General features: G+C 45.5%; 2 protein-coding genes across 5 annotated transcripts in view; both read left to right on the top strand.

Moving 5' to 3' along the window:
* Positions 1–5,045, top strand: part of CSNK1E (casein kinase 1 epsilon) — a 15,358-nt gene extending 10,313 nt beyond the window's left edge. For both annotated transcript variants that reach the window (XM_069967245.1, XM_069967246.1), the window contains 2 exons: positions 955–1,016; positions 3,713–5,045. In XM_069967245.1, the coding sequence (XP_069823346.1) occupies positions 955–987 (33 nt within the window). In that variant the 3' untranslated portion in view covers positions 988–1,016; positions 3,713–5,045. The remainder of the gene's footprint in view (positions 1–954; positions 1,017–3,712) is intronic.
* Positions 5,046–11,766: 6,721 nt separating this feature from the next.
* On the top strand, positions 11,767–63,116 carry TMEM184B (transmembrane protein 184B). Of its 3 annotated transcripts, XM_069967242.1 has the most exons (11): positions 11,767–12,012; positions 17,867–18,006; positions 39,943–40,176; positions 46,229–46,394; positions 47,785–47,875; positions 50,541–50,616; positions 52,065–52,156; positions 52,515–52,684; positions 54,327–54,521; positions 60,884–60,907; positions 61,822–63,116. In XM_069967242.1, the coding sequence occupies exons 2-11, from the start codon at positions 17,968–17,970 to the stop codon at positions 62,058–62,060; spliced, it is 1,326 nt and encodes a 441-aa protein (XP_069823343.1). In that variant the 5' UTR covers positions 11,767–12,012; positions 17,867–17,967; the 3' UTR covers positions 62,061–63,116. The 3 variants fall into 3 exon arrangements, with proteins under 3 accessions (XP_069823343.1, XP_069823344.1, XP_069823345.1); XM_069967243.1 differs by lacking the exon at positions 60,884–60,907 and having other exon boundaries at positions 11,771–12,012; XM_069967244.1 differs by lacking the exons at positions 11,767–12,012; positions 17,867–18,006 and adding an exon at positions 31,937–32,137.
* Positions 63,117–72,089: the final 8,973 nt, after the last annotated feature.

The raw sequence follows: 72,089 nt of genomic DNA, 5'->3' as shown, positions 1-72,089 counted from the left end.
CACAACCTACCTGCAAGCACTCAATATACCTGCATAAGGAGTGCAGCTATATCTTCCTAAAAATTAAAGTAAATTATAATTATATATATATATATATTATATATATATATATATATATATATATAAAATCTCATAATCTGCCGAATTGGCCTGATTCGTCAGATTATAACTCTGTGTAATTGGGCCCCAAGACGAGTCTGTCTTGGAAGTGGGAGTGTTCAAAGGTTGAACCAGGGGAGTGTTGTGAGGGAATAATAGGATCTTTATTCTGTTGTATAAAAGGACCGCAATATTTAAAAAAAAAATTTTTTTAAAGACCAGAGTACTCCTTTTAAAGATGTTTTCTAGACAGATATAGGAAGTTGTTGTTTTTTTTGTTTGTTTTTTTTGGGGGGGGCTGCCTCCTAGCTTTACACACTCCCATTCTGCAAGCCCCATAAATGGTGCAGAGACAGAAGCAGGTCAGGCTGTTAAATAGATTTACACAGTATGGAGTTTGCAATGTTTTTTGTGCTGTGTTGTTGCTTTAAAGTATATTTGATAAATTTCCCCCTATGTCTATACAGCAAATAGAAGTGAAATAATCTAACTGGTGTAAAGTAGAATTGGCTCCGTTGCCCCTAGCAACCAATCAGATTCCACTTTTCTTTCCTCAGACTCTTTGGAAAATGAAGGGTGGAATCTGATTGGTTGCTAGGGGCTAGTGAGCCAATTCTTTACACTAGTTTGATTAAATCTCCCCCATAGTCTCTGAGCAAAACTAGATTGGCACTGGTCTGCCAGCGAGTTACATCATTTATTGTCAATTTAAGGCTACTTTCAAATCCAAAATGAAGCCTGTGATTAGGGTCTTCTACTCTGGTTTTGTGAGAATTCATTGCGGTTACAGTCACAATTCATGCAAAATATATATTGTGGAGCTTCTCAGTGATTGGTTTCTTGTTTCTCCTTTAGGCCAGCGTACCGTTTGACCATCTGGGAAAATGAAGGCTGTCACTGGACCAATGTTTGCTTAGGTGAGATCTCTTATTTCACAATTACTGGTAGTTGTGCTACTTGTTACAACTTTTAGAGCCCATTCACATAACATCTCTGGGAGAGTATACATTTAGATACCATCAAATATTATAGTCTACTAGTGACTATGTTCAATCTAGATCCCAGCCATACACTTTTGCGCTTTTTTTTTGTTTTAAGTATTATTTCAGGAAATAGATCTAAATAGACCTAAGTTGCCTGACTAAGGCCTTATGCACACGTTTAGTATTTTTTTCTGGTCCTGAAACAACCCGTGAGAAATTGCGGATTGGACATCCGTATTCCATCCGTATTCCATCCGTTACTGGACCAGACTTCAACTGAGCAGTGAATGAATGGCAGACCCCCTCCTGCGGCTGCATCAGACCCCCTCCTGCGGCTGCATCAGACCCCCTCCTGCGGCTGCATCAGACCCCCTCCTGCGGCGGCATCAGACCCCCTCCTGCGGCGGCATCAGACCCCCTCCTGCGGCGGCATCAGACCCCCTCCTGCGGCGGCATCAGACCCCCTCCTGCGGCGGCATCAGACCCCCTCCTGCGGCGGCATCAGACCCCCTCCTGCGGCGGCATCAGACCCCCTCCTGCGGCGGCATCAGACCCCCTCCTGCGGCGGCATCAGACCCCCTCCTGCGGCGGCATCAGACCCCCTCCTGCGGCGGCATCAGACCCCCTCCTGCGGCGGCATCAGACCCCCTCCTGCGGCGGCATCAGACCCCCTCCTGCGGCGGCATCAGACCCCCTCCTGCGGCGGCATCAGACCCCCTCCTGCGGCGGCATCAGACCCCCTCCTGCGGCGGCATCAGACCCCCTCCTGCGGCGGCATCAGACCCCCTCCTGCGGCGGCATCAGACCCCCTCCTGCGGCGGCATCAGACCCCCTCCTGCGGCGGCATCAGACCCCTCCTGCGGTAAGGATGCGATCTCCTATGCGATCCTCCTGTGCCGTTCTGCCATCAGTGCTCTTAATTGATTCATTGATACTTTCATTGATACTTTCCTAACCACATAGTAAACACCAATTTATTGAGCTAATTGGTACTTGTACCTTTGTAGCCCAGCTGCCAATCATCATTACCAATTAGCTCAATAAATTGGTGTTTACTATATGGTTAGGAAAGTATCAATGAATCAATTAAGAGACTGTGAGCAGTGAATGAATGGCCTGTCAGCTAAATTCGGCACAATATAAAGTATGCAATGTTCCGAGCAGGCACCCTTCTGTATGGTCTTCACCTTGTGGAGTACTACAGATCCCAGCTCTCTGATATACCATCACCAACACTGCCTCAATACATTCGTCTACTGATTCTGCTATAATCGGCACACGATAGGATTCTGCTACAATCGGCATACGGTGTGCAGCAACAGAGATCCGGAGAACTATAGATCCCAGCACTTCTATATACTGCTGTGCAAATAGGAGCATGAGTTATCCATATTTTTCTACGGAAATACGGATGCCAAACATGTTGCAATCCGTAGACAATTGATGTCAATGAGAGCATCCGTGAAAAAATCTGGGTCTGCATCGGGTCCGCACTAGGACATGTCCTTTTTTTTTTATGGATTGATTTTCATCCATTTCTGCTACTGATCGTGTGAATAGCCCAATAGACTTCAATTTGCACTAACTCTGATACGGAAATACGGATCCGTAAATTACGGAACGTGTGAATAAGGCCAAAGGCCGCAAACAAGCACCAATGACCAAGATTGGCGCTCGTCTGCAGAACCTTTAAAGGGGTAGTGCGGCGGTAAGCAATTATTCACTAAATAACACACATTACAAAGTTATACAACTTTGTAATGTATGTTATGTTAGTGAATGGCCCCCATCCCCGTGTTTCCCCCCCACCCACGCTAGACCTGGAAGTGTAGTGCTCTATACTCACCTGATCCGTGTCAACCCCGCCAATCGCGGCTGAGCAGCTGATGACACTTCAGAGGGCGGCCGGCACTAGGGACTGTCGGAGCGGTTTGGCCGGCCGCCCGAAGATGACATCATTGTTAACAAGATGGAGGACGGGGGTCGACACGAATCAGGTGAGTATAGAGCACTACACTTCCGGGGTGGGGGGGGAACACGGGGAATGGGGCCATTCACTAACATAACATACATTACAAAGTTGTATAACTTTGTTATGTGTGTTTAGTGAATAATTGCTTACCGCCGCACTACCCCTTTAACCTTTACAGTAAGTGTTCATAGCGGCCCCCTATTAATGATCATTAGAAGGGGTGGACCTTCATCCTCAGTGCCCCGTGCCCCCTAGGGAGCTGAATTAGACGACTCTAACCTGCTGGTAGTTCCCCTTTTACTGTAGTATGGAATCAATACTTGGAGTGCTGCTTGGTGTGGAGTAAAATAGTGGTTGTCACTTCCCTTCTTATTCATTGAAAAAACTGACTTTTTTTTTCTTTTTTTTCCAATTACACAGCACATTCTAATGAATCTGTTTTGATGCTGTTTTACGCTCATACGTCAATGAGTTGCAAAAAAATAAGACATATTCAAATGACATATTACATCATATTCTGAGGATAGGACGCCTGTTTTTGCAGGTATCCATTAGAAAGGCCAACCCCAGCTCCGACTTAGTCCCTAGCTCTTTGTATGTCTCCTGCTGTATGACATGCAGTAATATAACGTTAACACTTCTTTCTCTTTCTTTCCAGTGTCTTCACTGTATTTCATTTTCTTTTAAAGACGACAAAAATACATTTTTTTAAAAAAAACTTTTATTTTCTGCCAACGAAGAGAGCCACGCCGAAGATGCTGGCTCTAGCGCAGACAAGAGAACTTCAAGGAGGGAAACGCCTCGCCCCTTTCCTTCCAGACATACTTGGCAGTCCAGGACGGCAGAAGTTCTTCCTGCTTCTTCTAAACTGAACACTACATATAGATATATACTGTATATATTCTTTTTATTTTTTAGCTTACCTCCCCAAACCACCACCTCCCTCCCCCACCCAAAAAAAAACTATAACTTTACATTTTTTCTAAATGTAAGATTTTAGCTGTACATTTTTTTTTTCTTATGACTTTAAAGATGAGAAGAGTTAGCGAGCTGAGGAGTGAAGACTTGTCACCATTACGAGAGTGAAGCCTTTCCTAGGTACGGGAGCCTGGGTTGGGCTCGATTCACCCCACTTCCAGCCTTCTCTGGCTGATGATGGAAGAGATAGATGGGGCTTTACGATCCCTTAAAGGTTTGGAGAGGGTCAAGATGGCTGCTTAATACCCTGTCCACAGTGGAGGCCTAGCTTGCTTTTAGTATGCACCTGCTCCAAAGAACCGTGCAGAATTCAGAGGAAAAGGTGGAGTTGCCTGGACGGTGGGCAATGCCGGCTGTCCCTGGCCGTTTTATTTCTAGGTTAATAGTATTTTAGTAGTAGGTTTATTGTTGGGTATCTCCCACTGTGGCTGCTAGTGGCTTGTGGTCTATTTCTTTTACAAAAAAAACAATGCACATCATTCTGCACCTCCTCCCCCCCCCCTCGCCCTCCTGCAGTGACAGAGACTAAGATGGCTGCTTCGTGACTTTCCTGATGAAGACTGTGAAGGTGCATATATATAAATGTATAAAATATTTAGCGAGGGTCGTAAATGGTCGGGGTGGTCCGGATGGTGGGATACCGAATGTTCAAGCTCCTATTTCTCACCGTGTCCTGGCCAGTCTCCACCTCCAGATGGCGCCATGTAACTAGTCCTCTTACACACCCTCCAAACTGTTTCAATATTTAACAATTGTTTTGCTTTTTTCCTAATTTATTTACTATATATTTACGTTTTTCTTCTTTTTTTTTTTTTTTTTTTTTATTTGTGGTAATTTTTATTACTTTATAATTTTAAAAAAATGCAAAAAAAAAATTCCAGTTTTGGGGGGGGAGGGGATACGCAACTTTTTTGGGGGTTTTTTGTACTTCCTGTGTAAATATAGACTTTTTTCAGCTTTAATGTGTTTGTTAATTTGAGGTAATAAAGTAGAAAATGATGAAGTGACTAAAAGGTGTCCGGACTTATTGTCAGACTGTGAAGAAAGTGTGGTGTCCTGTTTGTTCTTCTTTCTAGGTATAATAAAAGTTACGCTGACATATACTGCTGCAGGCACATTGTCAGCTATAGGCTGAATCCATGTTTTCCAGGATTCCCTAGGGCAGCATCCAACTTTTCCAGCTGCCGGGATTAAAACGCAGAGAAATTTAGGTTCAGAGAATGCGGCCGAACCTGAACAGTTTAATATGCTAGAGACTGGACTTTGGGATCCTTATTCATGATGATGCTGGGAGCTCTAAAACTGTTTAAATCTCTACGCTACCCGGCCGCGCATTTGTATCCGTGCAGTAGCAAGAAGATACTTCTGGCATCAGGAATGATGTCGGGAGTTCCAAAGTCCACCTTGTCCGCTTACAAACCTTAAGGATATGTGCACACTACAGAATGTGTGCAGATAACTTCCAGCGGATTCCATGCGCACTCCTGCTTGAAATTCCGCCGTCCCATAGGCTGCATTCTTTGCGCAGGCAGATTTCGCCATCCACCCAAAGAATTGACGTGACAATTTTTTGGGTGTACCGCGGAATCTGCCTGCGCATAGAATGGAGCCTATGGGACCGATGGAACTTCTCGGGGGAGGGGGCGAGTGATAGACTCCAATGGAAGTTATCCATGCGGATTCCGTAGTGTGCACATACCCGGATTGTAGAATGTGTAAATGCCCCCTTACTGTCATCCCTCCGATTGTTGGTTATAGCCATGTGAACCATTCTACAGTACCATGTTGGGATCTGTGAGCTCTTTGATACTTCCCTTAGGCTGGGTTCACACTGCATTTTTGCAATCAGTTTTTTGCAAAAAACAGATGAATTTGTGTGCATCCGTTTTTCCATTGACTTCCATCGTAAAAATAAAACGGATCAAAACGGATCCTATTTTTTTTTTTTTTTTTTGGGACTGACACAAAAACGTAGCTGACACTATTTTTGTGTCCGTTAAAAAAAAAACAGATCCTTTTTGATCCGTTTTTTTTTTTACAATGGAAGTGAATGGAAAAACTGGATCAAAACGGATGCACACAAATGCATCCTTTTTTTTTCATCAGTTTTTCATCCGTTTTTTGCAAAAAGGATTGCAAAAACGCAGTGTGAACCTAGCCTTAGACACCAGTTTAGCATGGAAATTTTTAAAGCTTAGAAAAATCCAGCAGAAAAAAAAAGTTTTTCTGGCTTTTTACATTTGGTGTATATTCTTTTTGGTAATACAGTGGTGCTTTGATTTTTCAAATGCTTTACAATTCAAACTATTCAGTATTTGAACAACAATTTACAAAAATTTGGAACTCAAACTTTGCTCTGTATCTGGACTTCAGCCGCTGCTGGTTTCTCAAGCTAGTGATGAACAAAATTGCCAAACCTTTGGGTTCTGACAAACATTGTTGAACCCAGACTTTTGGCAAGTTCGCTTATCAACAGTGTTGCAACTTTTAACATATAGATTGTCAGCACTTTCCTCTTTCTGGTGTCCTGACTCCTCCTGTCGCCCTTTAGTGTCTCCCCACCCACTGAAGTGGGTTTGAAGTGTCATTTTTCTGGTCATAGGTGAGTTTAGCATCGGTGAGGCCTAATGTACAGTACAATACTGTATAGGATTGCTGGAGTACTTTTGTGCTGGAACCAGTAAAACACATGTTACATTATTTCCTTTGGAAAACACAGCTCTGTTCTCAAACTGCCTTCCAGAACCAAATAAAGGGAATGTGTCATCAGAAAATTAAAATTTAAATTATGTTTTTAGATTTAAACAAACTTTTCAAATTTTCCATTTTTCTATTATAAAAGAATCCTGATATCTTGCAGTTTTCATTCTCACCACTGGGGCTAAAATAAAGCTGAGACTTCCTGTTGTGTCTGTAATGATAAGAAGAGGCTGCTGTAAAGTGATCAGTACAGCATTGCAGCATCATGTGACACAGGAGACTATAGCAGCTCTCTGTGGAATGACCTCTTCAAAGGTCACGGAGTACGCTCAGTAGTGAATCACGTTCATCTCGAGGGGACAGAGTCTGTCTGTTGTAGTCTATGTTCATGAGTTATACTGTAAAGCATGTCACTAAAGAACAGCCCAGGCAATATGGCAGCCCCCATAACAATGTACAAAAAGTGAAATAAAAAATATTAGAAAATAAAAACAGATTAGAATAAAAGACTCTATATTTGACTCTAATCTGTAAAGTAATATTCAGGTGACCCATTCCCTTTAAGTTCGAGAACAGAGGTATCACTGAACTTGCCGGTCAAACTTAGTCCATAACAGTAGTGAAAAGAGTCAATCTGGGCCTGAGGGATTTCCGGATGAAGGCTGTGTTCACACAACATACAAACGACGGCCGTTATTAATGTTTATGATCATTGTTTTATAACAGCAGTTTAGTGTTAAACGACGGCCATCATTACGTTGTGTGAACAAGGTGGAAATCGATTCATCGCAATAAACGTCACCTACAACACTGACCCCTGTGTATGGTGCGTTGTCCTCACCACTGTCCTGACATGTTTGGGGTTGTCCATATTCTCTGCCTGATGCTCGGCATTTAGTGAGGGTCTCCTGCTGTGTCCAGGGGTCTTGTCGCATGCTATAGTGAAGGCACGGCGTTCTGCATGTGCGTCTAAGCACAAAGACATGGCTATTTATAAGTCCCTTCTGTCACTAAAATGCCAGCTGTGTGCTTTGTCCATATCTGGTCTCAGCCGCAGAGATCATTCATCCGTATTATGACGTCTTTATCAAAAACCAAGGGAAAAAGTTATCATCCACTACATTATGAGGGTGAATTTATTGCAGAAATATGTGACTATGCCATTCATGTTAAAGGAGTTATAAAAACAGCAACTAGAGATGAGCAAATCACTCATCTAAATGAAGCGCTTCATTTGATCAGTGCTGCACTCATCAAGCCGCTGGACTTTCAGAGTTGGATTCTGGGAAACTTCTCCCAATTTCCCAGGATTGGATTCAGCTTTTCCCTGGCATCCGGGGTAGAGTGGCAGAAAGCGGAACAATGCTGAAACGCAGTCTGCTTGATGAGTGGAGTACTGATCAAACTACTCGATTCACTAGATGAGTGATTTGCTTATCTCTATTAGCAACTTTCTTCCCAAAACAGCACCTCTGCTCCAGTCACTTCAATGCAACTGAACTGCAATACTAAGCACAACCTGAGGACAGGGGTGGTGCTGTTTTGGGAGGAAAGTTGCTATGTTTTTCTAATTTTGGTTAACCCCTTTTAATGGGCCCAAAGAAATCCATATGCTTGACGCCAGAACAGCCCCTATTCAGATGCAAGGAGCAGGTTGTGACGTGGAAATTTCTGCAACAAAGCTGATGTGTATGGTGGTACTTCAGTGGGGTTTCAAGCGTTATGCTGAATAGTGATGAACGAACTTGCTGAACATTCGGGACTGTCTGAACCTGAATGCTCAGTATTTGACCCCATCTGTCTAGAGAAGTTGGATGCAGCCCTAGGAAGTCCTAGAAAACATGGATACAACTTACTAGGACTGCTTCCAACTTCTACAGGCAGCGGGAGTCAAATGGCGACCGTTCGGGCAATCCCAAAGATTCGCCCAATTCGCTCTTCGCTAAGGGTGGTATTACACGGGACGATAATACCTGTAAACGAGCGCCAATCTGCTAGATCGGCATTCGTTTACTGGCCCTATTACACGGCCTGATAATCGTTTAACAAGGGCTGCAGGGACATCGTTACCGATGTCCTTGCAGCCCTTGGTTTAAACTGTATACATTACCTATCCAGGCCGCAGGGCTCCTCTTCCTCTGTGCTTCTTCCCGGGTCCCGCGTGCTCCAGCTTCACAGCGGCTTGTCTCAGCTAACCGCCGCGGCCAGTGATTGGCTGAGCGGCCTGTCAGCTGATACAGGCCGCTGTGAAGCTGGAGCACGCGGGACCCGGGAAGAAGCACAGAGGAAGAGGAGCCCTGCAACCTGCATAGGTATGTATTCCTCTTTTCACATCGTCAGCCGCGCACCGCTATTACTTGTAGCGATGCACGGTCAGCACCCGACGATTATAGGTCAGAACCTATATAACCGATCAGCCGATGACAACGATCATCGGCTGATTGTTGTCTTTATTACACGGAACGATAATCAGCCGGATAGGGCCGATTTGCCCGATTATTGTTCCATGTAACAGTAACCTAAAGCTGAGGACTAACTGAGACTTGTAGTTCTGCACACTAGCACAAAGAGGTCATGGAGTGGAATATGACCTCTGGTAAATGTAACAATGGTAATATGGGGGGGCTGTACCTATGTTTGTGTAATGGCAGCCCCTCATTTTCTTCGATGGCACACCCAATCGTATCCTAGAGAACCCCTGATGTTGTGGGTGTTGTAGTAGCAGCCAGGACACTGGGAACAGGAGGAACAACACCAAAGAGTGCAGTAGCAAATCCCCATAGAAAACCTCTCCTGCTCTGGACAGTTCCTGACATAGACAGAGGTGGCAGCAGAGAGCACTGTGTCAGCTTGGAGAGAATACACATGCAGGACATCCAGCATCTGATAAGTACTGGAAGACTTGAGATTTTTAAATAGAAGTAATTTACAAATCTGTATAACTTTCTGACACCAGTTGATCTGAAAGAATTTTTCCCCTTCCGGAGTACCCCTTTAAATGCACAGACTATGGAAAGCGGCAGAAAGATACGGTGATCAGCACAACCCCATTAGTCATTCTAAAGAGAGTCAAACACGTGTCACATTAAGCAACTATTCACATTTGACTAACGTGCGGATGTGACAGGATTACTTGTCCCTCTGCCATTACAGGAAATACCAAGTATACTGGGATCCTGTAGCTATGAACCACAATATATTGGATCTGATCTCTACAACATTAACATAATCCCCAGCACTGCCATAGGGCTGTACACAGTCATAGAGGAGACTGGGCCTCCAGATGATGCAAAACTACAACTCCCATCATGCCTGGACAGCCACTGTGTTAGCTTTGGCTGTCCAGGCATGATGGGAATTGTAGTTGTGCAACAGCTGGAGGGCTGTGATTACTGGACGCCATCTTTAGAGGTGGCTCTCTGTATGTATGGAGGAGATTATCGCTGTGCGCATGACGCTTTTTGGCAGATTGTAAAAAAAATGTTGAAAAAAAAATAATCTGTTTACCTCCTGTCACATGCTGTATAACCGCACTGCTTACAATCAGACATGGGGGAATTAGCAAAACACTTCATCATCTCTGCAATCCGCTCATCAGCCTGCTTCCATTTAAAGGGCATCTCCGGCGAAAATATTTTTCTTTCAAGTCAACTGGTTTCCGAAACGTTATAGAGATTTGTAATTTACTTCTATTTAAACATCTCAAGTCTTCCAGTACTTAGCAGCTGCTGTATATCCTGCAGGAAGTGGTGTATTCTTTCCAGTCTGACACAGTGCTCTCTGCTGCCACCTCTGTCCATGTCAGGAACTGTCAAGAGCAGGAGAGGTTTTCTATGGGTATGTTCTACGGCTCAGAACAGTTCCTGACACAGACAGAGGTGAGAGCAGACTGAAAAGAAAACACCACTTCCTGCAGGGCATACAGCAGCTGATAAGTACTGGAAGACTTGAGATTTTTTTAAACAGAAGTAAATTACCAATCTATATAAACTTTCTGAAACCAGTTGATTTGAAGGAAAAAGATTTTCGCCGGAGTACCCCTTTAACTGACTGTTGCTCCTCCCCAGGTGCTGGGAAAAGCTGGATCCAGTTCTGGGAAAATGGGAGAAGTTTCCCAGCTCCCAAAAAGCGGAGGCGGTCAGTTAAAACAAAGCGGCTCTGTGATTACTGTAAATTCACCCCCATCTCTACTTCTACCTCACACAGGATCCATAGGTTGCCATATGAACAGGGCTTCCATGGTTCTTCTAGAGCATTGGATGTGCTGGTAGCTATAGAAACAATAGAGCGCAAGTATATAGCTGGTATAGCTTGTATATACCCAGCACTAGCCATATAGCCCTGACATTAAACCATTGTTTATCAACCCCTGGCCGTTGCAAAACTACAACTTCCATCATGCCCTTACAGCCTGTTCATGATGGGAGTTGTAGTTCAGAAACTAAAGCAGGGATAGAAAACCTTTCCCCCTCCAGCTGTTGCAAAACTACAACTACAGGTTTCCTATCCCTGAACTAAAGAGTATACAGATCATGTCGGATGGGAGTTGTAGTTGTGCACTTTCTAGGGGAAATGTATCAAATTGCTGTAAAGTGAAACTGGCTCAGCTGCCCCTAGCAACCAATCAGATTCCACCTTTCATTCCTCACAGACTCTTTGGAAAATGAAAGGTGGAATCTGATTGGTTGCTAGGGGCAACTGAGCCAGTTTCACTTTACACCATGTTTAATAAATCTCCCCGTCTGTCGCTAACCAGTCACGTGAGCCACCCGCGCACGTGACTGCGTCTCCCAATCCGGTCCATGGCTCCAGCTATTCCAAACATCCTTCCTTCCTTCCTTTCATCAACAAGGCGGCCACTGCTCTAATCTCTCTAGTCTTCATCTCCCTTCCTCTCTATAATCTAGTTACGCGGCCACGGAGCCAGTAACGTGATTGAACATCCCCTTTAAATAGCAGCTGACGTCACGGCTCCGCCTATAGCCATAGCAGGAGGGGAGGGGGGCGGAGACTACGGGAAAACGATGACGTCGGCACTTCTCCCTCTCTTCCCCCCGCCCCCTCCTTCTCCTGACGTCGCCGTGTACACAGAGCCAGCCAGGCACGGGCTGGGATGCCAGCTCGCGGCGCATGCGCGGAATAGCGGATCTGGAGCCGCACATCCCACAGCTCCGTGTCTGCTGTATGAGGAGCTGGTCGCGGCCGGTACCGCAGTGCCATCACTTCTCCCGCTGCCTGGTGTGAACGTCGCCAGATGCTCGGTGCCTTCTGCTGGAGAGGGTGAGGACGGATATAGCTATATAGACGGGGCGCCTATTGGCTGCTCCGGCCACACGACCTCTTGGCGCTCTTATTTGGGGTCTGGAGGCGCCGGGCTACCCTAGATACTGCGCTGTGATTGGCTGGCGCTCTGTCCCCGCCTGTTGCGCTCCCCTATACCGCGAGGGGGCCCTAGTTCGGCTCCACACGAAGTTTATGCTGTTTTTGGCTTGGCAGCAGCCATCTTCTGTGTGTGGGAGCTGTGCGCCTTCTGTTCTAGCAACTGCCACTGTTGCCCCTAACAACCAATCAGCGCTCAGCTTTCATTCCTTATAGAGTGTTTGAAAAGTAAAAGCTGTGCTGTGATTGGTTGCCAGGGGCAACAGCTCGGCTTCAACTTCCAATAGCGCTTTTTGAAGAAGTGAAAGCTGCGCTCTGATTGGTTGTTATGGGCAACTGCTCAGCTTTCATTTTTTTATAAAGTATTTGAAAGCTTTGCAGTGATTGGTTGCTAGGAGTGACAGCTCCACTTTAATTTCTTATAGATTGAAGAAAGGATAGATTGGCATTTGTTTACACAGTATGGCGCCAACTGGTGTTTGGAGTGCATAGCGGTCATTCTTCCAAAACTCTATACCAGCGTTGGGGAACCTTCAGCTCGCCAGCTGTTGCAAAACTACAATTCCCATCATGCCTGGACAGCCAAAGCGAAGCTTTGGCTGTCCAGGCATGATGGGAATTGTAGTTTTGCAACAGCTGGAGGGCTGAAGGTTCCCCGTCCCTGGTCTATATAGTGATGTTCGTTGCTGGGCGGCCAATAGAAAGTATATGGTGAGGTCTCCTTTACTATTATGAGGCTGCATTCACACTGTTTGCTTTTTGTTTCTGCCAGGCTCTACCTTGGCAACCTGTCAAAACCGGATACAGACGCCATTATACCATTTTGACAGGTTGCCAGCGTGGAAGCCCCTAATACTAATCTATAGGGAACATTAGGAACTATGTCAGCTGCCAGAAGGGGAAGGAGACTGATTCTGCTTAGAGTTCACCCAGCAGCTCTTTAAGGGTATGTTCACATCTCGTTTTCGGCTTTTAAAGTGACAGTGACACTTTAAAGGGAATCTGTAATGTGTTAAAAAATCATATGGTCAGAGAAGGGTCGTATGATCCCCTGTAATGTGGTATCCATACAGGTTACTATGTGTATATAAGGAGAGCAGTCTGATCTCCTCCTGTAATGTCCTGTCCGTACAGGTTACTGTGTGTATATAGGAGGGGGGGTCTGATCCCCTGTAATGTCCTGTCCGTACAGGTTACTATGTGTATATAGGAGGGGGGGGGGGGGGGTCTGATCCCCTGTAATGTCCTGTCCATACAGGTTACTATGTGTATATAGGAGGGGGGGGGGGGGGGGTCTGATCCGCTGTAATATCCTGTCCGTACAGGTTACTATGTGTATATAGGAGGGGGGGGGGGGGTCTGATCCGCTGTAATGTCCTGTCCGTACAGGTTACTATGTGTATATAGGAGGGGGGGGTCTTATCCCCTGTAATGTCCTTTCCGTACAGGTTACTATGTGTATATAGGAGGGGGGGGGGGGGTCTAATCCCCTGTAATGTCCTGTCCGTACAGGTTACTATGTGTATATAGGAGGGGGGGGGGGGTCTGATCCCCTGTAATGTCCTGTCTGTACAGGTTACTATGTGTATATAGGAGGGGGGGGTCTGATCCACTGTAATGTCCTGTCCGTACAGGTTACTATGTGTATATAGGAGGGGGGGGTCTGATCCCCTGTAATGTCCTGTCCGTACAGGTTACTATGTGTATATAGGAGGGGGGGGGGGGTCTGATCCCCTGTAATGTCCTGTCCGTACAGGTTACTATGTGTATATAGGAGGGGGGGGGTCTGATCCCCTGTAATGTCCTGTCCGTACAGGTTACTATGTGTATATAGGAGGGGGGGGTCTGATCCACTGTAATGTCCTGTCCGTACAGGTTACTATGTGTATATAGGAGGGGGGGGTCTGATCCCCTGTAATGTCCTGTCCGTACAGGTTACTATGTGTATATAGGAGGGGGGGGGGGTCTGATCCCCTGTAATGTCCTGTCCGTACAGGTTACTATGTGTATATAGGAGGGGGGGGTCTGATCCCCTGTAATGTCCTGTCCGTACAGGTTACTATGTGTATATAGGAGGGGGGGGTCTTATCCCCTGTAATGTCCTTTCCGTACAGGTTACTATGTGTATATAGGAGGGGGGGGGGGTCTAATCCCCTGTAATGTCCTGTCCGTACAGGTTACTATGTGTATATAGGAGGGGGGGGGGTCTGATCCCCTGTAATGTCCTGTCTGTACAGGTTACTATGTGTATATAGGAGGGGGGGGTCTGATCCCCCGTAATGTCCTGTCCGTACAGGTTACTATGTGTATATAGGAGGGGGGGGTCTGATCCCCTGTAATGTCCTGTCCGTACAGGTTACTATGTGTATATAGGAGGGGGGGGGGGGGTCTGATCCCCTGTAATGTCCTGTCCGTACAGGTTACTATGTGTATATAGGAGGGGGGGGGTCTGATCCCCTGTAATGTCCTGTCCGTACAGGTTACTATGTGTATATAGGAGGGGGGGGTCTGATCCACTGTAATGTCCTGTCCGTACAGGTTACTATGTGTATATAGGAGGGGGGGGTCTGATCCCCTGTAATGTCCTGTCCGTACAGGTTACTATGTGTATATAGGAGGGGGGGGGGGTCTGATCCCCTGTAATGTCCTGTCCGTACAGGTTACTATGTGTATATAGGAGGGGGGGGTCTGATCCCCTGTAATGTCCTGTCCGTACAGGTTACTATGTGTATATAGGAGGGGGGGGTCTGATCCACTGTAATGTCCTGTCCGTACAGGTTACTATGTGTATATAGGAGGGGGGGGTCTGATCCCCTGTAATGTCCTGTCCGTACAGGTTACTATGTGTATATAGGAGGGGGGGGGTCTGATCCCCTGTAATGTCCTGTCCGTACAGGTTACTATGTGTATATAGGAGGGGGGGGTCTGATCCACTGTAATGTCCTGTCCGTACAGGTTACTATGTGTATATAGGAGGGGGGGGGTCTGATCCCCTGTAATGTCCTGTCCGTACAGGTTACTATGTGTATATAGGAGGGGGGGGGTCTGATCCACTGTAATGTTCTGTAGAAATGTGATTGTACTTTGAATGTGATGAGGGGGAAGAAACCTCCTGTAACCCATAAGATCAACGTCTGCAGAGTCTGTACACATTAGGGCTGATGTGGAATGTCAGGATGGTCACATGACTGAGGAATCCGCTGCTGCCGCTTATGGCGCTTGTTACTGTAGGTGGTCACACGTAATATATGGGGAGAGGTGGTAGATACACTTGTATCTCCTGTTATATGTCTAACGTCATCATACACTTATTGTCACAACCTGACACCAGTCCAGATGAGATGGAAGTGAATGAGCGTTACCCATAATCCCTGCCCACAGGTGTTCACACAATGCACATATATTATTTATCGATCCTCGAGAGACAAAAAGTTACATGGAAAGAGCTTGACTCCATTCCATTCATATGTTTGGCTGAGTGTGAGCAAGTATAATGTGGGAGTACGTCTGGTCCTGTGATAGTTTTCACATATAAGAAGTCTCCTCCGGCCATTTCCATTCCCTTTGTAGCTTTCTAGCAGCTGGGAAAATACAGTAAAAGGTCTCCCAGTGTGGGTGATTGTCAAGGGCGATGATCTCCAGCCTGTGACCCTTCAGCTGCTGCCCATATACAGCCCTTAGCATCCTAGAGGCTGGGAGATGTAGTTGTGGAAGAGCTTGGGGTGCTGCAATTTGGGCATCATTGGTCAAGGGGCTTCCCATAGGCATCCTGTTCCTACATTCAGGTTTTTTAAGCCAAGTCAAAAGTGCATTTGAAAAGTGGGAAACCTCATACTTTCCTTATGGAGAAGGGGTAGGAGTAGGGAACCTTGCTAAAGCTTTGGCTGTCCATGCCTGATGGGAGTTGTAGTCTTGCAACAGCTGGGGAGCCAAGGTTCCCTACCCCTGCTATAGGAGTTAATGACACGGGATGAGTATACTTGCCTTGGGGCTTTTAAGGGTGCGTTCACACCTACCGGATCCGCAGCGGATTTTCATGCTGCGAATTTGCAGCGAAATCAGCTGCAGATCCTGTACTGTGAAGCTCAATGGGTCCCATACACGCAGCGGACCTGGCCCCTTTACCCCTGCGCGGCCGCCAGCAGCTTACAGCCCCGGCCCTCTTAAACCCCCGCGCCGCCCCGGCACGCCCGAATGCAGCGCCGGCCCTGAGCATATATCACTTGCTCGGGCCATGGCTGTGTGATGCTCCCGGGAGCATCACACAGCCACGGCCCGAACAGGTGATGTATGCTTGGGGCCGTGTTCTGGCGTGCGGGGGGGCCGGGGTCGCGTTCTGGCGCGCAGGGGGGCCAGGGCGGCGATCTGGCGTGCGGGGGTTTAAGGGGGCCGAAGCTGTAAGCTGCGGCCTGCAGCAGCGCAGGGGTTAAAGGGGCCGGGTCCCATGCAGGCAGCGGATACGCTGCGTGTATGGGACCCATTGAGCTTCACTGTACAGGATCCGCAGCTGATTTCGCTGCAAACGCGCAGCATGAAAATCCGCTGCGGATCCGGTAGGTGTGAACGCACCCTAATAAGGGCTCGTTCACACAGAGCAAAAGCAGCTGAATTTCTGCGCTGAATCAGTGCTGAAATTTCAGCTGTTAAAATAGGTGCAGAGCTAATTTCCATTGTGTTGAATGGAAATTCTGCTCTGCAGTTCACACAGTCGAATTTCCGCACTGAACTAATCCGCTTTCCGCCAGAAGAATGAACATGTTCATTCTTCCGCTAGTGGAAGCCTATACAAACCAATGGGGCTCTGATTTTCTGTTTCAGCGCGGAATACAAGCGTAATACAAGCGGAAATTACGTGCTGAATCAGCGCGGAAATAGGGAAAAAAGGGGGGGAGGAGGATTCTAGTATATATTCTGGTATAGTCTAGTTTACTCGCCAAATACTCGCTGAATTTCAGCGCTGAATACATGCGGATTCAGCTCGGATTCCTCGAGTATTCTGCGCTGAATTTGTCAAGAGCTGATTACGAGCTGAACACTTTCCTAGCAGAATACGCAGGGATTCTGCTTACATTCTGCTTATATTCTGCTCGGAATTCAGCGTCAGTTGATTTCAGGCGGAAATATTTCCTTGCGTAATCCGCCCCTTTTGCTCTGTGTGAACGTAGCCGTGTATGGAGTGAGCTTAGACCTAAAGCCTGCCCCATACCCAATGCCTTCCCGCTGCCGGTAATAACCCTGCTGTCTTTATAAACGCCAGGATTCCCTTGTGATTTTTACTGCACTGTGTGAATGCACCCAAATGCTTGAACTCCTTTGCCACCTAATATTTTGTGGTCACTTGAGATTATAGTGCATAAAAAAGCATGCCTTTGAAACAACATTGCTGGAAATTTTAGCAACTCCACGTGGCTATTGCCACTTTATGGACTCTTTAATGTGTGATCAGCATTACTGGGCGTTATCAGATATTTATGAGAGGAAAAACTCCTGTTTTTAAGCCTGGTAATGCTGGTCATATGACAAAATGCAGACAGTAACATGGACAAATTGCAGAGTTCACATAATCAGTTGTGAATGTGAGAGAACAGCCCTAAAGCCAAGCACCCGGCCCCAGTCCTGATCCCAGCCCATGGACGTGCTTGTCATTTTCTAACCTGCTAGTATTGGGTTAAATTATTATTTATTTATTTTTTGAGATTTAGATGTTTAGCTTTTTAACTTCTTGTCTTTTTGTATATATTTTTTCTCTCTCTAGGCACCAGAACACCTTCCTGAAGTAAGGGGGATACTGTCACCCCCAGCAATGGGGTCCTGATGTACTCAAGACGTAAAGTCAGCTCTTGGCAGGAGTAACTAATGCTTTTCTTTCTTGCTTTGTGGGAACCAACATCACAGGTAAGTCTCACTGACAGGCTACGTGTAGAATCTGTTACACCACAGGGATTGGTCAGCAGCCTGTGGACATCGTTCATTTCAGTGGCCAAAACAGAGTCCAGAAATGTCTCTGTTCAGGGCGTTTTCCGCTGGTGTTCACTCATTTAACATATTACAGCCAGAACAATGAATTAGCCAGGACCAGTGGAAACCTGCCTGAACTGAGTCACTAGGTTAATCCGTTTAGACCACTGACATGAATCGCTGTTGCTGCTGTACATTGCAGTATATCTGATGGCATCTAAATGCAGTGTGAACCTAGTCTTATACAGTGCATTTAATGCCCTATGTATAGGAGCTTGGTTCTCATGTCCTTCACAGATAGCTCTGTGTATACGTAACCTAGAGTGACTGTAGAAAACAGATGTCACTAATACCGGCAGATAATGCCCTGGGCTGCAAGGCCTCAAACTACCCCTGCATTGTGCAGTATTGTCCTGTGACTGGGGATATGAGACATCAAGGTAAATGCACCTATGGAACAGTTTCTAAATTGTCTGAACAAATACTCCTTAATGTGTAGAAGGGCATTCCACCTCACTGCTCTTACTGTGTAAGGTGCCCACGCTTTGTACTGTAAAAGACACACGTACAGTAGTTAAGTAATGACCTTGTGAGCTAAAAAGGGACAGCCACTGCTCCGAGCCCTGCTCGTATCGGAGGTTGTCACATCCACTCCCTTCACTCAGCACTGAAAGTTTAGAAGGCTGACTGCAGCTTATGACACCATGGATTTTAACAAGGCGTTCAGAGCAAATGACCGTTCCCCCTGACGAGAGCTTTGTGTCAGACTCTGTATATAAGGACCTTTATGTCTCCTTTCTCCAATAGATCAAGGGTATTATGACCTATACCATGGCATATGGACAGCAGACACACTCAGTACTATGGACCAAGTGTTACCCTTTGTCTATATTTGTTCCATTTCTTGCTCATATACAATTATTTAGTGGAGCAATCTACGCTTTACAGTACCACAATATAAATATATTGGGAAATGGACTGAATAGGTATCTTTGACTTGGGTAGGTCTCATAAAGTGGTGCCATATTGCTAGGGTATCACTTCATGATGGGTAGAAGTCTTACCTTCGGGACTCCGAGCCTGAGAATGAAGGGGCGGCAGGGCAGGTGTTTATCACTTTGGCTCTTCCAGCCATCCGCCAGGAAATGGTACCAGCAGCGGTTCCCCATTACAGAGGGTGGTCAGAGCACCGCCATAGCTGTTTTGTGAGCTCAGACAAACAAAGTCTTTACTCACCACTTGTATCATTGAGCCTTTTCATCAGTTCACTCATTGCTTTACCTTGAATAAGTTTTGGTTAGTGTTGAGCAGACCTGTCGAACTGTTCAGGTTCACAAACGTTCTCCAAAACCTTGATTCCCCACAGTGGCAGAAGTTTGATACCTACGGCGGCATCTAACTTTTGCAGCTATGGGGAATCAAATGCCGAGCGTTCCCTTTCGGAGAATGTTGGCGAACCCGAACAGTTTGACAGGTCTGCTCTGGTAAGTTCTAACTATTATATCCCGAGAACACCCTACAAGACCTGCCATTTTGAAGATTCTATGATCCAGCTGGCTTTAAGTCTAGATGGCAGCGGGTCTCGTGTCAGAATGACAGTAACACTTAAATTCTGTAGGTACACTTTGATTTTTTACCTGGTGAGAGTCTAGTATAATTTATTCCCGTTGTCAGCCAGATGCTTTGCGTGTAGTCCAGGCTCCTAGAAGCCGTGTGAGCGGAGGATCTGGTGTTTGCCTTGTCGCGGCTTTAGCTCACCTGTCGGCTAATTGTCTTCCTGTAGCTTTTGTTACCTGTCGGCCCCGGAGGTAATATGGAGCACTTCTGTATAAGTTACACCAGGGCTTGTGTAAGCACTGCGCAACCAGCTGTGACAGACTAGAAAGAGTCCTTGTGTACTTAATACTCTCTGTGTGGCCTCCTTTCATCCCAGCCTTTTGTTTGTCTAGCGTTTTTTTTTCATTCATTCTGCTTCTACGGACCTTGTCATGGATTCACAATAAAGCAGAAATTAGAAATGCGGAAAATTCACAGGATATAGAAAGGATATTGATGTTCACAAGTGTCATCCCCATGATTTAGAAACTTTTGGCGCAGGCATTGACTTGCGGTTCAGACCTTCAGTGTCTGCTTCTGTACGGAGATTTGATGCAAAATAGCCCCTTCCTCCCCTTCTCCTGAGCTCCCCACAGAGCCATGGTACTCATGACAGTCACCAAATGCACATTTGTGTGTCAGGTGTCAGTACCACCACTCTGTAGGAGCAGAGAAGCTTCCATTACTGGCCTCAGGTTGCCAATATCATGGCTTTTTTAAAGTCCTAGAACTCCAATGTGGTATAAGGAATACAGGCCTAGTACTCCTACATGGTATAAGGTATACAGGCCTAGTACTCCTACATGGTATAAGGTATACAGGCCCAGTACTCCCATGGGGTATAAGGTATACAGGCCCAGTACTCCCATGGGGTATAAGGTATACAGGCCAAGTACTCCCATGGGGTATAAGGTATACAGGCCAAGTACTCCCATGGGGTATAAGGTATACAGGCCAAGTACTCCCATGGGGTATAAGGTATACAGGCCAGGTACTCCCACGGGGTATAAGGTATACAGGCCAAGTACTCCCATGGGGTATAAGGTATACAGGCCCAGTTCTCCCACGGGGGGTATAAGGTATACAGGCCCAGTACTCCCACAGGGTATAAGGTATTCAATTTATTCCTGTAGTATTCAAAATTGTAGCTTTAGATGGATGGCAGAGCATTTTGTTCTTGGGAAAGTCTGCTATTGGCAGGCGTACAAGTTATAACATCTTGGTGCTAGGCAATGGCAAGGCTTAAGTATCAAGATTATTATTTAGTGGCGGTGTGCCCTCCTGGGGATCTGTTTTATGCCGCAGCTTAAAGGATACAGTGCACTGTTTGGTTTAGCTTAGGTGGGCATGTGTGTAATGTGTTATGACTGGGGTGTGTGTGTGTGTGTGAGGGGGGGTCAGGACCCTTTAGGTATTAGATTTAGTGGGGTTTCTAACTGCAAATCGCATGCAACTCACCATCATTGACACCAAGTAAGGCCCATTTGCAGACTCCAGTGCTCAGTCCATGGAACGGGGTCCATATGCTTCATTACCACATTGGGGACAAACAAGGCTTTCTGCTGTATGATGTTACTACGGTGGCCAGATGGTTGTATTAGAGACTCTTGTGGTTGTAGATCCTGTCCAATGCTTATCATTACACCCAGCATGCAGCTTAATCTTTTATGCAACCAGGGCAATGCTGTTGAACACCTGCATGCAATTTTGCATAAAAATGTAATGTTTTGTAAAAATTGAACGAGACTTACGGATCCAGGAGGGCGAGGCGGGTGAAGCTCATTACAATGGGGGTTTGGGCACTAGAAAATCTGAGCGTTTTCTGTGCCCCCTGTGATTGCACTTATGGGGCTAAAAGTCCGACCCAAGCAAGAAATTGGACGTATAAGACAAAATAAAATCACAAGATGTGCAGGAGTCAGATTGTCTATATGCAAATGTCATCACATTCACCGGGACTAAATAGGCCGAATATCTCCAGGATCCAGATGCCAGGAAATATCTTAGGCACAGTGTCGGCAAATGACCTGAATGCTGCAGGAGGATTAGCTAAAATGCTGGCCGCCATCTCCTCACTGCTTTACTAGAAAGATATGTGTGTGTGTATATAATATATATATATCTCTATATATATCGTGAAAGGATTAGTAGATGCATTTACGATCCTTAATTTTTTTAAATTGGTGGGGGTCCCAGCGGTCAGCCCCCAACCATAACAAACTTACCACCTATCCTGTGCATATAGAGGGTAAATGCTTTTAGTGGTACAACCCCTTTAATTTCCACTTTATGACCTGTTACTGCGAGAATCCAGCTCTTGGACCTTCACAGATAGGAAGCATAAGAGACTCCTAGTCCTAAACCGACCACACAGCCACTCTCGCCTTAGTGTCATTCATCCCCTACATACATGATGTGGTGTTGGTGGGTTCGGTAGATTGTCCGTATGAAATAAAATCATTCTATTCCTCAAATTACATTGTGTACAAAACACTCCTTGAGTTTTTAGATGCTTTTGTTAGTGTATAATTCTGCTCACGTCCAGCAGGCTGTGTGATTCACGCCGCACTCCTCTAGGGGGATGACTCACGGATCCTCTGCCGGTGCGGCTCTGCATTAACACCGATGACATTTCATATCTTACCAGACGGATGGGCTGATAGTCAGTGTACGTAATGCCGCAGTACATTGCTGGGGACCGTGACCATAGGGACAGCCACTGTGAGCAGACAAGGAATCCATCCATATACTTCTAGTCTGCTATATGTGCCCACAGGGACTGAGTTTTATCACTACACTCTATTACAGAGGACAGCTTTATCAGTTCTGCATATGTTTATAGCATATAAAAGTCACAACTGATCCCGTACTACAAATCTGTAATTTTTTTTTCATAATTTTTCAACCTTAAAGGGGTTATCCAGGATTAGATAAAGCACAGCTACTCTTTTTCCCAGATTGTGTTATTGCAATTCAGCTCTATTTCCCTCACTGGAACGGAGCGACAAATCTCAACACCCAAACTAAGGACAAGAGTGGTGCTGTCTCTGGAGGAAAGTGGCCATATTTCTTTTTTTTTTTTTTTTTTAAATCAAACCAGGACAACCCCCTTTTAAATGGGATGAGAAAAGTGGGTGGGGTTTATCAGGAGGCGTGTGACCAAAAACTTTGTGTTGTGTTATAAAAGCTTTGATCTTGCCCATCAACTGGGTCCAACACTGGGTCCAGCAAGTTTGGGCTCGCAACCATAGGCTGTATCCATGTTTTCCAGGCAGTGCTTGGGCTGCATCCACCACCTTCTGCAGTCAGCAGGATTCAAAGAGCAATCCTTTGGGTTTGCGCAGACCCGAACTGTCAGCAGGTTCGCTGATCTCTAACCCAGCTCCCATGTTTACTTCCATGGGAGCTGAGCTGCAGTTACCCAGCACGGCCACTAAACAATGTATGGCGCTGACTGCTTCCAGGTTTTTTTCTGATCAGATACTGATGGCGTATTCTCAAGATAGACCAACTTCTGAGGATTGTCCATCAGTAGAAAAGTCCCACAAAATGGTGCAGAATTCTTCTCCTATAGAAGTAGAATTCATCCCCCTGACTTCAGAGCAGACCAAAACACTCCAGATGTGTTAAGTAACGGATTATGAAACTTTAGTCTTAAGAAATGTGGCTTGTTGTGCATTTTTTTTATACCCTCTTTGCCTTTTGTGTCTATTGAATCAGTGGTATTTTGTTTTTTGTTTTTTTCGCGTCTTTTATGTGTGTTTTTTATTATATTCTGCCAGTGAGACGTCCCCTTTAATTCTGTGAGGAATTCAGCCGTCGACTTGTAATAACTAATAGGGATTCCTTGTCACCGCAGCTCATCCCAGATCTTTTTATTAATCCAATTCTCAGTGAGTGAATGCTTCAGTGCTAACAAATGCTTAGCCCAGCACTTATGTGAGGAGGAGAGCCCGGAGCAGGAGGCTTGTTAGGACTTCGCACTCACAGCTTTCTTTGGCGGGGGAAGGATCCTTTTGGAATTTTTTTTTTTTAAATGTCACATTGATTATCATGCTATAAACGGCCGCTTCTAGCCCCCCCAAAAAAATGTACTCAGCTGCTTTACACTCAGATGGGGCGTACACACCAAGGGAAGGGGCACGCTCAGAACCTCCGTAGTGTCCTGACAGATTTTGCCTTTGATCACAAAGTATGCACAGATCTGGGGGGATCTTTTTAACCCCTTCACGTCAGCCATCTGTATATATACGTTCCTATTGCACATGCCCCGTGCAGTAGGAATGTACATATACGTTCCGACTTTGACGGGGCTTTGTGATGAGAACGGGATCACTGCAGGGACAGCGATCCCGTTCTCATCTGTGTACAGCACCGGAGATAATGAGGATCAGCTGCGATCCCGCAGCTGACCCCCATTAACCCCTTAGTGACCGCCGAAACGGCGGTCACTAATGGGCCGGTGCCGGTGATGAAATAAGTAAAAATCAGACCCCAGATCAGCCCCCTAGTGCCCCAGTCACTAACCCCCCCTCCCGCGGCAGCCATCGGATCCAAGATCCAAGGTGCCGGTGATGAAATAAGTAAAAATCAGACCCCAGATCAGCCCCCTAGTGCCCCAGTCACTAACCCCCCCTCCCGCGGCGGCCATCGGATCCAAGATGGCCGCCGCGATCACTGTGAACAGACTAATGTCTGTTCACAGTGATCAAGCAAGAAAAATGAATGAAAGCCCCATGCTCTCCGCCACCGGAGGTAGCAGAGAGCATGGGGCAGTCATCGGGACCCCCCCTGTGGGGTCCCGGTACAAGCGATCAGCGGTATATACTATATACCGCTGATCGCTTGTGCCATGTGCCGCCGGCACTTTTTATCCCCTGTCACCATGAATGATTGGTGACAGGGGATAAAAAGTGATGTACCCCCGTCCCCCAGTCACCCCCCCCTTCCCCATATACTCACCGGATCCACGGAGCTCCTTCCTCCTCGACGTCCTGGCTGGTTATGAAGTGCGCATGCGCTCCACAACCAGCCAAGCTCTGAAAATTTAAAGTGACAGAGACCAATTTGGTCTCTGTCACTGAACTATGATTACTGTGATAGAAAATATCACAGTAATCATAGTAATACAGTGAAAATGAATGTGTAAAGTACAAAAAGTGACAAACATACAAAAAAATAAAACACACACTTTTTATTATAGTAATAATTAGTTTACTCCCAAATTACCCCTAACCCCCCCCCCCCCCCCCCAGATTACCCGTAACCACCGCAGGTTGCCCGTAACCACCGCAGGTTGCCCGTAACCACCACACGTTGCTAGTGACCCCCTCCAGATTGTCCGTAATCACCCCAGATTGCCTGTAACCACCCTAAATTACATGTAACCACCCCAGATTAGCTATAAGCACTTCACTCTATCCGTAACAATTCTAGATTGTCTGTAACCCCTCCAGGTTGCCCCTAACCACCGCAGGTTGGGCATAACCACCGCAGGTTGGGCATAACCACCCCAGATTGCCCGTAATCATGCCAGATTACATGTAACCCCCCAGATTGCACGCAACCACCGCAGGTTGCCTCTGACCACCGCGCACGTCGCCTCTGACCACCGCGCACGTCGCCTCTGACCACCGCGCACGTCGCCTCTGACCACCGCGCACGTCGCCTCTGACCACCGCGCACGTCGCCTCTGACCACCGCACGTCGCCTCTGACCACCGCACGTCGCCTCTGAACACTGCACCTTGCCTCTAACCACCCCAGATTGCCCGTACCCACCTCAGATTACCTATTAGCACTTCAGTTTATCCGTAACCACAGCAGGTTGCCTGTAACCACCCCAGATTGTCCGCAACCACCCCAGATTGTCCGTAACCACAGCAGGTTGCCTGTAACCATACCAGATTGTCTGTAACCACAGCAGGTTGTCCGTATTCACCCCACGTTGCCCATAACCACCCCAGGTTGCCTCAAACCACCCCAGGTTGCCTCTAACCACACCAGGTTGCCTGTGACCACCCCAGGTTGCCTGTGACCACCCCATGTTGACCGTATCCACCCCAGATTATCCGTAACCACCCCAGATTACCCGTAACCACCCCAGACTGCCCGTAACCACCCCAGACTGCCCGTAACCACCCCAGATTACCCGTAACCACCCCACATTACCTGTAATCTAATTTTTTTTTATTGTATTTTAGTAACTGCGCTATTCTAATAACTGTTACTAGCTGCGGTTTTGCTCCAGCAAATTGGCGCTCCTTCCCTTCTGAGCCCTGCTGTGTGCCCATACAGTGGTTTATGCCCACATATGGGGTACCGTTGTACTCAGGAGAACCTGCGTTACAGATTTTGGGGTGACATTTTTTATCCTGTTCCTTGTGAAATTGAGAAATTTCAAACTAAACCAACATATTATTGGAAAAATTCAAGTTTTTCATTTTTACTGGCCAATTTTGAATACTTTCCTCTAATACCTGTGGGGCCAAAATGCTCATCCTACCCCAATATGAATTATTTGAGGGGTGTACTTTCCGAAATGGGGTGACTTTTGGGGGGATTCTATTCTGTAGACATTACAGGGGAGCTGCAAATGCACCTGGTGCTCAGAAACTTCTTCAGAAAAATCTGCAGAGAAAATGCTAATTGGCGCTCCTTCCCTTCTGAGCCCGGCTGTGTGCCCATACAGTGGTTTATGCCCACATATGGGGTACCGTTCTACTCAGGAGACCCTGAGTTACAGATTTTGGGGTGAATTTTCTCTCCTGTTCCTCGTGAAATTGAGAAATTTCCAACTAAAGGAACATATTATTGGAAAAATTCGAGTTTTTCATTTTTACTGTCTACTTTTGAATACTTTCCTCTAATACCTGTGGGGTCAAAATGCTCACCACACCCCAAAATGAATTCTTTGAGGGGTGCACTTTCCAAAATGGGGTGACTTATGGCGAGATTTTACTCTGCTGGCACTACAGGGGCTCTGCAAACACACCTGGCGCTCAGAAACTTCTTCAGCAAAATCTGCATTGAAAAAGCTAATTGGCGCTCCTTCCCTTCTGAGCCCTCCTGTGTGCCCATGCAGTGGTTTATGCTCACATATGAGGTACCGTTGTACTCATGAGAACCTGCGTTACAAATTTTGGGGTACTTTTTTTCTCTTGTTCCTCGTGAAATTGAAAAATTTCAAACTAAAGGAACATATTATTGGAAAAAATTTGAGTTTTTCATTTTTACTGTCTAATTTTGAATACTTTCCTCTAACACCTGTGGAGTCAAATTGCTCATCCTACCCCAAGATGAATTCTTTGAGGGGTGTACTTTCCAAAATGGGGTGACTTATGGTTTTTTTTCTCTCTGCTGACACTACAGGGGCACTGCAAATGCACCTGGCGCTCGGAAACTTCTTCAGCAAAATCTGCAATGGAAAAGCTAATTGGCGCTCCTTCCCTTCTGAGCCCCGCTGTGTGCCCATGCAGTGGTTTACGCCCACATATGGGGTACCGTAGTACTCAAGAGAACATGTGTTACAAATTTTGGGGTGCTTTTTCTCTCATGTTCCTTTTGAAAATGAGAAACTTTAATCTAAATGTATATATTATTGGAAAATTTTAATTTTTCATTTTTTTACAGCCTAATGGTGAATACTTTCCTCCAGCCCCTGTAGGGTTAAAATGCTCATTATACCCCTAGATTAATTCTTTACGGTGTCTAGTTTCCAAAATGGGATCACTTATGGGGGTTTCCAGTATACAAACCTCCTAAATCAACTTAAAATAAGAACTGGTCCCTAAAAAAATCAGTTTTGGAAACTTTCACGAAAATGTGGTAATTTGCTGATACATTTCTAAGCCCCATAACACCCTAAAAAAGTAAAATATGTTTATGAAATGAAGCCAGAATAAAGAGGACATATTGGTAATGTGACTTAGTAACTAATTTATGTAATACAACTTTCTTTTTTTAGAAGCAGAGAATTTCAAAGTTCATAAAATGCTAATTTTTTCAATTTTTCATGATATTTTGATGTTTTTCACAAAAAACACACAAAGTAGTGACCAAATTTTGCCACTAATATAAAGTGCCATATGTGACGAAAAAACAATCTCAGAATCGCTAGCATACGTTAAAGCATCACTGAGCTATAAGCGCATAAAGTGAGACAGGTCAGATTTTGAAAAATGAGCCTGGTCTTTTAGGTGCAAATAGGCTCGGTCTTGAAGGGGTTAAGCAGTAAATGTTGGCTATATGAGGGGCATACCGACTTATCACTTAACAGTAAACCCCTCCTCAATATCTATCTAAATTAGACGTTCAGAGGGTCTAAATTTCACTCCTGCTATTTAAGTCTTGTAAGTTTTTCTGATCAGGTTAGTGACCTTTCCAGCTCGATCTCACCGCCCCAGGATCTGATCACATCCTCTGCTCTAAACATAAATCTCACACATGGAACCAGAATACACTTGTGTATATGTGCAATTACTTGACACTTAAAGGGATTTTTCCTGGGATTCTAAAAGAGTTATCTAACCCTTTAAAATTGATGACCTATCCTCTTCATAGACCATCAGTATAAGACTGATGGGGGCTAACACCTGGCAACCCCCACCTGTCCAGCTGTTCCTGCAGTGGCCAGGTAATGCACTTGAGTGGGGCGGCTCTGTAGTTCCTTGCACAGCCACCACTAAAAGAACAGAAACCCCTGCCAATCTGATATTGAGAGGGTGAACCTATTAATTATGATAGGCCTTCAATATCAGATTGTTGAAAGTCTGACCCCCGAGCCACCCCCAGCTGATTGAAGGGGCCACATCACTTCCATGAGCACCGTGGACTCTTCTTTATTTACCAGACACAGTGCCATACATTATTTAGAGGCTGTGCCTGGTATTATAGCCTATCACACTTGTAAGGGTCTTATTACACAATTAAGGCCTAATCAAAATTGTAAACAAGCGGCAACCTGCTAGATCAGCGTTCATCTACTGAGCCTATTACACTGACCCATAATCGTTAAGCAAGGCCTGCACGGACATTGTTAGCAATGTCCATGCAGCTCTTGCCCAAACACTTAATACTTTACCTGTCCAGGCTCCCAGTCTTCTCCTGGGACGCCACTCTAAAGCTGCAGCGCATGGTGCCAGGACACTTACAGAGAGCAGGAAAAGACTGGTAGCATGGACAGTTAAAGTATTAATTGTTTGGGCAGCGTCGGCTGTGCATGGTTATTAGACATAGCGATGCACAGTCGGGGGCCAATGATTTTAGGTCTGGGCCTAAAGAAATGATCAGCTGATAGTTTCATGGACTGATCTTTGTCTCTATTACACAGAGCAATAATTGTCTGAATCAGGGCAATTCGGGCAACTAATGCTCCATGTAATAGGGCCCTAAGACTCATCTGCACCACCACTGTGAACTGAACGGTGCTGCGCCTGATAAGTAATAAGGAGGCTGCAGCACTTACCCGATCACTGTGGTCCTTTCAGTTAACTGATCAGTAAGGGAGTCAGCCCCCCACTAATCTAAAGCTGATGAGTTTTCCTGAGGATAGATCATCAATTATACAGCCCCCTTGAATCCTGTGACTCCTACTTCCCTTAAAGGAGAAGTTTGGCGAAAATTTTTATTAAAGTATTGTATTGCCCCCAAATAGTTATACAAATCCCCAAAATACACTTATTACCGGAAATGCTTTTAAAGTGCTTTTTTCTCTGCACTTACTATTGCATCAAGGCTTCACTTCCTGGATAACATGGTGATGTCACGACCCGACTCCCAGAGCTGTGCGGGCTGTGGCTGCTGGAGAGGATGATGGCAGAGGGACACTGAGGGACACAGGGTACTGGAGAGACACTGAGCATCCCCCTGCCATCATCCTCTCCAGCGGGTCGTGACATCACAATGTTATCCAGGAAGTGACATCACTATGTTATCCAGGAAGAGAAGCCTTGATGTAGTAGTAAAGGGGAAAAAAGCACTTTTATAAGCATTTCATTTCCTGTAATAAGTGTATATTGGTGATTTGTATAACTTTTGAGGGGCAAGGCAATACTTTAATAAAAATTTTTGCCGGATTCTCATTTAACTGAACAGTGACCTAGACTGCAGACGTCTTCTGTCCTGATAATTTGTGCCTTCTCTCTGTACTTTGTCAGGACGTGTCGGCCTCGTCATTCAGGGTTTCTCCTGGACATCACCTGCCACGTGTCTATGCTGTATATAATATATGTGCAGTGCACACTCCTCTCCGTGCCGTAGCATACGAGGAGACGTAAAGAACCTGCCATCCCTCTTGCGCTTTGTGTTTCTGCTCTAATAATTCTCGTTTGGTTGTTTTGACCCATATTCCGTGAGCGCTGAAAACCCTGATCGGCACGGACACAAGCCGGGCTCTCAGCTTAATCCCCTCATGCTGAGCCTCATTCACTATGTCCACGGCCCCTGTTGTGTTTGCTTATTTTACCGTTTCTATAAAGCAGATGTAGACAGAGCCGTGCTGTGCATCCATTTCTTTACATTGTAGCCCCGAGCCTTGGAAAGGATGAACTTGTGCCGTGCATTAGTGCGGACATATGTGAGAGAATACATTGGATCTTGCATTACAGCAGTATGTCACATATTCTATATAGAAGGTTGTTGTATAGGACACACTGGGCTTTCTAAATGTTTAGAATCTAGTTTTTACTAGGGAGAGGGTCTTGAGCAGCTGCCAGACACCCCTGCTTTCTATTTTTTTTATGGGAAAGTCTACCATCCTTAAATACTTCCAACCCCCCCCATCCCCAACACAGGTACCACAAACCTCTCACTATCCATTGTGTTGGTGGGTTTGGTGGAGTTGCTAAGACCATGTATGTTCTGCGGGTCTGCCACATGCAATACCTATCAGGTGCCTGAATGCAGAAGAGCTCAATGCTGTCAAAGATGGAAGGTAAATTAGGCTTTGTTCACACCGCAGTCATTGCTTTTGTTGCAACAGATCCCATGACAGCGGTGCTGGAAACATCAATTGAAGGACAACAACTGTACCTAATGGACCTCCATCGGGTTGCTTCAGACCGAAATACTGACAAAGAGGGGTTGTTTGCCATTTGGCTCATTTTGGAAAAAAAAGGGGGGGAGGAAGAAGTTGTACTCACCTTTGACCTGCTGCCATTGCACTGTTGCCCAGTTTCCTGCTGATTACTTCCTGGTCTCTTCTTGACACAAGGAAATGCCTGCTTACCCAATGCCTGAGAAGGCATCTCCTGTATGTCATGCAGAAACCAGGAAGCAGTGGATCAGATGAAGGGAGTACAGGACAGAGTCCGACTTTTTTTTTTTTTTTTTTTCCCCCCTAAAGCAGGGCGGGAGTGGACCGCACTGCACCTCGTCCTTTCCTGATCAGTACGGGTCTGAACACTCAAATCCGGACCAATCAAAACTTTTGGCATGTCCCTAATACCAGACACCTACTTTTAAAGTGTACCTGTGGTTTGGAAAAACTTTTGACGTGATATAAAGGGGAAGAAATTCACTCTTCTAGCACTTTAGTGGGCAAAAAAATCTTTGCGTTGTTTGCTTAGAACCAGTTTATCATGTTTTCCTAAAGGGCCAGTCTCATTGTGGTGACATTGTATGAATACAATAAAGTAGCTCCGACTTGAATATCTGAGCAGTGATATGGCAAGACGTGTCACTATTCATGTAAGAGGTGTGGATGAGCGGGGAGAAACAGAACAGACTACCGCAGGGTGGGTGAGTGTGTTTTAGTGGAGTAATAGCTTTTGGTGTTTATTACATCTGTATATTAAGAAAAAAATGGAATCCTATGTGAAAAATCTTGTACTGTTTTACTTAAGGTAAAAATGCATAATTTCTATCTTTTTTTTTAACTTGTGTTCGTTCCCCCGCAGTGAGCCCTTAGCCATGCATTACAATGCAGTGTGAAGTTTGTGGGATTACAGTGGGGGATGTGAGTGCAAAGATAAAAACTACAGATTTAGAATCAGCATCTTTTCACCTACATTACAGTAGATGAAGGAGGCCCCCCATCTACCCTGTTTCCCCCAAAATAAGATATCCCTTGAAAAAAAAGCCCGGGTAGAGGTTTTGTTGAATTGCTAAATATAAGGCCTCCCCCAAAAGTAAGACCTAGCAAAGTTTTTTGTTTGGAAGTATGCCCGCTGAACAGAACACCAGGGCATGCAGCTATGATTATTATTAGCCTGTTGCCGTTGTCACCTACCTCCACCATCCATTGCAGAGGAGCTGCATGCAGGACATGAAGACCGTCACCTGCCACCAACCCCAATGTTCCCTTCCGTGACGTCACTTGTAAATATGCAAGCAAAGCATCAAGAGTCCCGTCGCCTGCCACCATCCCCGTTGTCCCCTGCAGCAAGATGTAGAGCTGTACACAGTCTGCTGTTATCCTATCACCTACCACTATACCGTACGCTGTCCCTGCTGTGCTGTATGAGTGTGCTGTGGTAAGTTCCCCCGGTGGCCAGTAGTCCCCATACAGTACGCTCTGTCCCTGCTGTGTATGTGACATATAGATTCTTCTTCTCGGGAAAAATAAGACATCCCCTGAAAATAAGACCTAGCGCATCTTTGGGAGCAAAAATTAATACAAGACACTGTCTTATTCTTGGGGAAACACAGTATGTGTCTCCATGGTAACAGACTTCAAACAAACAATGTAGTCTGATCCTGTAAAATACGTACCAAATGTTTTAGATGACCCAGTTTTTACCAAACTCTAGTTGGTTGATTAAAGGCATTGTGCGACGGTCAGTATTTCTTTTTCTTTATGTATATATTTATATTTTGTTGCTAGTTCATATAAAACAATAAACATTCTGTGCTCGTCCCGGGAGTGACAGCCCGCTCACTGACTGAGATGGGACAGTTTCGTGGGCAGTAATTGGCTGAGCAGGCTGTCACTCCCAAGACGAGTGGTCTTGGCAGTCAGCGTGGGGACGTTGGGGGGGAGGGTAAGCATAGGATGTTGGTTTTATATGTATCAGCAGTGGTATATAAAAAAAAATGCCAAGAACCAGACTGCAGGGTTTATTTGTAGTCTGTTACCATGGAGACACACAGGTCTGATTAGGAGCTGTAAACACAACAATTGGGAATTTTGTACTTATGACTAGAAAGTTGCTTCAATTGTTTTGGACACATCGGAATAGGTGGTTGGAAAAGTAAGGAGATAGCGCTCCCTCTCATGTATAGTTTTCACCTAATACACAAGAGATTGCTAGTGTCGGCTTTGGTGTTGTGCACTTTGAAGGTGTGATGGCCGGATGTACACAGAGGTCCTTGAATAGCAATATAGATGATCGTTTCATGTAAACCGCTCCTCAGTGATATCACTTTCTGGGAAATCTGCAGTTAACCCTCCCATAGGAGCTCTTATTATGGTGACTGTAACGCTCCTCCCAGGACTGAGGGTTAGTCCCTTTCTGTGTCCACACCCCAAGCATCTGTTCTGTGACTAAAGGCACCTGTGACATGGTAGATCAGGGATGGGGAACCTTCGGTCCTTCTGCTGTTGCAAAACTACAGTTCCCATCATGCCTGGACAGCCAAAGCTTCGCTTTGGCTGTCCAGGCATGATGGGGATTGTAGTTTTACAACAGCTGGAGGGCCGAAGGTTCCCCATTGCTGTGGTAGTAGATAGTAGTATTTTACTTTTGTTACTTTTCACCTTGAGTTAAAGTTTTCATCATTTTTCGTCTACAGTCACTGATCCTTTGTGTATTTTCCATCTGCCTGATGATCAGTTTGACACGACTGCTGTAGATAGTCTACTGTGGGTTCTCTCCTTATGCTGTATACTGATACACATCCAGGTGATGTTCAGACGCTGTATGAGACCAGCAGTTCCATGACCCGGCCGGGTCACAGAACGGTCATTCTCAGAAAAGATCATACCGGCCGGTACTGCGGTAACGGTTGAATGATCTTTAGCGCTGCTGAGTCTTGATGCGGGCGCATCCGTGTGCGTCAGCATCAGAACTCTCCACTGCACACAATGGAGCTTGTGCCCGCAGCCGCTCGCTCCACAGTGTGCACTGACAGAGTTTTCTGCGGCCGCTAGGGATCCCAGCCAGAGTATATACCATGTGTATACACTCCAGCCGGGATTCCCTCAGCCTGCAGCACAACGTAAGTACCGCAGAAATCACAGCAGTTATAACAACGGCCGTGATTGACGCTGAACTTACGTTGTGTGAACATGGCCCCAGTGTGATCAATACCACCCTGTAGAGTCTGCTGTGGGTTCTCTCCTCACGCTGTACACTGATACACATTGCGGCTATGTTCACACATAGTATTTAATCAATCTTTTGGTCAGTCTTTTTTCATCCAAAACCAGGAGTCCATTGAAAACACAGCTGTGCAAATCTTTCCATTATAGTTTTACCCTGTCAGTTCAAATCTTGATATCCGTTTTACTGACAGAAATACTATGTGTGAACATAGCTGCAGTGTGATCCTACCGTATCCTGTAGAGTCTGCTGTGGGTTCTCTGCTCACGCTGTACACTGATACACATCCAGTGTGATCCTACCGTACCCTGTGGGTTCTCTCCTTACTCTGTACACTGATACACATCCAGTGTGATCCTACCGTACCCTGTGGGTTCTCTCCTTACTCTGTACACTGATAGACATCCAGTGTGATCCTACCGTACCCTGTGGGCTCTCTCCTTACTCTGTACACTGATACACATCCAGTGTGATCCTACCGTACCCTGTGGGTTCTCTCCTTACTCTGTACACTGATACACATCCAGTGTGATCCTACCGTACCCTGTGGGTTCTCTCCTTACTCTGTACACTGATAGACATCCAGTGTGATCCTACCGTACCCTGTGGGCTCTCTCCTTACTCTGTACACTGATACACATCCAGTGTGATCCTACCGTACCCTGTGGGTTCTCTCCTTACTCTGTACACTGATACACATCCAGTGGGATCCTACCGTACCCTGTGGGTTCTCTCCTTACTCTGTACACTGATACACATCCAGTGTGATCCTACCGTACCCTGTGGGTTCTCTCCTTACTCTGTACACTGATACACATCCAGTGGGATCCTACCGTACCCTGTGGGTTCTCTCCTTACTCTGTACACTGATACACATCCAGTGGGATCCTACCGTACCCTGTGGGTTCTCTCCTTACTCTGTACACTGATACACATCCAGTGTGATCCTACCGTACCCTGTGGGTTCTCTCCTTATCTGTACACTGATACACATCCAGTGTGATCCTACCGTACCCTGTGGGTTCTCTCCTTATCTGTACACTGATACACATCCAGTGTGATCCTACCGTGCCCTGTGGGTTCTCTCCTTACTCTGTACACTGATACACATTCAGTGTGATCCTACAACACCCTGTGGGTTCTCTCCTTACTCTGTACACTGATACACATCACATTGTAGGGCAGGAATGGGAAACCTTCTGTTCTCCAGCTGTTGCAAAACTACTATTCCCATTATACCTGGACAGCCATATCTTTTGGCTGTCCAGGTATAATGGTAATTGTAGATTTGCAACAGCCAGAAGGCGGCAGGTTCCCCATCCCTGCTGTGGAGTGAATTCTCTCCTCACCCTGTACACTGGTGCATATCCAGTGTGGTCCTTGTGCCTGTGGTCCTTGTTGGTTATTACAAACATTATACGACTGTTGGGGTTTCTACTGTGTTTACTAGCCTATAAGGAAGCACAACCTTAGTGATTTTTCTATGATAAACGAACTCAAACAAGCGCTATGGTGAACATCCTGAAATCGTTCACCCAATTACATGGAGCGATGATTTCTACTTATGATCGTTATTGTGTTCGTCCTGTAGTCACCACTGCGTTCGCCGCTACTGGGAAAGACCGAACGACGTCTTATTACATGTGAGCGATTTGCAAACCACCAACGATACAAATGGGTCCAAATTCTATTAAACTACCAACGATTTCTCGTTGGTCGTTTAATCGTTGTCTGTTATTACACTGAACGACTATCGTTCAAATCCGAACAATTTTTCGAACGATAATCGTTCGGTGTAATACCACCCTTATTCTCTCTCTCCCCCCTCCCTTTCACTTTAACAACTGTGTACACCTCTTCCCCCTGCCTGCAGCAATCACAGGGGCAGAAGCTGTGGTCAGGGTGCGGGCCTATTCTGAAGATCCCATTGACTTAATCCAGAGGAGCTTAAAGGGGTTGTCCGGCGATAAAAAATTATTCACAGAATAACACACATTACAAAGTTATACAACTTTGTAATGTATGTTATGTCTGTGAATGGCCCCCTTCCCCGTGTCCCACCACCCCCACCCGTGTACCCGGAAGTGTGGTGCGCTATACATTACCTGTCACGTGCCGACCACGGTCTCCGATCCTCAGCAGTGACGTCTTCTTCGGGAGGCCGGCGGATCTTCCCGAGTGCCGGCCGCCCTCTGCAGCGTCATCCGAAGCTCAGCCGCGATTGGCTGAGCATAACTGTGCTCAGCCAATCGCGGCTGATGACGCGGCCACGTCATCAGCTGCTCAGCCGCGATCGGCTGAGCACAGTTATGCTCAGCCAATCGCGGCTGAGCTTCGGATGACGCTGCAGAGGGCGGCCGGCACTCGGGAAGATCCGCCGGCCTCCCGAAGAAGACGTCACTGCTGAGGATCGGAGACCGTGGACGACACGAGATGCGGTGAGTATAATGCACCACACTTCCGGGTCTAGCGTGGGTGGGGGGAAACACGGGGAAGGGGGCCATTCACAGACATAACATACATTACAAAGTTGTATAACTTTGTAATGTGTGTTATTCTGTGAATAATACATCGCCGGACAACCCCTTTAAGGCTGCATTCACCCGTTCAGTGATTTTCCCGGTCCGTGATTGTGGTCCGGCAGCTACCTCCGTGATCCGTGCAAAACAGTCCGTTTTGTATCTGTGTCTGTGTTTTTTTCACGGATCTGTCTTACAGCATTTTAAATGACATTGATTACATCACATCCGTGTTTTTCACGGATGTCACATCCGTGTACATCCGTGAAAAACACGGATCTCATTGATTTCTATGGGGAATCCTTTCCGTGCATCCGTTCCGAGTAATGACATGTCCTATTTTTTAACGGAACGGATCACGGATCCGTGAAATCACGGAACATCTGAATAGCCCCATAGAAAGCTATGAGCTGTAAAATTGTCCGTGCACACGGATCCGTGAGCACGGACAACTTCCCGGAACGTGTGAATGCAGCCTTAGAGGGGAACAACGTGCAAACAAGACTTCTTTTTCATGTGGTTTAGTGTCTCCCGTTGAAGTCAATAAATTTTTTTTTTTTTTTAAAGGGGAACTCCAGATAAGAAAAACCTTGTTTTCTATTAAAAGTTACATAGATTTGTCTATACAATGTATTACTGTATTACTGTATCTGTACAGTTCTGCCACACTGGTAGCTGATAGAAATCCAGGAAGTGAAAAAAATGCCCCCTGTGCCAATTCACATTGTCTCCTGCTCCTGCTGCTCTCCCCCCTTAGGAGACAAATCTTCCATGCATCTGTCTCACATTGTGTGTGTTTGCTGAGCACAGGTTGATGATGCAGACAGGTGGCAGTGCGTGATGTCCCAGGAGGCTTGGCTGGATAACCCAATCCCCTGAGTGATTCACCATCTCTGACCGGCCAGAAGCAGCTGCTGCACTAACTTTACTGATTGTAATGGGTGGGGCTGTGATGATCACATGAGGGAAAGCATTGCATTCTGGTTAATGCTAAACCAGGAAGAAGAGAAACACAAAACAGAGCAAACCCCCCCCCCCCCCCCCCCCCCCCCCCAAACAAATGGATTTTTGGGATGGACAGTTAAGTAATGCGTTATGCTTCTGCAGAATTTTAATTTTTTTTTAACCTCTACCCGGAGTTCCTCTTTAAGTGAAACAGATATTTTTTGACCACACTAAACGTCAGCGCTGAATCTGCTGTGTGGATCATGGCGTACATCTAGACCTATCCATTGGGCTCCATATACCCAATGGAAGCCAAAGCAGTACCCATTGAGCTGGAATTTGTTGGCTTATCTTTCTTTCAACTACAAGTGTATAGGAAATCCCAGCAGATAATTCTTCCCCGTATCCCCTCCGGCGTCCATACATTTGTGTCAGATCTATGCTGATTTATACAGTAAGCCGCCTGTGCACGTGTCCTGCCGACTGCGTCTGCCATATCTCATCTTTACAACGTGACCATATAGACGTCTGCCGATGCCTTGTTTTTCTCCCAGGATAAGACGCCTCCTTTCCCCTTTAACAATCCCACAATCCTTCTCTGCTCCCATTAGAAGCCGGAGATAAATCTCTGGGCGGATTAATTAATAGCACATAGGATTCCTCCGCTGAGATTCCTGTTGTATTAATCGCTGAAGAGTCACTGACCTTTCTAGACCATTGATTATTCCTCTCTCCAAATGGTATTGTAGTAATCTCCTCTCCAGCCGCGGCTTTATCTCCACCACTTCCCTGCACATAACCTTTATGAGGCTATAAATACCCATCCTCCTCCATGCAATAGGGACAGATGTGATTTACATAGCGCCCGTGCCAGGCTCCGCTAGAACACAGAATGGGATTAGGCAAACAAATATGGAGATACATTTGTGACAGAGACTTTAATGGTACCTGATGTCTCTTCCATATCGCAGCCAGGACTGCGCTCACCCCGTCCGCCGTGATCAGGGTATTACGTACAGTGCACAGGCGGCTGCTCCTCTATACTGACCATACACCGCATATTAGCATACATCAGGTTAATAACGCCTCTATGGACATGTCGGTATAATGTCGGGAAGAGCTTTTATAGAGGACCCATGAGAGAGATTCATTTTGGTCATTTTCCTCTATCTGTCCTATTGACGTAAAAAGAGAGAGATTTGAGCGATTGAGATTTAACCATTTCGCTGCCATGACAGTTTTCACTTTTTTTCCCCCCCTATTAGTAGACAAACTACATTGTAGCTGAACATTGAATTCTGTGAATATCTTATTGTCGTAAAAAGTTGTTTCTTTGACATCAACTGGTTACAGAAAGTTATATAAATTTGTAATTTACTTCTATCTAAAAAATCTCAAGTCTTCCCATACCTATCAGCTGCTGTATGTCCTGCAGGAAGTGGAGTATTTTTTTTCAGTCTGACACAGTGTTCTCTGGTGCCACCTCTGTCCATGTCAGGAACTGTCCAGAACAAGGTTTTCTATGGGGATTTGCTACTGCTCTGGACAGTTCCTGACATGGACAGAGGTGGCAGCAGAGAGCACTGTGTCAGACTGGAAAGAATAGACTGCTTCCTTCAGGACATACAGCAGCTGATAAGTACTGAAAGATTATTGAGATTATCAAATAGAAGTAATTTACAGATCTGTATAACTTTCTATAACACTAGTGGATTTAAAATATTTTTTTTTCCGCCACAGTATCCCTTTAAATGCCGCTCATTGTATTTAGTTATCAAGGCTTGCATGCCAGTTTTATGGGGATTGGGGGGGATGTTTTGCTTTGCTCAAAAATTTGCAACTTTGGTATATAAAGGGCTATTTTCAGGTGTTAAATGTGTTAAAACTCCGCTCAGTAGGTAATGTACAAACCACACAGCAAAAAATATGCAGAAGTTTATGATATTGTGCAGTAATGTGATACATGTGCGGCATATAGAAGAGGGTGCAGACCTGTGAGATACTACATGAGTAACTCTACTCCTCCCTGTAGTGGATTTACCTGTATGTGCTCTGTGCATATTTGTAGCGGCGTGTCATGGTCCATGTGTCATCCATTACTAGTATCTTGATCGATCTTTTAGGATGTTGTCATCGAAGAACAATCCACGACATCCGGAAAAGGTTGGTGAGAGTATTGATTGTACCAGGGAGGCATTGGTGAGAATGACACTGCCTGGATACGGTTCTGCTGGTCACATGCTATATTGTGGGCTTATGTCACCTGCCATATGTAGTCTGTACAGGCGGAGGTTCCTGATCACTGAATGAATATAGTGTTTGCGGAGTATATTCGCTGTACGTAACTGGGAACCAATGTTTACACTGCCACATCCTGAGATCACCCACCTGTGAGTCACAGGTCACAAGCAGCCGGCATCCATTGCACTCTAGTCTGCCGTGACCAATCCTCAGTGCTATCCTCATATAATAGTCTGTGAGAAGAAAGTATGCTGTGCATTGGGAACATATGACTGTAGACAATACATATATTTTTTTTTCCTTCTCTTACAGGGCACAATGACAATGTCCAGCTTAGGCGATCTCTCTCCGGAGGGGGCAGGCATGATCACAGGTCTGCCCGCTGCTACTATCCCTGGTACAGAAGCCCCTGTGAGTCCCAACCTCTCCAGGACGCCAGAGGAAGAGCCCTTCACCTTGGAGCAGCCCATGTTCCTTATGACCACCACAGCTCAGGCCATCTCGGGGTTCTTTGTCTGGACTGCGTTGCTGATCACCTGCCACCAGGTAAATGCTTTAGTCTTTATGGACGTTCTAAAGAGCCTTAATCTACAGCACCTTTATTGTGCTGGAGACCATGATCTTCGCTGTATAAGCCAGTTCACATGGAGCAAAAGCGGTGGAATTTCAACGCTGAATCCACTCTAAAAATTCTGCCCATAAAATTGCTGCAGAAATGGAAATTCCGCTCTGCAGTTCTACATATCCATTCTTTCTGTGAGAAGAATGGACATGTTCATTCTTCCGCTGGAGGAATCCTATAGACATCAATGGGGTTTTTGATTTTCCTGATTTTTCAGCGTGGAATGCACACAAAATTTCCGTGTGGAATTGTCAAAAAAAAAAAATTCAGAAGACAACTTTGCAACACACTGTGTCTCCCTCCCACATTTCCGCGCACAATATGCAAGAATTCCGCAAGAGTTGATTCCATATAGAACCCTTTCTTAGCTAATTCCGCCGCTTTTGCTCCATGTGAACTGGCCCTTACACTTTGATTGCCACAGTCAAGAGTGACCACAGCGTTCTGATAGGGGGCTCCACGCCTCCATCCAGTCACTTGGGTTTTCCTGGTGATGAGATTGTTGCTTGGGGAATCCTTGTGCAGACGTCTTTGGGAACCTAGAAGGGTCTCCAGGGCTGTGTGCACACTCAGTTTGTTCATAGGTCGCTTAATGGTGCCCTAACAGCCTGTGTCATATGGTGACCTCATAGCACCGGAATGGAGTATGCTATACAAGAGTATGCTAATATGATAATTGTTTTAAGTGATTATTTTAAAGTTTTAACACTTATTACATTGTTTATCACATTAACATTTATAAAAAAAAAAAAAAAAAACTTGCACAAATTATCGGCTAATCGGCCTCTGTAAAAGTGACAGGAGCTGGAAAATGTCCCTTGGCTGATCGCATCTTTTGCATTACACTGCGGCTGAATATATCACTATCTTGTTATATATTGTGCTGCCTCCTCCTTGGTTTCTAGTTGTAACATTGTTTTCTGCAACCGAAAACGGGGAGTCAGCTTTAAAGCGTACCAGTCATTAGAAAAAAGAGACATAGATCAACAGAGACATATGTCAAAAATTTTGATCGGTCGGGGTCTGAGTGCTCAGATGGTGACCAATCAGAAAAACGAGTCGGGAGAAGTCTTCACTTAGCGCGTTCACTCCTGGCACCGTGTCATGTGACAAGGGCTTGTAAGTAATGTAAGTCTATGCAGCCGTTTTGCTCTCCCAGACAGAAAGCAGCGAGAGGAGCGCACTGCAGCGCTGTCATATTCTCGCTTTTTCTCTTAGTTGCAATCTGAACACTCAAACTGATCAAAACTTTTGACTTGACTTTTTAATTACTGATACGCTTTAATCACTACAACATGCAAATGAATACTGTCCATCAGATCTGGCACTGATGTGGGTCTGGCATGGTAGACCTGGTCCGTCCAGAAACCCCACAACTAGAAGTGACATGGGGTGAGATATGGTTAGCAAAGAGGTAACTGTTGGCTAATAATGGCCTCAATTTATGCAAATAAAATACTGTTACTGTTATAGCGCCACCTAATGGTGACTTTTTGCACTTTTTTTTATTTTTTTATTTAGGAAATTGTAAATTGAATTACATTAGAAAACATAAAAGATTGTCCAGACTACTGCCCTATTCTGTCCTATAGAGCAAAAAGAAACAAGTAATTCACCAGAAACCACTGAAAAAGAGACAGATTGTTTCACCATAGAAGGCAATGCTTATATAAATATGTTTTCAGGAGGATACAAAATGCTTCTGATAAACATAAAGCACAAACCCCCAACCTTACCACATTCTCATATACAATTGTATATAACAAACACATTTGCCACATATCCAGTCAACCATAATAAATGGAAGAATTTATTTAAAGGGTTAATTTAAATGTAAACATAAATAATAATAAATATATATATATATTCTATTTCTGCGCTGCAAATGATATGTAAATGACTTGGTATTTTATATCTACCCCAAAACAAGTCTGCGTCATTGAAAGAATACATAAATGGTAATAAATACTAATAGACTATAAAATAATAATAGACACAATATTTATACAGCTAATAAGAAATAATACAAAAGGCAGAAATTAAAATATTTCATTACTAAAGCTCAAACAGCTCTTGTCATTAAAGGGGTACTCCAGCGTGGGGGCACTTTTTCCCGGGGAGGAGAGTAGACGTCTTTTCCCTCGGCCACCTCCTCCCCAGTTCCAGCGGTGGGTCCCGCACCGCGGCGCTCCGGTTCCGGGCCGCTTCCTGGTGTATGACGCGGGCCCGAGACGTGACGTCTCAGGTCCGCTCAGCCACTCAGTGAAGGAGGTGGGATCCATTTCAAGTTCGCTCAGATCCCGCCTCCTTCACTGAGTGGCTGAGCGGACCTGAGACGTCACGTCTCTGGCCCGCATCAGACACCCGAAAGCTGCCGGGCACTGGAGCGCCACGATGCAGGACCCGCTGCTGGAACCGAGGAGGTGAGTGGACATCTTTTCCCTCGGGCACCTCCTCCCCGGTCCCAGCGAAAGAGTGCCCCCACACTGGAGTACCCTTTTAAGGGGTTAATATATTGGGGGGGGGGGGGGAGCAGGGTCATGCGAGAAATCATTTATAACTTGTGATCTGTCCTTTAACAACTTGGTAAAGCTCTGGAGCAGTATCCTGTGCTGTGGATACACCGCCCTGCTCTGGCACTCCTACTCCGCTCATCCATACAATATGGCGCTTGCGGTCTTGTATTCGTGGCATCATCCAGTTTGGGAGTCTCTTATCTTGTCTTGTTTTACAGAACTGTAAACACCTTTTAATTCCTCTCGGTCTTTAGACAGGTGCGTCTTTGTATCATATGACACGGCTCCCTCCTTAGCAACATAATAAGCACCCGGCAACAGAAGACAGGTGCATTGGGGCGGTGACGCGCTTTAACCCTTTAACTGCTCGGCCCTAAATCTCATTCTGTTAAAGGAAGATGTAACTGCATGGAAGGTAGCCCTGCTCCAGAAGGAAGACAGCTTACTATTTGACGCCACCTATTGGAGGCAACGTCCCTGTAAGTCAGTGCCTGACCTCTTTAAGAGTCTTGTAACATGAGGGGTTTACTTGCAGGGACGTTAATTCCAATAGGTGGCAGCATTTTTCCCAGGTCATTGCGTCACCTGTATCCACCTGCGTCTCCTCCTTACACCAGTCTAATAACATGAAGGCATAGCTGAATATTTGTCAGATGCCTGGCACAGCACCTCTAGTTAGTCAAGAGAATATGGTTTTAGGAACCTGAAAGAAAGTCACAGACAGCCCGATCTGTGCAGTGGTTAAAGGTGGCCATCCCCAATAAATGAGAAAATCTGAAGCATTTCCGTCCTGTATGAATATATGCTTAAAGGGGTTATCCAGGATTAGAAAAAGCACAGCTACTGCCCTACAAAAGATAGCGCCACTCCTTCCCTCAGGTTGTGTAGTATCGAAATCCAACTTCATTCATGTCAGTAGAACTGAGCTGCAAAACCCACATCCAAACTGAGGACAGGGGTGGTATCTGTATCTAAAGACCCTATTACATGGGCCGATCTGGAAGAGCAAGCGAGCACTGACCTGTCAGATCAGCGATTTGCATGCTGCTCATTCCCCACTCGCTGCCAGCGCTATTACACGCACCAACAGCGAGTGGGGAAGAGGGGTCAGCGGGGAGCTGCAGGAGGGCCTTAGGAGAGCTCTTTCTCCTGTTACGCGGAGTGATGGCCAGCAGACCGTTGCTATCGTTCTAAATTTTTTTCAATATGTTGAAAGATAAGGATCAGCTGACATACACTATGTCTGCTGATCCTTGTAAATTTTTTCAACATGTTAAAAGACAACGATAGCAACGGTCTGCTGGCCATAATGGCTGATAATCGGCCAAATATAGGTTATAATCGCTTGGTGCAATAGGGCCTTAAGCCTGGACAACCTCTTTAATCAGGGAGGTCAAACCCAAATACATAATGGGCCAAGTGCAGCACAATATCAAAAGTTTTTAAGGGCCGGATAACCTCCTTAACCCCCTTCCCCCACACCTGCCATTAAAGGAGAAGTCCAGCGAAAATTTTTATTAAAGTATTGTATTGCCCCCCAAAAGTTATGCAAATCCCCAATATACCCATTATTACAGGAAATGCTTATAAAGTGCTATTTCCCTGCACTGCATCAAGGCTTCACTTCCTGGATAACATGGTGATGTCACTTCCTGGATAAAATTATGTCACGACCCGACTCCCAGAGCTGTGCGGGCTATGGCTGCTGGAGAGGATGATGGCAGAGGAAGGCTCGGTGTCCCTCCAGTGCCCTGTGTCCCTCAGTGTCCCCCTGCCATCATCCTCTCCAGCAGCCACAGCCTGCACAGCTCTGGGAGCCGGGTCATGACATCATTTTATCCAGGAAGTGACATCACCATGTTATCCAGGAAGTGAAGCCTTGATGCAGTAGTAAGTACATGGAAATAGCACTTTATAGGCATTTCCCATAATAAGTGTATATTGGTGATTTGTATAACTTTTGGGGGGCATTACAATACTTTAAAGAAGCAGTTCACTTTTTTCTTTTTTTTTGGGCCCCCCTGGTAGTGGCAGGTTTACTTACAGAAGATGATCGGTGTCCCGCGGTGCCGTACAAATCCGGCACGTGCTCTCTTCCGCCAGCGCTGTGACTCCTCTTCTCGGCCTTGTAATTTGAACGCCGGAAGTCACGCGCTTCCATAGAGAATGCATGGAAGCGAGTGACTTCCGGCGTATAATGACAGGACAGAGCAGAGGACTGACAGCAGCCGGCGGAAGTGAGCGCGCGCCGGATTTGAACGGCACCGCGGGACGGGACCGGAGCTACGCAGCGCTACACTGATCATCTTCTGTAAGTATACATGCCACAGGCTATCGGGGGGGCAAAAACTGCTTAAAAGTGAACTGCTTCTTTAATACAAATTTTCACTGGACTTCTCCTTTAACACTACCTAGCAACATCAGCAGTTACCCCCTCTGACCCTCTCCCCACATCTACTATTAATCCTAACCCATCCAGTCTATGCTGCTGCAGACTCCTCTCTGGAAGGACGCGTCTGTCACTGCCAGTGCCGCATGTACCGGCGTCCTATGGTTACATACGGCAGTAGCGTGGATGCCTCCTCCGCCTGACAGAGCCTATGGGCTGCGGTGGTATAAGTCTGCAGGCCAGCTGTAGGAAATCACTGGATTTTAATGGTGGGCCAGCGTTTGATATGGCTGCCTTTTTAATGTATTCCTTTTTACTGTGTATTTATCTGTGTATATAGATAATAGGACTCTGTGATAGAGGAAAGGCTCACATGGTGTATTCAGAGAACTAAGCTTAGGGGATTCCTGGTAACTTCCATGTAGTGGAGGTCACCGGAGAGAAGTATGTTCTGTAATGAGAACACCCAGTTAGTTCATAAGGTATAATGTTCCTCTAAGGAAAACACAGAAGAAGGTTAAAATCCAGGGTTTCTTTATAAGGAACCTCTCATCACTGTCATGCTGCCCGAACCACCATTATTACAATAGTCTGGGAGAACGCAGCAATATTTCAGTGACATCATAGTTATAAAGCTGTCTGGAAACAGGGGTCACCGGGGTGGTGGACAGTAGAGGTGTGGATGGAGCCGATGTCTTACTTATACTTTATAGGAATGAGGGGCACAGCCAGGAATAGTAGCGATCCCTCCTATCGGCCAGACATAGATCCCTGGCTGCAGAATCCCTGCTGTGGTAGCGGAAACCCAGTACATCCGCAGAAGAGAAATGGAAGAAGCTGTGAAGAGCTCTGTATATCCCCTACATAGCTGAGAGGTTATCTGAGGCCTGGACCTCTGTGAGGGTGGATGTGCTACGCTGGATCTGCTTCCCTTATGTTATTTGGTGTTTATGTTGTAATATACATAAATGGGGTAAAAGTAGAGAAAAACTTAGTGGAATATGATGATCCCTCGTTGCCGTATAAGCAACATAAAATAAGTCTCTTCCTTTTCTTGTCTTCCCTCTTTAGATCTATATGCATCTGCGCTCCTACAGCTGCCCCAATGAACAGAGACACATTGTCCGAATCCTCTTCATCGTTCCTATATATGCCTTTGATTCGTGGCTCAGCCTCCTTTTCTTTACCAATGATCAGTACTATGTGTACTTTGATACAGTGCGGGACTGCTACGAAGGTAAGTGCTTCTATATATCCCCAGTATCGGAGCATGTTCACATGGTCATATCGCACAGATGGCTGCGTGTATCCTGCACTGAAACCAACGTGACTTCTGCTCCAGAACCTCATTCTCTGCTGTGGGGTCCGCATTGGTGTTTGGTCTTGATTTGGAAATTCATGTGCTTGTCAATTTCTGTACAAAATCTACATTGGGGCGTTAGTTATCTCTCCCGTTAGGCACAGCCGAGTAATACTGTGTTCTCTATGGGGAGAGGTTAGCGGCAACTAGAGAGCTCTGGCTGCAGCTTGTCTGTCCCAGAACAAAGGGAGTTATTTTCCATCACATCTGACCCTCTACCAACATCACCTGTTGGAGTGTTTTGCGAGATCCCCCATGCACCCTATACTGATAACTGTACCCGCCACTTGTGTGGAGAAGCGAGTGAGCATTTCCAGACCCATCTGGCTGCAGGATATGGCCTCTCATAGACTTAATATAGATTCTGCCTCTTGCAACAACTGGAAGAACAGAAAGCTAGGGAGCCCAGACCTCCCCAGACCTTTTTAATTACATTTTTAGGTATCCTCCTGAATCTGTTTAATGCGCCATCTATTGTTTGTTTGAGGGAAAAGACGTCCACTTACCTCCCTGGTTCCAGCGGTGGGTCCCGCATCGAGGCGCTCCGGTGCGGACCCGCCGCTGGAACCAGGGAGGTGAGTGGACGTCTTTTCCCTCGGCCACCTCCTTCCCGGTCCCAGCAAAAAAGTGCCCCCCCCCCCCCCCCCCCACCCCCCCCCCGCTGGAGTACCCCCTTTAAATATAGCAATCGTTTACAGTTTAAAACTTTTGACGTGTGTGAAATGTCAAAAAATTAACAGTAAGGTTTATGGGTATATTCACATGTAATATACCTGCTGCAGATTGATTTACACTACATCAAATTGGCAGCAGATAAGCTACGTGTGAATATTCCCCTATGTGTATATGTATCTTGTTCAGAACAAGTAATAGTTCACTAATAAGGGAGCCTGTGCCTGCTTCATGCTGCCCGAACCCTCCTTCCTCCAGGACGAGCCATCTTCTCATTCTTGTGCCGCCCTTACCTCTTCCCAGTTGCAGTCACTTGGGATCAGCGGATTATTCCCGGGGGAGATGGGCAGTCACTTTCCGTGTTGGCGTTGTGCTGCTGATCTCGCTGCCGTCTTATATTCCACATGACGCCTTACATATAAATAGGGACAGGCCTTCCTTCTAGATGATAGCTGTATATATTATAGAGGGCTGACCGCCGCATCTGTCACTATATGTATCCTCATCATTTACGCTACATTTATTCCTCCACACAGTCTTTATTCTGCTCTTATCCATTTTGTTTTCGATACATTATACTTTCTTCTATTTACAGCGTTTGTCATCTACAATTTCCTGAGCCTTTGCTATGAATATCTTGGAGGGGAAAGCAACATCATGACCGAAATCCGGGGAAAACCCATTGAGTGAGTATTATGACGTCCTACGAATGTACAAGTGTGAAAAAAAAGTTTATACTCCTCCTTAGAACACTATAGTTGCAGCCATTGTAACCTCTGTGCTGTATACCTCTGTCTGCCTTGTGCTTATTCTTCAATTATCGCTGTTTTTACAGACATGTCAAAAGTTTTGATCCATTGCTAGAATGACTTGGAAGAAGCACATGGCTGAGTGCTTCTCTCCCCAGATCGCTGCTCTCCCTATCTGGCTGCAAGAGACAGGCTCCATAGACTTATTATAGGATCTGAGGAGAGAAGCACACAGCTAGATGATTTTCCAAGCTCTTTTTAGCAGTCAGTTGGTATCTAAACACTCAGACCCCAACCAGTCAAAACTTTTCACATTTATATGACGTGTGAAATGTTGTTGTTTTTTGTTTTTTTTTAAAGTGACACTGTCTGCAGTTTTCATACCTTACTTTATAATAGATTTCGTTGGGCGGGGCTTCACGTCTGCAGCAACACTTAGCCCTGCCCACATCGATGCCATATGCCCCGCCCCTCCATGACGGCACTGTCATCTAGGCAGGCATTGGAAAGGGCTGGCCTAGTAGTCTAGGCCCCACCCCTAGACATTGACAACGGCCTACGGTGCAGATGTGGATGGGGCTGCGGCACAAACCACCAATGATAAAAAGCATTATTCACTCCACCAAGAAATCTAATATAAGGTATGAAAACTGCAGAATTTAGGCTTTACAGCCATGTAGAGAAGTTCTCCCACAGAAAGGGGCTGACAGTATCAATTAAAATGACAGGCTTTACGTTTTTAACAGCGATAAAGCAGTGCTGTGTTGTATACCAGCCCTTTAACCAAACCCAGCATTGGCTGACGGTCATGTGAAACTTTCCTCTGACTTTGTAAGGAAATTTCTGGACATATAGTTTGCGCTGAATCTGCATTGATGTGAATTCATCCTTTTTTTGCAGAGCTTAATCCCAGAGCCGGCTCTATTTTTAGGCAGAGGTGGCCCGTGGCTACAGGCGGCCCTTTCCCCGCACCGCTCCTGTGTCAGACTCATTTCCCTTCTTTGTCAACCAAAACTGAACTGATGCTTTGTTAGTTGGTTTGGGACGGATAAGATAGTAGACATGTAGAGTGCTTATATGCTAAAAAAAGAATTCCCATAACCCTCCCTGCCAGACGCCTCTGTAACTAGGACATTCTGTGCATGAAAATAAACCGCTGACAATGGCCGCCGCAAAGATCTAACATTACAGTGTTCTAAAAGCCATGACAAAGAGGGCCATCGCTTGGGTGTCGTGTAAATAGAAGACCAGTCAATGCCTGTATACCCATAGTCATTTAAGAAATGAATGCTGAGCTCTGGATGGTTGCTGTGTACAGCAAGGTGTTTTTAAAGGGATAGTCCCCCCCCAAAAAAACATTTTCATGGTGCCAGAAAGTTATACAGATTTGAAAATTATTTCTATTTAAGAATCTCAAGTGTTTCAATACTTATCAGCTTCTGTATGCCCTGCAGGAAGTGGTTTATGCTTTCCAGTCTGACTCAGTGCTCTCTGCTGCCACCTCTTTCCATGTCAGGAACTGTCCAAAGCAGGAGAGGTTTCTATGGGGATTTGCTACTAGTCTGCACAGTTCCTGAAATGGACAGAGGTGGCAGCAGAGAGCACTGTGTCAGACTGGGAATAATACACCACTTACAGCAGGACATACAGCAGCTGATAAGTACTGGAAGACTTGGAATAAAAAAAAAAAAAATTACAAATCCACATGACTTTCTTACAAACTAAATTTTGCCAGAGTACCCCTTTAAGTTAAGTGGTGATATATCAAATATATGTAAAAGTAAAAATCATATCTATCAAACAAATTAATCAAGATTAATAGGTGAGGACCTCCAGCTAGCAGACATCTATGTCCTGTCCATATGCGTAACTGTAGTACACTTACGGACAGTCCTGATTTTTATGGAACAATTTATGAATCTGAGCATAAAAGTGATGGTGTTTATGGAAACTCTGACCCAGGATGAAAGACCTATTTTGAGGGTGTTTCAGGAGCAGTACGTACAGCAGTATTAAAAAAAAAAAAAACTATATTGCTGGTACTGAGAAAGAATAGAAATAAAACACTATACATACCTACCCCGGGAAAAGGGCTCCAAGTCATTGGGGAGTTCCCTGACAGCATCCCCACACCCTACCGGGTGGAAGAGGTCTGCCAGTCACCCCAAATCATAACAGGGGGAGGAAACTAGTTACAGGTTTTCCAAAACCTTGTAGGAGCATCAGATTTGTTACAGAAAATTTTTCAATAATCCATTCACATGGATAGAAGAGATTGTCACCAAATCTTCATGGAAGTAATGGCTTCTGACTTTACACACCCTGTAATGTGTGGGCTTTTATACTAAAGTGTCATTGTCATTTGGGAAAACTTTTGACATGTCAAAATTTTTAAACAGTCTGAGTCTGGGTGTTCAGACCCGTAGCGATTAAGACTTAAATTTGAGCTGAGCTCCATAGACTGACCTCTTTTTTTTTTTTTTTTCTTTTTCTTCTCTAACACAGAGCAGCATGTCCTGTCCAGCTCGTTCTCCCGATCGGTTCAGGTCTGAACACTAAGACAAGTATACTTTAAACATCATGTATTTCTGTCTCCTCACAGGTCTAGCTGTATGTACGGCACTTGCTGTCTTTGGGGGAAGACTTATTCCATAGGCTTCTTACGCTTTTGTAAACAGGTAAATTCTCAGGGACATTTTGGACTTTAAACAACACCCAATTACGTTCCTGTGAGTTCCCTGACATAAAACTACAATGACTTGTTGTGAAACCAGCTACTGATATGTCACATGTATAGCGGGAGCTGCAAGATTTATAATATCCTATATCATTGCTATAGTAAAATCTGTTACAGTCCTTTCTGATTATACTTGCATCACACAGATTACAGGCTACATATAGAATCTGTAGAATACAGTCATTGCTTTTACCTATTACATGGGATGATTGTCGGCCAGGCGGGCTGATATCGCCCTCTGTAATATGGTGAGTAACCACATTAAAAGAGAGATCCGGCAAAAAAATGTTATTAAAGTATTGTTTTGCCCCCAAATGTACAAATCCCCAATTTACACTTATTACGGGAAATGCTTATAAAGTGCTTTTTTCCCTGCACTTACTACTGCATCAAGGCTTCACTTCCTGGATAACATGGTGATGTCACTTTCTGGATAACATGGTGATGTCACTTCCTGGATAACATGGTGATGTCACTTCCTGGATAACATGGTGATGTCACGACCCGACTCCCAGAGCTGTGCGGGCTTTGGCTGCTGGAGAGGATTATGGCAGGGGAACGCTGAGGGACACAGGGCACTGGCGAGACATGGAGCATCCCCCTGCCATCATCCTCTCCAGCAGCCACAGCCTGCACAGCTCTGGGAGCCAGGTTGTGACATCACCATTTTGTCCAGGAAGTGACATCACCATTTTGTCCAGGAAGTGACATCACCATGTTATCCAGGAAGTAACATCACCATGTTATCCCGGAAGTGACATCCCCATGTTATCCCGGAAGTGACATCCCCATGTTATCCCGGAAGTGACATCCCCATGTTATCCCGGAAGTGACATCCCCATGTTATCCCGGAAGTGACATCCCCATGTTATCCCGGAAGTGACATCCCCATGTTATCCCGGAAGTGACATCCCCATGTTATCCCGGAAGTGACATCCCCATGTTATCCCGGAAGTGAAGCCTTGATGCAGTAGTAAGTGCAGGGAAAAAAAGCTCTTTATAAGCATTTCCCGTAATAAGTGTATATTGGGGATTTGTATAACTTTTGGGGGGCAATACAATACTTTAATAAAAAAAATTGCCGGATTTCTCCTTTGAATGAAATAGGGCTAGACATTGAATAATCACATTGAATGGAAGAGGTCCAGCTGATGAATAGCTCAGCCTCCATCTCCCTGTGTAATAAGCGGATGTTCTTCCGACAGTTGTTTGAGGCTAAGGGCCGCTTGTACATTGCATCCATCATTAGTGCGGCCCCTTCCAGCCCAACACTCAGGCTTTGTAAAGACTCCAGTCTATGAGATCAGCCTGATTTACAGGGTTGTGTAATACGGCTCTTTACTAACATTATAAAGACTGGATTATATAGATTCCTTTTTTCCCCCACAGGCCACCCTGCAGTTCTGTGTGGTGAAGCCTTTAATGGCAGCGATCACTGTAATACTTCAGGCTTTTGGCAAATATCGGGACGGTGACTTCAAGTGAGTAGAATCCGTCTGTTGTGTTCTGTACTGGGTGCTGTATATCGCATTGTAGATCACCCTAGAAACGCAGAAAACAGGTCCAAGGTACACCATCTGATGGATTATAATGGGATTTTCTTTTTGTTTTTGTAATATGTAAATGTTTCCATATGAATATACAACACTGTTCAAAAAACACAGCATTCATATTCACGATCCAAGTGCTAGGACTACTGAATATGTACATCTGCTCCTCCTCCCCCGGAATCCTACCCCATGTGTCATCTCGCCATACAGTTATTGTCCATTGTGCTTACATGCAGACGTTACATTAGGTGTCTCTGTACCTCCTGATCATGTGTTGATCTCCTTGCAGTGTGGCCAGCGGTTACCTCTACGTTGCGATTATTTACAACATCTCGGTCAGCCTGGCGCTCTACGCTCTGTTTCTCTTTTACTTTGCCACACGAGAGCTGCTTAGTCCCTACAGCCCTGTGCTAAAGTTCTTCATGGTGAAGTCGGTGATTTTCCTTTCCTTCTGGCAAGGTGAGAGTAAATGTTTGAGATGAGCGAACCTCAAGCGCGCTCGGGTCCATCCAGATCAGAGCGTGCAGCATTTGATTATCCGTGGCGGAAGAAGTTGGATGCAGCAGTAAGGCTGCCTGGAAAGAATATATAGTAGGCCATAGGCGGCATCCATGTTTTCCAGGACTCCCTAGGGCTGCGTCCAATTTGTTCATCCACTGGTATTCAAATTCCAAACCAGACAGTCATAGGTCAAGATATCTTTTATTTCCACAAGGATGATATAAGCAATATGCTTCATTCCTGAACTGGGATCCTCATCAGATCAGAACAAGCTAAAGCTTTGGTTGTCCAGGTCTGATGGGAATTGTAGTTTTGCAACAGCTGGATGGCCAGGAATTTGACACCTATGCATTAAAGGGGTAGTTCAGAAAAAAAATTCTTTTAAATTAACTGATGCCAGAAAGTGCCATATATGTGTAATGTATGTTTATAAAAAAAAAAAAAATCTCGAGTTTTCCAGTGCTTGTCAGCTGCTGTATGTTCAGCAGGAAGTGGTGTATTCTTTCCAGCCTGGAGAGCAGAAGAGGTTTTCTGTGGGAATTTGCTGCTGTTCTGGGCAGTTCCTGTAATGGCCAGAGGTGTCAGCAGACCAGAGGTCTGGCCAGAGGTGTCAGCAGACGTTGTTAGACTGGAAAGAAAATGCCACTTCCTGCAGGACATACAGTAGCTGACTAGTACTGGTAGATGTAAATTACAAATCTCTGGCACTTCCTGTGACCCGTTTATTTTAGGGGGAAAAAATCTTTGTGAACTACCCCTTTAAAGCGTTACTGACCATTTAAGTAAAGTAAGTATTACCCCCTGCAAGAGTACCTGTGAAGTGCATGGCAGTGTGCTTTATTCCCTGGCAACTGATTGTACTAAATGGGCTTCATAGACTAATTATGGAGGCCATCTTCAGCAATCAGTGGGATTGAGCGTCAAGCCAGGAGGGAGGTACAATATACCGGGCTTTATCTGACAGAAGTGGGACTAGCTGAGGTTAGGACTAGCTGAGGTTAGGAATACCTGAGGTTAGGACTAGCTGAGGTAATTTCAACCTTGGGAGGTGAAGAAGGTTTCCATTCAGTGACCTTTAATACATCTTAAAAGGGTGAGGAACTTAAACTGCTTAGATGCCTATTTTTTTTTTATTACCTAGCAATAAAGCTTCATGTACATAGAACTGTTCAACCATGTGAGGATACATCCACATGTATAGAAAGAGATTTTTCTGCAAATACACAGCGATTTCCACATCAGTCTGCATGTGTTACCTGTGTGACTGCATGTGTTACCTGTGTGTGTGAGTGTGTGTGTTGTGTCATACCACAGATCTCATACTATGTATGCCCAAAGTGAAACCCATTCGGAAAATCTCTGCGTTTTTCACATGTGAATGGTTGTTTTGTAGATTTTCATAAGGTTTTGGAAACTCTGTCCACATACATAAGTCTGCATGTTGCTGTACATTCACATTGCAGAATCCAACACTGTTCATGTAAACAGGACACGCGTTTCAGCCTCCTGTCATAGATTGGGTGATGGCAGATCCCATCTCCCTTTGACCTGTCCTAGTAACTCTGTACAAGGTGTTGATGGTTTAGTTTCTGTCCTGCAGGAATGCTTTTGGCTATACTGGAAAAGTGTGGGGCCATTCCAAAGATCCACTCAGCTGAGGTTACTGTGGGTGAGGGGACGGTGGCCGCCGGGTACCAGAACTTCATCATCTGCGTGGAGATGTTCTTTGCAGCGATAGCTCTGCGTTACGCTTTTACTTATAAAGTCTACCTAGACAAGAGGCTGGACGCTCAAGGTGAGTGCCTCCATTTCTCATTATTCATTAGAAGTCTTGAGAACACGTCATACAAGGGGAAGAGTTGGTAGTTGTGGGCAAACCATACAGTATGTCTGACTGGTATGATGATATGTGCATAGAGTGTAATAGACTACTTTTAGGGTATGTTCACACTGAGTAAAATAGGCGTAATTCCGCCTGCCTCAGTGTGTCATAGCATCTCAATGGGAGAACGCGTGATCCTCCGCAGCTGCCGCTCTCCGCTCAAAGAAGTCACATGTCACTTCTTTGAGCAGAGAGTGGCGGCTGCGGAGGAGCGCATGCTCTTCCATAGACTGGCTATGGTACACTGAGACAGGTGGGATTCTGCCCTGCAATTCCGCCTGTTTTACTCAGTGTGAACATACCCTTAGGGTATTCAGTTGTGAGTCCAGGTTCTGAGACCCCCACAATTGCTAGAATGAAGGGGCAGGAGCTCTTGTCTCTGCCCTTTTTCTCAGTTTTGTGTATTTCAGGAAGCTAAAGCAAGTGGTATATAGATTTACACTACAAGTCTATAATATTTCTGGCAGTTCTGTATACCACTCACTTTAGTTTCCCGAGGTTAAAAAAGCAGAGGAGAAGGATTACAGAACGTACAGCCGAGCACCTCTGCCTTTTTATTTCACAGTCTGGTGGGGAACGCCTGGATACCAATACTACCAATACCAATACAAACTACTAGCATGTCTCTATGATATGTCACAAGTCTGTTGGAAGGATAGGTGCAGTCTTAGCAGCGAGGAAGCATTTACATGGGACTGCCAGGGGGTTGGTAATTTAATTTTTTTCAGTTTTAGGGTGCGTTCACATGTACAGGATCTGCAGCAGATTTGGTGGCGCAGATTTGAAGCTGCAGATTCAAAGCAAATAAATTCTGGGCCATCAAATCTGCTGCGGATGCTGTACGTGTGAACGCACCCTTAAACATTCAGTTGCAGTTCAAGATTTTGTTGTGGATAGCATTTAATTGCAAATTCCTACCCAGCCCCTGTACTTTCTGTAAAGGCCCTATTCCACGGAACGATTATAGTTCATGAACTCGCTCCAACGACCGCTCGTTAACGATAATCGTTCCGTGGAATAGCTGTAAATGAGCGAACGACAGCTGCAAAATCATTGGTGAGTCATTCAAAATTGTTTTTCAGCATGTCGAAAAAAAATCATTGGTCTTTGAAAGATAATTCGCTAATCGGTTCGTAAAATTAGAAATCTTTCATTCGTTCGTAAAAAGGTTTAAAAAAAGTAGGTGTCGTATGGTCACCCCGGCAAAAGTTTTAAAGGACATGTAACGACCGCAAAATAATGGTTACACTCGTTCACGTTCCTACGTGTGTTATGTGTTATCGTTCGCTAGAAAAAAGTTTAGTGATCATTAACAAGCAGTTGTTGGAACGAGTTTATGAACGATAATCGTTCTGTGGAATAGGGCCTTAACAGATACTGATTGGCTGCTCAGTAAAACGTGGTAAACTTTCACAGCTTAAGATGCATTACACCTCATGTGCTGTGAAATTTCCTGTGTACCCTATGGAATACCTGCAACACTTCCACACTCTGAACATAGCCTAAGGTTATGTTCCCACGCAGTATTTTTGCTCAATATTTTGCAACCAAAACCAGGAGGGGATTAAAAACACAGGCTATGTTCACACACTGTTAAAATTGAGTGCATGGCCGCCATTTAATTGCAAATAAAGGCCGTTGTTTTAAAATAGCAATTATTTGCCATTAAATGATGGGCGTGCACTCAATTTTAACAGTGTGTGAACATAGCCTTTCTGTGTTTTCAATCCCCTCCTGGTTTTGGTTGCAAAATACTGACCAAAATACTGTGTGGGAACCTAGCCTTAGGCCAGGTTCACGGAATGTATTTTTTTGATTGAACAACGGCCGTTGTTGCAAAACTGTTATGTCTATTTTGTGCAGCACCTATTCATTGAACAGCGGCCACACGGAATAGACTGTACAGACAATGTAAAGTGCGGCAACGGCCATACTTTACATTATCTGCTGTGGCTAATTGGAGTGCGGCCACACCGGAATGTACCCATATTCCAATTGAAAAATGATGTTAACCCAGGCGGTACTGCAGTACTGTCCGGGTTGAACATCTCAGACAGCGACCTTTGTTGTGGATTTTACTTCCAGCGACGCAATAGTTAAGCTCTATCTGTGAGGGGCTAAATACTACACTTTGGTCAGCCAGGCTGACTGGAGTAGAGAGCAGTGGTGCGCTGTGTGAAGGTTCCATTTATAATATAGCATATTAAAATGAAGTTCTTACATAGATCGAGAGTACAGAGGTTACCACCAGACCTTGTCCAGGTAAGGAAATGTCCACTCCCTGCTCAGGTGAACATGTTTGGCATATGCTCGATCCAAATATTAAAGGGGTATACCCATCTTGGATACTTCTAGCATATTGATTGCACTATTCATTAAAGGGGTTGGCCATTTTATAGTATACAGTATTAGTAGCTATACTCACTGCACTTACTGACAGCAGCTCCCTGTGTACCTCATAGAGCTAAAATCACACTCCCCTCCTCCAGGCTGAGCTACCCAGATCTGTGGTGAGTCTGTCTATAAGATGGCCGACATGGAGGAGCATGTGACCATGCCCCGCCCCCTGTGTCCTCCATAGGCTTATACAGGCTCAGTGATGGTGATTTTAGCTCTATGAGGTACACAGTGAGCTGCTGTAAGTAAATGCAGTGAGTACACTTACTAAGGCCTTGTTCCCATTATGTATAACATTGGCCAGGACATGGAACGGCTGGTGTCAGAAAAGATCATCCCGGCCGGTATTTCAGTATCAACGGGATGATCTTTACCGCCGCTGAATTCGGATGCGGGCAAATCGGTGTGTTGCCGCATCCGAATTCCCTGCTGCTCACAATGGAGCGTGTGGCCGGAGAAAACTGACATGTCAGTTTATCGTGGCCCAGCTAGGGATCCCGGCCAGAGTGTATACCATGGGGGAGGTTCATCAAACATGGTGTAAAGTGATACTGGCTCAGTTTCCCCCTAGCAACCAATCAGATTCCACCTTTTATTTTCCAAAGAGTCTGTGAGGAATGAAAGGAGGAATCTGATTGGTTGCTAGGGGCAACTGAGCCAGTTTCCCTTTACACCATGCTTGATAAATCTCCACCTATGTGTATACACTCCAGCCGGGATTCCCTCAGTCTGCAGCACTACGTAAGTACCGTAGCGATCATGGCCATGCTCACTACGGTACTTACTTAGTGTGAACATCAGGGCTGTGGAGTCGGTAGGCCTCAGCTCCAACTCCGACTCCTGAATTTTATCAGGACCGCCTCCGACTCCTGCTCCTTCATAAATGGCCAGTCATATACCAGGGGAGTTATTTATCACACTGGCTCAGCAGCTTCTCCCTAATGTCCTACATGATCCTGGGGCGACTTCTGAGGGAATAAAGGAATACTGTATATAAAGCAGATTCTTCTGTGTGTGCAGTGGATGCAGCCAGTCTCCAGCCTCCATGTCCTGAACTACTCACAACTACACTAGATGGAGCAGTTGGTCTTTTCCTGCTGACAATCTTCTATGTTTCTAACTAAATATTCACCATACTTAAAGAAACACTGCTAACAATGCCAGATACCTGTAATATAAAGGTCAGCCATAGTGATATACAGGGGGTTACACATAGTGATATTGAGGTCACACAGTGATATAGAAGGTCACTGTGGGGGCACGCAATAGCCTGCACACACACACCCACACAGCCTGCTGCAGCCATAGCGCGCACACACACACACACACACACATGGCTTGCTGCGGCCATAGCACACATACACACAGCCTGCTGCAGCCATAGTGTACACACACACGCACACATACACACAGCCTGCTGCAGCCATAGCACACACACACAGCCTGCTGCAGTCATAGCACACACACAGCCTACTGCAGCCATAGTGCACACACAACCAGCTTGCTGCAGTCATAGCACACACACACACACACACACACACACACACACACACAACCTACTGCAGCTATAGAACACTAAAGAAAAACACACAATCTTCCAGAGAGAAAACACCACACTGAGGACAGAGGTTACTGCTACCCTACTTATGTCTCCTCCTCCTCCATATTACACAGGATATCTCCATATTACACTGCTGCTCATATACAGTCATCCAGCATCCAGGAAGAGACCAGCACAGATCTCCCCCCACACACAATGGACTCTTCCAGCTCATAAACAAACTGCCAAATAGTGACCGACAACTTTTCCCTGACCACCCTTATCTAATAGGGCCAGTGTCCTATTACTGATACATACCCCGACCACCCTTATCTAATAGGGCCAGTGTCCTATTAGAATGTTGCTCATAATATATATTTATGAGCAAAACTTGTAAAATTAATATCAAAATTCAATTCTACATTTTTTAAAGCTGTATACACACGGACACTGGGTTTTAGTTCATAAAAAAATATATATAATTTTTATTATGTATACATTGGTACCAATACAATATTATGTCTCATTAAAATAAAATTTAAAAATGACCACAAATAATTAATAAAAAAACCATTACATAAAGAACTGGTGTCAGCAGATATAAATCATCATGGAAGGTGCAGCTATGAAAATATCTTTTGTTTTAGCACTCTACCTCAATATGCTATACAGGGGTATATATGTATCTAGGAGCTAAAGAATCTCCTAGTATCCCATCTGCTTGCATACAATTTACAAGGGGTTCCCTGAGGAAGATAACGAAACGTACGTAGGGACGGCTCTTTCTGGTGTTCTGGCAGCATGGGTGAGTGCAATAGAACTAGAGGATAATAATAGCTGATTTTAGACCCCTTGTAAATTGTATGCAAGCAGATGGGATACTAGGAGATTCTTTAGCTCCTAGATACATATATACCCCTGTGCAGCATATTGAGGTAGAGTGCTAAAACAAAAGATATTTTCATAGCTGCACCTTCCATGATGATTTATATCTGCTGACACCAGTTCTTTATGTAATGGTTTTTTTATTAATTATTTGTGGTCATTTTTAAATTTTATTTTAATGAGACATAATATTGTATTGGTACCAATGTATACATAATAAAAATTATATATATTTTTTTATGAACTAAAACCCAGTGTCCGTGTGTATAAAGTATAATGTGGGTTGTTTTTGTTTGATAAGGTGACATCTGGTGGTGCAGGGTGGTACTGCAGCCTAAGTTGTGAGATTACCCCGTTCCCCTTATCTCAAACCTTGTGTGTAATTTTTTAAAGCTGGAATCGGTAAAAAAAATTTCCAACTCCGACTCCAGCCAAAACTAGCTCTGACTCCCGACTCCACAGCCCTGGTGAACATAGCCTAATACTGTACACTGAGCAACTATAAAGTGGTCAACCCCTTTACTCCAGCTGGGCAGCTTGCTGGCTCTGGCTGTATTCAGCCTCCTGATCACCTCTGGCAGCCATGAACACGCTCTGAGGGGGGCAGGGAGCCATTAATTTGAGCATTGGTGTGGGTTCTGCATCTAGGGACACTTATATCCATTGGACATACCCCTAGTGTCCCAGATGTGTAATACCCCCTTAAATAGAGCCATAGACCCCCCTTGATTCAGCAAGAAGTGTCCTTTTAGCCTCCAATGTTGTGGTAGGTACAGGCATACCTTGTTTCCACACAATAAATCCCACACCGTTCTTTTCACATTGTGCTTAGTGGCTGAGGTATACCTTTCAGGAGTAGAGAGCTACTGCAGCAATCCCACAATGTGTTTTATAATTCACTAGATCTATTGGATACTATGAGATTATAGCTCTTCTCCATCTTTGTTTCCCACAACACTGTGCAGTAGAGGCGCTCTGCCGCCTTGTGGTCGACATCAGAACAATCCCATGTCTTCTTTCTATTTTGCTCTTTAGCGTCAAAGGGGAAAATACGGAAACCCTGTAATATATAAAGAAATAAACCCCCAATGATATAAGGAATGTTAAATATTACAGCATTGAGGACCGTTGTATGGATGTGGTTGCACTCCATGTTCTCTGGGTTGTGTAGTTCGCACTTGGTGGGGTTAATAATAATCCCGGGGAGTATGTAAAGAATGTGTATATGAGTGTGCCGAGACGCTGGCCGGGTCTCCATGGTGTTGGAGAAGTGCTGAGCGTGCTGCCTGGGTGGGGAGGCTCTCATGATCCGCCGTGTACTGCTGACTCATCACCATCTGAGCCTCATATGATGTTTACAGACTTCTCCCACTTGAATTCTCCGTATAACCTCTGTATTTCTTGATCCTGTCCTTTTCTCTCTCTTTTTGTTTCCCTTGCTTTTGCCCTGCAGCTGTTCCAACCTACGGTCCATATGGTAGGTACTGCTCTGTCTGCCTTTTTTTTTTTTTTTTTTTTTTTTTTTCCTGGCTATATGACATACTGCTTTCATTTCCTCCTTATTGACCATCTTCTTGCTATAGAATAAATGTGTTGAAAATTAAATGCATGAAATGATGTGTGACAAGCCCATTCAGGTTACTTATCACCACCTGTAACGGGAGTCGGAAATAAAATAAATTCCTGTAAATCAATGTTCCCCAACTTGTTGCAAAACTACAACTCCCAGCATGCCCAGACAGCCGAAGGCTCTACTTTCCCCATAGAGAACATTGGAACACTTGGCCAAGCCAGGAGGATAAAGGAAGAGAACAAACCATTCCCTCCATCACATCAGCCGCAGGAAGGGATTAAACCCCCTAATAAATGCATCTTAAAAAAAAAAATCTCTGAAATATTTTAAGTTTTACACCAAGATTGAGATGCATAGACATTAGTAAAGCTGTCCTTTTTGTCTATAGTTTTAGCTTTTTTGCATGCTTAAACATGCAGATAGACGTTCCAGTATTGATGGCCGATCCTGCAGGTTTCTTCTGTCTATTAAAGGGGGTTATCCAGCGCTACAAAAAACTTTTCCCCCTCTCTTGTCTCCAGATTGGGTATGGTTTTAAACTCCATTGAAGTAAATGGAGCTTAACTGCAAACCACACCTGAACTGGAGACAAGAGAGGGAGAAAAGTGGCCATGTTTTTGTAGCGCTGGATAACCCCTTTAAGCCTTCAAGACACGTTAGAGGAAACCTAGAAGGGACAGGTTGTTTTATCCTGTTATAAAAAGTGTCTGGCCGTCCACGCCAGAGTGACCAGGATATTTCTAACAAACTTATCCTGTACATTTTTAGTATTTTTGTTCTCCTTTCTTCTTACGTAAAGTGTCTTGTTGCTTTTCCAGGCCGCTGCGCCCCCATGAAGAGCATCTCCAGCAGCCTGAAGGAGACCATGAATCCTCACGACATTGTCCAGGACGCCATCCATAACTTCTCCCCAGCCTACCAGCAGTACACACAGCAGTCTACCCTGGAGCAGGGAACAAGCTGGCGCAATGGACAAATAATCTCTCGCTCTCAGAGCCTGTCAGGAGCCCGGGACACAGAGAAGACCCTACTTCTTAGCTCCGATGATGAGTTCTGATCTGCGACAAGAGAGACAGCCTGACTGACTCCTAGGAGCGAGGACTTGTTCACATACACCGTTTACTTTCACCAAATTCTGTGCTGCCTTTTTTTTTCTTTTACAGAGCCCAGTAAGAACAGGCAGCATGGGTATAGAGAGGCCTCATAGGGGGTTTTGGTGATAAAGGTTGGTTGCAGGTTGCGATCATATTTTAGTATAAGCTAAGCATATAAGGTTTGTGACATTTCCTGCTGCCAAGTTGATGTTTTATATGGGTAGAGACCCGGATCATCCTAGTGCGCTAACAATATGGATGCCGCGTGCTTGGGCTGAGCTTGTGATGTGTCTGATGCTGAATGAATTGGTGTTTTTTTCAGTCAATTTAGGTACAAGGATCCTCATTTTGGCATCAGTCGGCCTCCTAGTCTATGGAAACGTTACAGTATAGGACCGGATGAGAGATGGATCACAACCTGCAACATAACGTAAAGCTTTTCCTTCAAGCAGCTTTAGGCTGAATTCACACAAGTATAATAGAGGTGCATTTCTGTGTCTGTATTATGGCCCTGTCCAACCGTGGATCTAATGACCCGTACATAGAGCGTCATGCTGATCTGTCGGATCCTTAGACCTGCATTGGGGCCAATACTTGTGAATCCAGGCTTTGGCCCAGTTCACACTGAGTAAATCATCGGAATTCTGCGGCAGCATCCTGCCTGCCATCTATTTCAATGGGAGGGCTCACGTGCCTCTGCTTCAGCCGCTCAAAGAATTGTCAGTTCTTTGAGCTGAGAGCCGCCGAGGCACACGAGCTATTCCATTGACACAGGCAGCAGGGGGATTCCACGGCGGTGAGCTCCGCTGCGGAATTCTGACTATTTTACTTTGTGTGAACATACCCTTAGTGTGGCAGCTTTGTACTCTGTGGCTTCCATTACATACACCGGAGACTCTTCTCTCCTCCGGCTCTGTTGTCGCCGGGTTATTTCCCAACTCCTGTGACGGCTTATGTGACTTTTTAACCCTTCGGTTGTGAAGTGGTGTTGATTGCAGAATTTTTTTTTTTTTTTTTTTTTCTAAAAACTGCCCAAAAACAAAGCTGTCTAGGAAGTTCATTGGGGTCACGGATTTCACATATCCCTTTTCATATTAGAATACTACGGGTGCTCGTCTCTCGATTTGACTTCTCATTTTCCTTTATCGTTACAGATGCGGTGTAAATCAATTTAAGGGATTTTCCAGTTTCAGCAGATTAATCCTGTTTACTGTATAATAAGTTATTTATACTGTTTGTTTTTGAGAAGGTTTTGAGATCCCCCCCCCCCCCCCCCCCCCCCCGCCTTCCCTGCTTTAGGGCATTGAATAGGAACTTTGAGGGTAAGTCTGCAGCTGAGCCTGTCTGTGAATGAGTGGCGATCTGTGCTCATGTACAGAGCCAGAAGAAGGCCTGATCAGTCAGGAGGTGCTGACGGCTGAAGTGTTTGTTCCTCAGCTGTCAGGGCTTTACCCTTATTGTTATTGTTTATGTTCAGAGGATGAGAAACTGTCATGTGATAGATCATGTGATGACACACAGAGCAGGGCTCATTACAGTAATCTGTAGAGTTCTGACAACAGGCCGGTCACATGATACATGATACACGCCCGCCATCTGAATGTAAACAATAAAAGTTCATGTTCAGTGGCACAAATTCATCCCTCAATGCAAAGTAGCAAAATTGCACAATATTATTATTTTTTTGCACAATTTTGCCGCTTAGCATTGGCTCAGGGAATGATACGTGTATTGTTAATTGTAGATCTTTATTATATGGTGAAGCTGGAAAATCCCTGTCACTTATATAACGCTCATTTATGGGAGCTTTGATCACATTAGGGGCTATTGCTTTTGGAGCAGTAACAGACTGGTAGTTATTATTACAATAAAAAAAAAAAAAAAATATATATATATATATATATATATATATATATATATATATATATATATATATATATTATAATCTCTCTCTCTCTCTATATATAATATAATATATATATATATATATATATATATAATATTTCATAGGGCTAGAGCCTACATATGTCAGTTTCTTGTTTTATTTAACTAAGCCACAGGTACAAAGCAGCACAGAGGCTGCCTAATGTCATTGGTAGAGATGAGCGATGAGTTTAGGTTTGAGGTAACCAGATTGCTCGGTATCTGATTCCCGCAGCCTGGAGAAGATGGATGCAGCCCAAGGGCTGCATCCATCTTCTCCAGGCTGCGGGAATCAAATGAGGTTCGTGGAAACCCGAACTAAGGGTATGTGCACACTACGGAATCACAACAGAAAATCCATTGAGGTTTCCACAGCTTGCAGACTCTGGCGTATGCGCACGTCTCCACCCCGTCATAGACTCCATTCTATGCACAAGCGGATTCCGTCGTCCGACCAAAGAATGAACCTGTCATTCTTTGACAGACAATGGAATCTGCCTAATGGAGTCTATGACACGGGCGGAGACAGGCCACCCTCCAGAGTCCACGAGAGGATGCAAGCTGCGGAATTCGCAACAGGTTTTCCTTCACTATTCCGTAGTTTGCACGGACCCTTACCGTAAGTTCGTTCCTCTCTAGCCAGAAGTCCATCAATGTAAATCACAGGGCGGGCTTGGATAAATCATCTCCCCGTGTTCATGATGAATCTTACAGCTCACACACAACCTTTATTGACCTGTGCCCCCTTAGGATACGAGCCCCTCTCCATGGGCATTATTTTCCTGCCATACTGGACAAATGCTAGAATCGTGGGACCATCCCAAGAGATGAGAACCTGCTGCAGACCCTCCAGTCAGGCTGTCTTCCTGCATCTTCCATTGGCTTTTCTGTGTTTAGAAAATATTTATATTTATTAAAAAGTGGCGAACAGACATAAATGACCCATTATGCCCTTTCGCTTGTCCCCTGCAACATTTAACCCTTTCACCAGCGAGCCGGACCATGGCGGCGGTGGAGGGAGTAAATGAAGCGGGTATATTTTTATAAATGTTTGTAGATATTTTTTTTCCTCTATTATGTTGCAGCGATACTAACAGATTAATGTGATCGCTGCAGACATATAATCTCCTCTACATCTGTAGGTGCTCAGTGCGTGGACCGGGGGGCGCTCTGCAGTGAGGGGGGAGGGAATAGTCGTACGCACCTCAGGACCTGTGTATCCTAGCAAAGCATTATATAGAACACTATCCATTTTTAAAGTAGAGCAATTGTGGAAACTGTTTGGATCTCGGGGTCTGTGTAAGATCCCATTTAGGTGCAATATCATGTGTAAGTCAGGAATGGGTGATGTTGGCGATTTGTGTGGAGTTTTATTTTTTGTGTTTCTTTAAAAAAAAAAAAAAAAGTTTCAACTATTAATGGAATTTGTGTGGTGTTATAATTATTTGCGGTTTACTTTACTAGGGTATGTTTACACCTGGGGGCAGGATGATACAGATTGTAAATTGCTTCTGTTTATAAATATCAATCCTTCTAGTACTTATCAGCTGATGTATGTCCTGCAGGAAGTGAATTCTTCCCAGTTTGACACAGTGCTCTCTGCTGCCACCTCTGTCCAGAGCAGGAGAGGTGATTTGCTACTGCTCTGGACAGTTCCTGTCATGGACAGAGGTGGCAGCAGAGAGCACTGTGTCAGACTGGAAAGAATACACCACTTCCTGCACGACATACAGCAGCTGATAAGTACTGGAAGACTGGAGATTTTTAAATAGAAGTAATTTAGAAATCTGTATAATTTTCTGAAACGTTCTGATTTTTTTTTTTTTATGCTGGAGTACCCATTTTACTGTGCTGCAAAGAAGTGATGTCACATTGGGAGCGGGGTTTTAGATGCAGAAAATATGCTTCTGATCATACTCCCATTGATCACCCACTTAAATGGAGCAACTCCAGTCAGCTCAATAGGCTGGATGAAGATAACCAAGCACTGAAAAGTGACTCTGTACCCACAATCTGACCCCCCAAACCACTTGTACCTTCGGATAGCTGCTTTTAATCCAAAATCTGTCCTGGGTCCGTTCGGCAGGTGATGCAGTTATTGTCCTAAAAAACAACTTTTAAACTTGCAGCCCTGTGCCAAACGGGAGTATCTGTGCCCTAACTTTGACCCCCCCCCCCCCCCCCCCCCTCCGTCCCTCCTCCGCACCCTCTTCATCATTAGGAATGCCACTGGAACATTTTCTCCATGCTGAACATTGCACAGGTGTCTTAACGATCCAGCCCATGTGCCGGGCTAACACAGGTGGGGAATAGGAGGCAATCTGCCTGGATCATTCCTAATGATGAGGGTGGGGAGGAGGGACGGAGAGGTGGTGCCAGCCTAATGCATACACAATCTAGGCAGTTGCCGTTGGGCATGGGGCTGCCAGTTTAAAGGCTTGTTATTGAGGACAATGACTGCATCACCTGCCAAATGGACCCCAGGACAGATCTGGGATTAAAAGCAGCTATCCGGTGGTTTGGGGGGGTCAGATTGTGGGTACAGAGTCACTTGTACTTGTCTGCTGTCCCATAGAGTTGAATATATTGGCAGTACACATGCTACATTCAAACAGGGGGACAGGAGTTCCAGTCAATAGGCATTTAATGTCCTTTATGGGAAAATACAATTGGGGGGGGGTTGGTAATTTATCAATATTGTAAAATGTCTGGCTCCGGTTTCCTGTTGTAAAACATTGATTAATCCCACCCGTGTCTCTGAGACATGATCTGATGGATAAATTGGTTTGTTAACACAAGGCTTTTCAACACATATTCCTAGGAGACGTTCTCCACTTTAGAGGTAAATGTTAAAGGCAGCAGTAAAAGAAACACAAGGTCATGTCCGACGTTATTTTGCAAGTTGCTAGTGTCAATAGCCATAGTCTAAAGCAATGAAAAATTACACTCATTAGCATAAAGAACAGTGGATATGGCTGGCAGGAGGCCTTGGACTCATACACAGCAGACACTACACATAGGGTGGCAGCGAGCAGCAGATCACAGCCTTACCATAGGGCCATCATTGGCAGAGTGGGAAATATCATGGGTTATGATGAGCGATCTTAAGCATGCAGCATTTGACCACTGGTGCCTGAAGAAACTGGATGCAGCCCTAAGGCTGCCTGGAAAACATGGATCCAGCCATAGGCTCCAAGGAAAATATAACCAGCACATTTGTAGCAAAGGCGAGTCCATCCGGGCCCAATCCTGTCAAAGAGCTATTGGTGCACAAGAAGTCAAACCGGGCCGTGATGAAACATACAGTGCATTTCTACTTGCTGAGTATCTGCGGACCAGTGCTGGCCTCTGTCCCCCACCGAAAGATTAGAGTGGGCACATCAACATAAGAACTGGGCCATGGAATAATGGAAGAAGACTGCTAGGACGGATGAATAAGGTTTATGTGATACGTCATGTGGATGGTGAAATGTGTCAGAAACCTTGGTAAGAGAATGCATTATGGGAAGAAAAGTCGGCAGAGGCAATGAGATGGTCTGGGCAATGTTCTGCTGAAAAAAAGCTGACGTTCACATGATTGTTACTCTGACACCTATCGAAACATTGGAAAGGGCGAACGTCACACCCTTCCTTTCATTTTAGAGGTATTCTCCGTCCTTTTTCAGCAGAATAATACTCCGGCTACACAGCAAAAATTGTTCCGAAATAGTTACCTAATAATAGGGGATGTGATACGTGATCCAGGGTAATTTTTTATTTTTGAGCAATGCAACACAATTGTATAAACACGGCAGATACTTCCAACTCCCAATGCGATGTTTAAAACTATTTTAAGAAAAATCAAGTATTTTCTAAAAGTAAAATAGATAACCCCAATGATACAGTAATGTATCTCTGGATAAGAGAAAATCCAGATGAAACAGAAATAAAGCAAAGTTAAAGTGATTATGCAGCACGGCAATGTGTGAACACAGCCTCATAGAAAACACCTAATATACAAGAATACACATTTTTATTTTACATTTTTTATACATATCGTAGCTGATTTCACAGTGCAAGTTCTGCAGCTAAATCCGCTGCGATGCTGTGTCCTGTAATTTCCTATAAATCTATGAATGGAGCCCCTGGCCATTTAACCCACCAGCTGCTGGGCAAATACATTACCTGCCCGCACTCCTGGCTGCTTTTCCAGCACCCTGGCTCCTGCTCAGCCAATCAGTGTGCTGTCCTGTCGCACCCACTGATTGGCTGAGCGGGACGGCAGTGACCCAGCAGCCAGGAGCGCGGGCAGGTAATGTATTTGCTTGTTAGCCTGGCAGCTGCTGAGTTAAGTAGGCCGGGGCTAACAGTGCAGAGTACTGTACAGTACAGTACATGTGAAGCTAGCCTTAATGCATAAAGACTAGAGATGAGCGAACCTCAAGCATGCTCGAGTCCATCCGAACCCGAACGTTCGGCATTTGATTAGCTGGGGCTGCTGAACAGGGCCGGACTGGGACTTAAAATCAGCCCTGGCAATCAAACCCCAGCAGCCCACACACCATATCCTTCCCTATATATCATGGATAGCCGTGTAAAATACGCGCTGTAGCAAATTCTGCTTCATTTAGCCGTGTCCCCCACTACTCCCTTAAACATGTGAACCCCACCATCAGCACCTAACAATAATGCTATAACATGATCTGCTGTGGATTTGATGCAGCATATTTATGTGTTTATTTCAACTGATGAAATCAGAAGCATCAAATCCGCATTGGATTAGGTATGAATGTGCCCTTAAAGGGAACCTGTGGGATCTATACCAGGTACAGAGCTGTAGATCCCAGCGTACAGATCAGGGACTGGATCTTTAGTCCAGTGTAAACCTCTGTAATCATTCTTTTCATTACCAGCTGAAGTGTCACAGAGGTGGAGCCACAGCAGCACCTTCTGCCCGCCCCTTCCTGCCCTGACTGATGGACGTATAGGTTAGTGCTGCCGCTGCTGTTGTGAAACTTTAGTTGGAAATGAAAAGGACAATTATATAAGTTTACACTGGACTAAAGATCCTGTCAGTGATATCTCCCTCACACCTGTCTGCTGAGATCTACAGCCCTAAACCTGGTATGGACCTCACAGATTCCCTTTATAGGAGAAAAACGCCACCTTCTTCCAGAAACAGCGCCACACTCTTCTTCAGTTTGTGTGAGGTATTGCAGCTCAGTTCCATTGAAGTGAGCCAAGTTGTAATAACCATACACAGTCTGAGGACAGGGTGGTGCTGTTTTTGGACAAAAGTTACTATATTTTTTTAAATCTCTTTTATCCTGACTATATCTGCACTCGGTATAAGTAGTAAGGTTTTAATTATTAAAATGTGTCTGCTGGTCGTGATCTCATGTGTAATCAAAGATACATAATAAGCAGCTAGATAGCTATTTCCTACTTGAGCCCCAGGACAAAATGAAGGATATATAATGGTAACATAGGTAAGAATTTTCTGTGCATGATACTGTCATAGTAAATAACATCACCATACTGTACACATTACTGCCATACTCAGGGGCGTAACTAGAAATGGCTGGGCCCCATAGCAAACTTTTGATTGGGGCCCCAACCCCCTCAATCGACCACTACGCCATAAACACACTCAGCTCTACACAGGTTCTATACACCATATAAATTACAGTGCAGTTATATTAAGTGACTCACAGGAGACGTCTTCTCTGATCGGAGTTCTTTCCTTTTCATCTTCTCCATCTGCCCTGGGCCATTATGAGAACTTCTCCGAGCCACGAATCCACAGAATCTGCCAGACAGACATATTAGACTCCTCACTCTGGCACCATCCTCATCTCTATACACACTGCACATCTGTACTGTCCCCTTTACACCCTCATTTAGTGGGTAGCCCTGACTCTATGTGACCCCCTAATAATATATGCCCCCCTCTGTGTATTCCCTCTCCCCCTATGTTGCCCCCCCAAATAGATGGCCCCTCTCCCCCCATGTTGCCCTCCTTATAGATGGCCCCCTCTCCCCCCACCCTCCCTTATAGATGGCCTCCTCTCCCCCCTCCATATAGATGGCCCCCTCTACCCCCTCCCTTATAGATGGCCTCCTCTACCCCCTCCCTTATAGATGGCCTCCTCTCCCCCCTCCTTATAGATGGCCCCCTTTCCCCCCACCCTCCCTTATGGATGGTCCCCTCTCCCCCTACCCTCCCTTATAGATGGCCTCCTCTCCCCCCACCCTCCCTTATAGATGGCCCCCTCTCCCCCCACCCTCCCTTATAGATGGCCCCCTCTCCCCCCACCCTCCCTTATAGATGGCCCCCTCTCCCCCCACCCTCCCTTATAGATGGCCCCCTCTCCCCCCCACCCTCCCTTATAGATGGCCCCCTCTTCCCCCCCCCCACCCTCCCTTATAGATGGCCCCCTCTTCCCCCCCCCCACCCTCATAGATTGCCCCCCTCATAGATGCCCCCCTCTTTCCCCCCACCCTCATAGATGCCCCCATCCTTCCCCCCACCCTGCAGGCTGATAAAAAACAAAACTTAACTCACCTGACAACACGCTCCCACGTCGATCCTCACTCCTTCGGTCTGTCCTCGGCTGCTGCGCGGCTGCCGGGGGTGTCGCGTCTTATCCCCGGCAGCGCTCGCATCCCAGAGCTCCCTGCGCGCCGGAACCGGAAGTCAGGGCCCAAGGCGCGCAGGGAGTTCTGGGATGCGCGGCTGCCGGGGATAAGACGCGACACCCCCGGCAGCCGCGCAGCAGCCGGGGGAAGACGGAGCCCGACTCTTGTGACCGCAAGCAAAACAATGCTTGCGGTCACAAGAGTGATTGATCGGGAGGGCCCCGCGGGCCCCCCTTCGTGGCCACTGCCTGGACCCCAAACAGCTGTAGCACCCGGGAGGCCTGCTCGGCCGCAGGGTGCTACAGGCTATGTGAGCTCCGGGGGCCCGCGCCACGGGCCCCCGATACGGCGGGGCCCCGTAGCGGCCGCTACGGCTGCTACGGCGGTAGTTCCGCCAGTGGCCATACTGTTACCAAGCAAACCCACCAATATTCCAATACTACCAGTATATAAGTAACAAATAATATTACCAAACCTTGAGCACGGCCATTACCACCACACCATGAGCACGGCCATTATCACCACACCATGAGCACGGCCATTACCACCACACCATGAGCACGGCCATTATCACCACACCATGAGCACGGCCATTACCACCACACCATGAGCACGGCCATTACCACCACACCATGAGCACGGCCATTATCACCGGCCATCATGACGGCTTGTCTGGCCATGACTCCTCTCCACGGGATCTGCCAGACAAACATTTTAGGCTTCATGCTCCAGCAACATCCTCATCTATACATCCCCCCCAAATAGAATAGCCCCCCGCTGCACATCCCCCCATATAGAATAGACCCCCTGCTGTACATCCTTCCATATAGAATAGCCCCCCCTGCTGCACATCCCCCCATATAAAATAGCCCCCCTGTACATTCCCCCATATAGAATTGCCCCCCCCTGCATCCCCCCCATATAGAATAGCCCCCGTGCATCCCCCTCCCATATAGAATAGCCTCCCTATGCATCCCCCCATATAGAATAGCCCACCCTGCACCCCCCCATATAGAATAGCCCCCCTACATCCCCCTCCCATATAGAATAGCCCCCTGCATCCCCTCCAATATAAAATAGCCCCCCTTGCATCCCCCTCCCATATAGATTAGCCCCCTGCATCCCCCTCCAATATAGAATAGCCCCCCTGCATCCCCCTCCCATATAGAATAGCCCCCCCTGCATCCCCCTCCTATATAGAATAGCCCCCTGCATCCCCTTCCTATATAGAATAGCCCCCTGCATCCCCCTCCTATATAGAATAGCCCCCTGCACCCCCCACCCATATAGAATAGCTCCCTGCATCCCCCCATATAGAATAACCCCCTGCATCCCCCTCCTATATAGACTAGCCCCCTGCATCCCCCCATATAGAATAGCCCCCTGCATCCCCCTCCTATATAGACTAGCCCCCTGCATCCCCCCATATAGAATAGCCCCCTGCACCCCCC

Source organism: Dendropsophus ebraccatus, chromosome 4 (genome assembly GCF_027789765.1).
Source record: "Dendropsophus ebraccatus isolate aDenEbr1 chromosome 4, aDenEbr1.pat, whole genome shotgun sequence".
NCBI classification, from domain to species: domain Eukaryota; kingdom Metazoa; phylum Chordata; class Amphibia; order Anura; family Hylidae; genus Dendropsophus; species Dendropsophus ebraccatus.
Note: the sequence above shows the minus strand (reverse complement) of the source record. Positions and strands in the feature narration are given on the sequence as shown.

What these genes read in the sequence shown, in the direction of transcription:
- TMEM184B (XM_069967242.1), top strand. Translation starts at nt 17,968, where the DNA reads ATGCTTTTCTTTCTTGCTTTGTGGGAACCAACATCACAG. An exon ending in TGTGGGAACCAACATCACAG is followed by an intron (nt 18,007 to 39,942) that starts GTAAGTCTCACT and finishes CTTCTCTTACAG; the next exon opens with GGCACAATGACAATGTCCAG. An exon ending in AGTGCGGGACTGCTACGAAG is followed by an intron (nt 46,395 to 47,784) that starts GTAAGTGCTTCT and finishes TTCTATTTACAG; the next exon opens with CGTTTGTCATCTACAATTTC.